Below are 72,089 nucleotides of genomic sequence, written 5' to 3'. Positions count from 1 at the left end.
TTGGTGTTATTGGTTGTTATCTTCTAAAGATAATAATATAAATTATATCTGAATTATAAATATGTTTCTCTCCAGTACATTTTATTTAATTTCTGCTATGATGGCAGTTTTGTGGGACTGCATTTCAACTTTGTTCTTATGCCTTTTTCCCTTGAGCCTTTGTCTTCATTGACACATTTTTCGGTTTTAAATATTTGCATTTTCTTTTGATCGAAATTCATCCTGGCTATGCTGAGTTTCTTTTGTCTATTGCACTTTCTGCTTACACACACAGAATTATACCTATCTCATCGTACCTAGCCATAGCAAAACATTTTGGTGCCTCTTCCACCAACTTCACTTTTGAATTGAATGCCTAACCCTTCGTCGGGTACTGTTGGGAACAGGTTTCTGCTGTGTCACTGACCCTGTGTTCAGTGTGTATTGTGCGCTCCCTGACAGGCTCCTCCTTGTTTTTGTGGTGGTTTTTCACTATGACTGCACAGAAGAGCTGCTGGCCTCACTGCCTCTATGTGTTTATTTGTTCCTGTATGTGATAAGAATATGTTTTTTTTTTTCATTTATGATGTAATTTGAGCCCATTTACAGTGGCGTGTCTTTGTGCTTGTGTTGGTCTTTTTCAATGCATTGGATATTGCAAATTTTTTGGTAAAATTTTGTTTCTTTTAACGTCTGTAGCTCCTGTTAGAGACACTTAAAGTGTACTTTTTAATAAAAGCCCCTCCTCTGTAACTTAGAGCATAAGTTTCATAGCTTGCCTGTACATTGGCCCCTGTACAGTGGACATTGGAATCCTTTCTGGTTTTAAATGGATTTGCGCAGCACATGAAAACTGAACGCAGTCTATTGCAGAATGGTTTTTGCACTCTTCTTTAGTAATTACATGTCATTACAGTGCTGTTTAAATGCAACCCGATTAAAACATTTTATTAGTACTTTACTACTTAATTAACAACTATTGCTGAAAACAGTCCCCATACTGAGACTTATTTCCACTTAAGCATCCATCCTGATGAAATTTAACTCCCCATTTGAAGGAATATATGACATTCTGTGGAATGTTTTCTCTCGGTTGTTTCTTGAAAGTGAGCCACTTATTTAGTGCTGAGTATCTGAAATTATTTAAAACAGGCTCTGCTTATCCTGTCTGCATAAAAATTGGAGAGACTATATAAATAAAATTCTCAACACTAATGCATTCTTGTCTGGGTGAAGAGTCTTCATCCAACAAGCCACTGAGTTGTAAAGCGTTCAGATTTTTCTGCTGCTTAATCGACAATGGTGTTAGTCTTGTGGTGCCACTACATGTGACATTTCATTTGGTCTCTTACTCTCCTGATTTGTTCAATATGTTGTAACCAGTGTAAAATGGTATAACCTGTAGATGTTAGCATTTCCCAGGTATATACACAGAGAAGACCAAAAAGGTGTCTGGGTATGGGAGTGCAAGAATGGCCAAATAATTTTATATTTGTAACAGGATATTTTATTTTATTTTAAAGACGGTATTTGATGGAGGAGTGCTGGGTATATGAAATAGTGCTCTAGAGAGTTCTGGAGTTCTGCAGAATTTCTGAGAATTAGTGCTGGGATGATGATGGAAGATCACTTAGAGCTTTCTGCATACAGGAAAGATGTGTCATGATTTTCTTCCATAAACTGCTAGCTTAATACTGCAAGCTGACAATCTTTTACATTCCTCTTTCTTTATGAATTTCAGATGGAGGAATTTAGCAGCATACATGGGGAATTAGCTTTCAAAACTGAAGTTCTGCAGGACTCGATTCTGTTCTCACACTTGTGTAAGCCAAGTGCGAGCCATGACAGAATCATTCACAGTGAGTGACACTGGTTTCTCATCAGTTTTTCTTCAGTCATATTTCTGTATTACCAGTCTGTAAGATCATGGTGGAGGCGAATGCGAAGTTTGAAGAGATAACCTCCTTCTTGCTGTTGCGTTCTTCTGTGGGAGGTTGCCGTCTTTCGAATGTCCTAGATTTTTGTCAACCATTTGAGCTCGTAGTCAGCTCAAATTTATCTTCTTTGTGCAGCCCTTGCTACAGTTGCTAACATCTGGCAGAAAGACAGGGCTGAAGGTTGGCTAAAAGTCTTTTCAGCCACTCCAGCAGGCTTGTTTCTTAATGCCATAGTTGATGGTTTTGTCTTAACTTTGGGCTTAGGCTTTATGATGGCTGTTAGACAGGAGAAAAATTATTTCATAGATCTCTGCAGGGAAACTAACTATGAGTGTTTCTACCCTAGTGATACATTAGATGTCTCTACAAACGAATTCTTATCTCTGTAGTTTCACAGCCCAGGCTTAATCCAGGGCAGGACAAACAGTAACATTACATGGACATTACTGGCTGTGAGTCAAGTTCCTGTAGAAGAGGGCTCAGGCTGTGGAGTTGAGTGGGGCAACGTGTGAAAAAAAACTACTCATTTGTGTAGGTGTTTGTAGAATTGAGCAAGGTGAGGTATGGCAGAGCTAGCTATTCTCAGCCTTTAACTGGAAGCTATATCTGTTCGTTAATGGGGGTAAGCTGTAAGTTCGCAGCTGGTCTATAATTACCCTGAACACTGTGAAGGTAATAACTAGAGTCTTTTTTTTCCCCATCTTTCCCCTCCTCCACAGGTGTCCAGTGTGGTTATTTACACCTGTGAAGAGTGAGTAAGAAAGTAGGTATAAAATGCTGCCATTCTGGTTTGGCAGTGTTTAACAATCTTGTAAGTGAGTGTTCAAATTTTCAGGTGGAAGATTGGGTCCTCTTTCTAATTATTATTTTTTTTTTCAATCCTCAATCTTTTTATCCTTATCTGCTATCCTGAATAGAATATCTAGGGTGATCATGCAAAGTGATGCTTCAGTAGGGAATTTCTTAAGAAGGATTAATTTAAAAATGATTTAGGAAATCTCATGATTTCATCAAACACTCTGCAAGAACACTGTGAAGCAAAGTAGCATGCACAGATACTCCTTTGGGAATATGACAGATCATTTGAACTGTATTTTCATTAGGAAAAAGTACTCCTTTTTATATCTGTGCAAGTATTTAGTATTATAGATTCTAATGCTCTCATGAAACCCTTCTGCACTCAGCCATGCCAGGTTTATCAGTGGGATTTTTGTCAGAGTAAGGATCATAGGACTGGACTGACAGGTGTTCATGAACCTCTTTCTCAGTTTGCTGATTGCTATTTTCTCCTAATATAAAATTTGAGAGCTTCTGCAAGTTGGAGGAGAATTGAGATGGTTGCCTGTACTAATGGAGAAAAAATTCCAGTAATTTTTTACTTTTTATGGAGTGTTTTCATTTTGTTCGTAAGAAAACCATTCTCTGGGTTGAGGGTTAAATGCATTCTTGACACTTGATTCCCTACCCTGCCTGCTGACTCACCATTTTGTTGGCACACAGCCATGGTACAGTTGTGGAGTGTGTTTACCAAGTGCTTGAATTGTAAATGGAGTGCTGTTGGATTTTCTCGTACTTGAAACGGTTGGGAAAAGTTTTAGCCTTTAAAATCAGCTATATCACAGCCTACTTCTTTAAAGCTCAGTTTAATCTTCCAATAGTGAAAGTGGCTTTATTTAAGAAACATCATTTAGAGAGGGACGGTGTCTTTGTGTCCTAACTAGTTACAGCCATGTGTGGAAGATGAATCCTGCCAGGTCTAACATGTTTTGGGATATTTCTTTCCAACTGGCATCACATTAGCATCCAGGGAAATAAGTCTATCTGTTTTATCCTGTTACATGTAAATACATGAAAAATATAATGTCCTGTTTTTCTGGTCTGATTAGCTAGGCACAGCATGGTGCTGGGGGTGGTATGGATATTATGATCACCTTGTCCATTGCTTTTTTCAGATGGGCCTGGTCACTGGCATAAGGAACTGCCAGGTTGCTTTATAGTTAATAACTTATATTGCTTTAGATGTCATTCCAGGGAGCAGCCCTGTGCAAAGGAGTGATGAAAGGTCATTATGGCAGGAAAACCCGCAGAGGGCTGGACCACTGATATTATTAAGGCTTGCTTTCAGAAATAAAGGGAGGATCAGGGTCGAGCAATTGTCGACTCCAAACCTGGCACTCCAACCAGTGGGCATGCTGCTGCCGATCAGCAAAGCCGTGCTCATCTGACCTTTACCCTTGAAACAGCAGGGAATCTCTTGGCAGCTCAGCTGGCAGGAGTTTTGAGTTGTTGCTCATTATGAGCCTAATGGGCAAAAAGTGGACTTGGAGGGAATTGTTTGCTGGAGTCTGAATCCCTGACAAACAATTCGCTGCAGCTGCATACAAAATAAACAAGTGAGAGGCTAAGATAATGCAGATCTTGAATAATTAGGCATGGAAAGAGTTTTATGTGAATGCCTTTATCCATTTAATGAACCTCTTGTAGAAAGTGAATACCCTAGAGCCTGGTAGGCAGCATATGCAATTGCTAACCAGAAGGCTGGAAGGACAGCAGTATGAAATTGCTGATCTTTTTTGAAGTAATAGAAATTTTAGCACTTATTTACAGACACATCAGAAACACATTTCTGGATGACTGTGAATAACTTACTTCTAGATTATAGTAATTAACTTAATCCTAACAAGTCAAGATTGCTGCTTAGTGTTTAAATCATTTTTCATTATAGAAACTGTAATGTTGGATGCAGCAGTTTAGCTAACATCTTAGGAGGCAGCGGCAGGCAGTTCAATAGCCCCTGTTTCAAACATGACTCTCAGTTGCAAAGAGCAGTTTCATATTTCTCTTTATAGTTGTTGACCAACATATATCTGTCTATGACCAATGTATAAAATAAGTTCCAGAGAAGTTACATAGTCATCCAGAATCCAAGTGGATAAATGTGACTGAAGGATAAATGTGAGGAAAGTTAAAACACAGCAGAGTATGTCTTTCTACTAACAAGAATCAGTGATAAAATTGAAAATGTTGAATTTTATGCAAAGTTTTTTAGACACTGCTGTTAAATTTTGAACTAGAAGATATGGAAACCTGCCTCCTGTGCTACTTATGTCTTTCTGATCAGTGCTACGTTATTTTTCGAAGATGACTACAAGATATTCTGTGTACTATTATAGTGAAGGAGTTTGCTGGGATGTGTGTCAACCACTGGGACTGATCTAGAAGCAACTGACATCAGTAGGAGGATCTCCATTGATGTTGGTGGGTTTTGACTTAGATCCACTGAATTTGTTATAGTGACACCAGTGCCAGGAAGTGATAAAGGACAGGTGATACAGTTTAGCTTAGTGTCATGGTTTAGGCCAAACTGGCCACAGGGCAAGTGACAGATGCTCCCCCCTACCTCTCTTCAAAGAGAGGCAGAGGAGGAAAAAAGAGACTTATGAGTTTAGAAGGAAGTAAACTACTTTAATGAAATATTAATAAAAATATAAAAAGAAAATAATGAAATATATACAAAACCATATCTAGCTCCCAGCATGACAATCACGTCACTGGCTGGCACTGGGGAAGTCCCAGACTGGACTCAGTGACGGACGGGAACTGGATTCCAGATCTAGATTCAGGATCAGGATCAAAGGCAGACGAACAGACAGTCCTGCTCGAACACTGGCCATTGAAGAAAGAGAGCTGAGCCTTTTATCCCTCAGCTTTTATACTGAGCATGAGGCAGATGGGATGGAATACCCTGTTGGTCAGTTTTGAGTCAGCTGTCCTGTCTGCTCCTCCCCGCAGGTGGGACCTGTCTACGCTTTTCTGCTTCTGACCCTCCAATGGGGCAAATAACGAAGTTTGCTGGCCTTGGGTGTTAGAGCAATGAGTATAAGAAGGAGCATCTCCTCATACCATGCCTTGGCATCAGCTATGAATACAGGTCTTGTGCAGAATGAACAGTCTCTGCACAATATGTTGTTAATGTCAGTAGTTAGAAGAGGCCCAGCTAAAAAGTAAAATCACTGAACAAAATTGGTCCTGTTTTACCTCAAACCAGGACAGTTAGGATTTTTAAAGTTACCCTCTGCATTACTGACTTCTACTCAATGTGGTTCATGTATTGTGGGGAAAGTGTTGTGGAGCCTTAAGTTACAGGTTTCCTTTGGGGTCATGACACTCCATTTGTGCTAGAAATGGGACATGAAGTCACATTGACGGTACTGTATCTGTCACATACAAACCTCAGGTGTTGAACCTCTCCTTCTGGAAGGGAGGATATTTGCTTATTACACGGAAATTTACTGAAGGACGTGTGAAATTGTAATTGCTAAGATTGTTCCTGACTCATTAAGTAACATTACAATTTTTGTGTTACTCATTAAGTAACATTACAATTTGATAAGGATGACATTCTATAAATTGTGTCATGATAAAAACTGTTGTAGTGATTAAGATAATTAAAATCTGCTACCCCCCACTCAACTGTCCAACAATTAGGGCTGCTTTCTAATAAGATACACCTGGAGATATGTGAGTGTTTAGATACTCCTCTATAACCAGTTTGTAGTAGAGACTTGGTTCTTAGACTAGTAAAGACTTTGTAAAAAAACCTCTTCCTTGTCGCTTGTGCATTTCTGGTCTTTGCTTCATGTTCTGTGTAAATTAATTTATTCCCTACTAAATGATAAACTGTTTCCTTTTCCCAAAATGAAAATTCCCTTCTTTCTCCTATAGTACTTTTGACAGTTTTAGGTGAAAATTATTGTGTCAAGCCAGATAGACTTAATAATTGGAATTCAACAGTTCTAAACGGCTCTATTTTTATTATACATCTGTAATAAGCAAATTTTGTAAACCCAAGGAAAGTGTATAAATTAAAGCTGTGGTGGCAGCAAAATTCAAATAATTGGAATTCTAGAGCAAATTGTTACTCTGGCTTTCTTAGTATTCTGAAACTCTCTCCATGCTATGCCTGTATATTGCTTTTGAGGATAAAAGTCAGACATCAGTCATGAACAGATGCATTACATTTTATTGAATTTTATAATCTGAGGGGATTTCACGAAAAATAAGGCACCAGGGAGAGGTGAATTCCTGAAGTTAATAGGCCCAGAATTTCTCCCTCTGACTTGTTCCTCCTCAACTAAACTGCCCCTGGTCTGACTTCTGAGACTTGATTTGCTGTGAAACCTGCCCAGTCTTTAAGATGATGTCCTTCTGGTTTTCTTAAGTGTTTTCATTTGCTGTTCATGTGTTTCAAAACCTCTCCCTGTTCTTTCCATATGCAATATTATTTGTCTGTTATTCAAAATGAGAAATGGCATGTCGTAGTTTACGAAGAGCTTTGACCAGTTTGAGTACTTTTTATATCTTAAGTGGGATTAATACCTGCCTGTTCTTTTCTACATGCGATTCATAGGCTAGTCTTTTGTCTGCTTAAATTTGTAGACCTTATTCATAGATACTTAATGGGTTCCTCTTCCATATAGTTTGTTGATTTATTAAAATTTACAGCAACAAGGACTAACATTTATCTTGTTTTAAAAAACCTCGACTTATAATACTTGGATGGATTTTTAAATTTTAAGTAATTTTTGCTTTCCTTTAAAAATGAGTTTTTTAAAATACAATTCAAATGTTGGCAATCAGTTATGTTAAGACCAAAACTTATCAATAACACTGTTAGAAGGAAAGGTGTCATACTCTGTTGATGATGAGCACATTGCTTACATTCTAGAGCAAGCTATGATAAGTTAATTCCTGAGAAGAGTCACTCTAATAAATAATTGGATTTGTTGATGGTGAAGCAAGGCTAAATTGCTCAATCCTCTGCTCTAAATAGCTGACCACAGTTATTAGGAACAGTGTCTGTCAGTTTAAAGCTAACCAATATAATGGCTAGAACATAATTCTTGTCCTTTGAATGAAGTGTAGGCAATTTTTTCAGACTGTGTTGTATAGGTGATTTGGGTAACACTGGCTCCCTGTAAGAATACCTTTCCTTTTCTGCCCCAGGCAGAAGGAATTTAGTTACTCTTCTTATCATGGGAGATAAATGATTGGAAACAGCATTCATGGATGCTACAGCCAAATGATCACCTCTTATACAAGAGACCCCATGGAAGGATTGCCACCTATAATCTTGTAGGAGGTCCACAAGGTGATCCAGCTTCAGACTGCACCAAGGGGGTTCTGGGCTGAATCTTGGCCTCCCTGGCAAATACCACTTCAAAATCAATTTCCCTCATGTGGGGCTTAAATACTGTATGCAGTATTTCTGGGCAGATATGCTTTAGGTGATGGGCACGTATCAAATAGCGGAAGTGATAATGGTGGAGAAGGTGTCCTAGAACTACATTTATAAGAGTTCTCAGTGGTTTTCTTGCATTTGATCATGAAATGATAAATGAGATGGATGATGATGAATGATTTCAGAGAGTTCTTACTGCAGTGTCTTTTAGTGCCCTGGTTTTTGCCATTTGGAAAAAAAATGTTATAATTTCTCTTTTAAAAAAAGCCTGCTGTATGCCTGCTTTCCTTTAAAAGGCAGGAATTCATGAATAGCCTTATCATATATAATACAAGGGTCTGTGGCTACTACTTCTCACACTCATTCTGATTACATCAAACTGAACATCACTGCATTGAGATGAAGTTTCAATGTTTTTATTCAAAGCAGCTTCTCACAATGTATAAATACTGCATATTAACACACATGAAAAATACAACTTCTAAGGCACCCAGAAATGTGTCCATACACTAGTTACAGGACCATCAACAAATAAATTGTGTACAATTTGATCTAGACAGTCAATATTTGATATATCAGAAGATACAAGTCCCTCAGTACTGTACCAGTTTCAGAAAATATTTACAACACTGTGATATAGGGGTGCCTGTACCCTTATAATATTATAATATGTACTCATCATTACAAATATTAGAAACTGTTTTAGTCTGTTCCATGGCGTTCTGACAAAATAACTTAAGGGCCTAATTTGCAAAGTTCTACAATTAATTATTTGTGCAAGTTCTGAAAATAAATTTACATTGACATAATTTTTGAATTTTTGGTTCTTTGCTTCATCTCAGAGGTTTGGTAATAAGCCTTACCAATAGACATGCCATCCTAGCTGAACGTCACTCCTTTCCCAATAGGTCAGTGGATACATCTTTTCCCCTTACACTTGACACGGATGAGAATGCAGCGTTTGTAGCAGAAAGAGACTATCTGATCTTCAGTACAAATGTCAAACTAGTTCACTGGCGAAGGAACTAATGCTTTGTTAGAATAATGCAATTCTTTGGTCCTTTGTTTTTATGGAAGGCATAATATTTTTATTCACTAAAAATTGAAATCCTGTCTGTGCGTAAGCAAGCTAGTGAATGACTTTCAGTGTAGTATTTAAAGTAGCAGTAAAGAGATTTAATATGGCTTAAAACATACGGTTAATTGGGCAGACACAGATAACACATCTAGGATACCGAGTACCCAAAGGTACTATGATTAAGATTGTCTATAAGTCTCTTATGTAAACTTCTTTAGTGTCTCCTAAAGAGTGCTGGCTTTAGCCAGATTTGACTTTTATAGACCCAGCCACACAAAGCCTGAGATTAAACTACTGTGGTTGGGAGCACAAATGCACAGTTTATATATAACAAAGCCCATGCTGACAAGTCTACCTATGTTGTTCAAAAGAAACAACCCGTATTACCCTTTTCACAAGAAAAACTTAAGGCCCGGTACTCTGATTTGCTAACTTTCTTACAGCAATTATTTGGGGAAGTCCTTAGTACTACATAAGCATTATGTAGCTTTAAAGATTTCTTGTACCTAATGGTAAGGCTTATTCACAAATGCAATACATTTATAAATTACATTTAAAACTGTAAATGCTGGCAAAATAATAATAATAATAATAAAAATAAAATAAAACAAACCCCAACCAAAATTGTCTGTTTATCCCTAACATTAAAAGAGCTTTTTATTCTAATGAAAACTATTGGCACAAAACCATTATATTATAGATTAAAAGAACAGTTAATAGTAGTGAAAAAGATTGCCTAAAACGCATACCCTAACCTACCACAGAAATATAAAAGTTTATATTCTGAAAATATATACTGTATTAAAGTTTGTAAGCTTATTCATTTAAACAGAAATGTACTGAAATAGTAAACTAAGCAACACTTATCTACAGCAAAAATATACATGCAGGACAACACAAAATAAATTGCTTACCTTTAATATCTACAAATGCAAAACTGTAGATTTTTAAAGATTGTACAAAACAATTTACACAAGAATAAAATAACATACTTAACAACAAATTGCATTTATAATCTTAAATACTGTGAATATTAGTAAAGGTACCCAGACGAATATGTACAGTACATCTAGATATCTGAATACCTAGTAAGGACAGAAACACAAGAGAAAATTGATTCTGATCTTTAAATAATGGAAAAAGAAGCCTTTGACATTGTTAATACTCTTTTTTGAAGGGAAAATAGATTCCATGAAAACTAGATTGTAACTGTATAGATATGAATAATTAAAAATGTTAACTATGGTTAGTGCTTGCTTTAATGGAAAAATAATTATAGAAAATGTATTTCAACCATTCCTTTGTCATAAAAAAAGCTAAGATACAGATATCTGAAAATTCAGATGAAATGATGCAGTTTAAAAGGTCTAACAACTTACGATTCTTCTCTGTTTGAAAATCTCATACGGAAAGCATACCTTCGCATTGCTGAGCAATTTTTCTATATTTATCTACAAAACCCAAGCATAGTATTGAAATAAACTTCCTAATATCTTATTAACACATGACTAGGAGTTATGGCTCTCTGGACGGGAATAAAGGAAAAAAAGGAAATTGAGGAATCATGGTACTTTCCATTGCTTTGTTTTTTTCTGAAGTCATATGCTGGAGGCCTGATTGTGCAAACATGTATGCATGTGAGTGGTTTTCACTTGAGTAATCCATCTCATTTTAACGGGACTGCCATGCAGGTGACTCACGTGCGCACACTGGCGTGGCAGGGGGTGCTGTGGCCTTGATCCAACCGAGCCTTTGCACATGCGCTCTGTGGCATTGCTGGCACGTTGTGGAAATAAGCAAGTGTTAGTATAAAACAAGTGGTGCATCTATCACTTCAGGTAGTTATTGAAAGAGTTCTGTTTCAGACGTTTAAAAATAAGTTACTCGTTCTGATAAATTTTTTTGAAAACATTTAAAACAGGCTAACTAGAAGCCAGGTTTTGTCTTTTTAATGAAGAATTTCCATGAGAACTTCTGCCTTTAGAGTAATGATTTCCTTAAAATGCAGTGGTTCAACTAGGCCATAGAAACAGCACTTCTAATTATTTGTGGAGAAAGAAAGAAAGGTTATATTAATGTGTTGAAGGCTACTGTTTACTATAATCACCTGTTCGTTAACTTTACAAAGGCTTTGTTGAAACTCTTCATGGAAATACTGGGAGGGAGAAAACCTAGCAGCCTCATTTGCAGAGGTTTAAACCATAACCAAGTCACTGAGCTCAAGGATGGAAAGCAAGTGCACAAATTACAAAGCAAACAAATGTGCAAAGCTTCTACTTCTAGAGTTTTTAATTTGGGCATACTAAAATGGCAGGTGAAGTCACAGAGCATGCTCGTGTTATTTCCATATTAATTGCTTTACTAGCAAGAAAGAAATGAGAGAGATCCAGTGTTCAGAAGTCAGTCAGTGTCACTGAAAAGTACTAGGATCACATTCTAAAATAGCAGATTGGATTTTTATCTTTATTGTGGACTGCTTTTATGGATAGCCATAAGTTCTTGTAACAGATGGTGGTGTGGCCAGATGTGGAGAGCTGGGAAAAGCAAAACAAAACCTCTCCCTCCTCTTAGTTCAATACCTAGCACCTTGTATAAACTGTTGGCCCACACCCAAAGGCCTCCAGAGCAGAAATTATCTCACACCTGAGGAATCAGGCAACTAGACTAAGGCTCATAAGGATTTGCTTTTAGACTTCAGACCAAAAGGGGATGTTTAAACCTGAAAAACAGTACGATGCCACATAACGGCACCACTCACCCTGTTACTGACATCCGGCTAACAGGAATATAGTAAACTTAAATAAAGCATCTTGTTGGCAAGCCCTTCAATGCTCCTCAAGAAGGCAGAAAGTGAAGAGAGACTTAGGGGGGACTCACTCTTTCAGAATCCACTTTTTTTTCCCCTTAACCCTGGCAAATGAATCTAGTTCATACATTTTTTGTACAATTTTGCACATAGAGGAGCATGCACGTGGCTGTTTCTTTTACTGCCCACAGCATTCTGTGTTTTCTATATATTCTTTATCTTTCTACACATTTTGCTGCTAAAAATGTCTTTGCATTCTTATGTGGTGCCATTAATTCAGTCAAGGGAAGTATGAAAATAAGATCTGTGATCAATAAACAGCTGAATATGAACACAAAATAAATAAGTTAAATAAATTCAACAAAGAAAAAAATCCTAGTAGTTTTTGTAAAACTAACTTTACATATTATACATATAAATTATCAGATTTTTCCATTACACTGTTAGAACTTAGAAAAAAATAATTAAAATATTTCTAAAGGATGGTGTTTGGGTCTACAAAATATTGTGCTGACCCAGTTTTCAGATTGAGCCCTCTGTGTCAGCCCAGATGTGTTGCAACAGCAAGAATAAGTTAAGAAGGACAGACAAAATAAATCATTACAGATGGTGTGCCTTACTGGGCCTTGGTGGTGCTTCTCAGCACATGGAATGTATACTTTTATCTGGATGAGCATGTGAAAGATGCAGCCCTCTGTAGAGATTATGTGCACTGAACAAGCCTGCCTACGTCTCGGTTACACAAAACCAAACCAGCTACAAGCAGCTGTGTAGCTCACAAGGGAATCGACACAACCATATGTATTAGGATACACTGTCACAAATTCCTCAATGATGCATTGCCTCTGCTTTTCAAACACAGGTAATGTTTGACTCTGTTCATAAGTGGAGCATTTTCTCTTTAAGTTAGGCCAAGACATCAGACTTCATAAATTTTGTCTTGCAAGTAGCTGAATAATGAATCCAGTCCTTTGGAAGAACTCCACAGCTGTTTTAACATCTGACACTCTTTCTCATTCACATCTTCAAGTCCGGATTTCAGGAAGCTTCGCATGAGACATTTGGACTCTTCCAATACCTAAAGCCAAAATATCATTCAGTATTTTATTTTGAATATGAAAAAAATATTATGCGTAATGGCATGAACAGAATTTTTACACTACTGACTCTGTTTTACAATCTAAAATAACTCCTTTGGGCACAGAAATTAGATTTGATTTACAGCCATAACTCCACTTGCTGATAGTCAGCATCTTTAAGAATTAAGGACTTCTGAGGTTTATGCATGAGTGCCAACACTTTTAAAAGGAATGAGGGATTCTGAAGTACCTTAGTTTATTGAAGGTCTGCCATAAAGTACTAGAAGGAGCTGAACTCTCTCCTGTTGAAACTGTGAACCTTTGAAATGAAAATGTGTGAGGCATGATGTATTGGCTACCTGTTTTCTGGAAGGTAGTCTTTAAGGTTACAGAGGTTGGAAACCCAAACATGGATGTCCATCACCTTTAACAAATTTCCCTCACGCATGATTTCCTTATCAAAACAGAAATTAATAGGAAAGGGCCTTTACTGCAAATACCTTAAGTTTATTTACTCACATTTTTATAAAAGTGAAATATTTTTTAAAGAAGGGTGTTAAGAAAAACAAGCACCCTCTGTGTTCTGCAGTTAGATTTGCTTAGCATATACAAGCAGCCCTAACAAACCACCTAAGGGTTTTGCAATGGCAAACCCGTTCTCAAGCCCTTAGTAATTGCTGAAAGTTCTTAAAGGCATGAACAGCAGGTCCATGGTTGCTCCCATAGTTCAGCTTGCTTTTCCCAGGCCCGTTTTTAAACACATTAAGATTGCACCCTTTAAAATTCTTTTTGAATACGTAACACCAGTACGTATCTCACAAGGATACCCAACTAGTCAAACAAAACCATGAATAATCCATAAATTACTGATTTTTTGAGGGCAGAAGATTTAAGGTAAACTAACGCAGTGTTTATGTAAGGGAGACACATACTCTCCACTCAGCTTTGTCAACACCTCCATGTTAAGCCCAGTTCCTATCTGTTTTAGGTTACAACACTGCTATTCCACTGTAGTATTTCTCTTTCACTCGAGTAAATGGTGTTAACTGCAAATCGTGGGCCCTGTGTATTTTTTTTGTTTGTTTGTTTTGTTTGTGAACAAGTATCCACAGTGAACTTAGATGAGCTCATCATATTCATTGTTTTTGTGACTTCAGCCTGATTTGCATTTAGGATCTCAGAGAGTAAATCTAGTCTTTGACAGTTTTAACTCTCATCTTTGGCCACAAATTAGCAGCAGTCCTTCTAACAGGTCTCAAGAGAAAGTTTCATTGACAGCCAATAACAGTGAAGGAAGGAAGAATTCACAGTAAGGCCCAGAGGTTTTCCCAACTCATATAATACACTTTATATCAGCATGATCAAATAAGCTTATGCTACATTTCCAGAGAGTTTCATTCTGAATGTCTTTTGTGAGATCTAATCTACACTTCATTTAATTAAAAATCTCCCGTGTCTCTACCTTCTCTTTTACAACAGGTCTTTTAAATGAAACCGAGGGGTGCTAACACAGTTTCCGGCATAGGAAGTATAGCAAGAAACTGCAACAATTTGCACTTTAGTTAGTGCTGTTTTATTGCAGCCAATATCACTTTCTTCACTGCTTTTTTTTTAATCAAGGATGTGCCCAGAATAGGAGTATATCTGCCTGAAGGGAAAAAATCTTAGGAAGTAAAAAAAGAACAGGATTTTCTTTCAACTTTTATGTACACAAAAGGAAAGTTATAATACACTGTGACCAGACTGTGTTCAAATCCCTCTGTGTCTGGATCTCACCTCTCCTTCACAGCAGAGGTTAGCTGGCGCTATCTTACCCTTCTGGTGCACTGTGTAGAACATTTTGCAGAATCAGGAACTATGCAGGTGCAGAAAAGAAGGCAGACTCAGCTGAAACATAGTAGGCCAGGACAACGTGAAAGGCAAATATATTTTCTTACTGGCCCTACTGAGATTTCCCAGTACTGTTATATACTTTCAGACTCTTCTACCTTCATGAAGGAATTCTATGCTGAAATCCCCTTTCAAAATCTGGGGCAAGGAGGTTCCATTCATATTGAATAACTATAAAGGTGGGGAAAATGAGAAACTCCATGAGTTCACTCATCCCTATCCAGATTTTCTGTTGTTAGCCTTCTTTCACAGGTATGCTTGTAGAAACTGAGGACTCACCACGTGATGACCCTTGGGAGCACACCTTACCTCTGTCAAATGTAATTTAATCACAAAGGAGTTTGATTTCTTACCACTGCACTGCAGGATGCCATTTCTTTCACTCGTAGCATCACTTCTTGGCTAAATGTTGTTGGCCAAAATACTTGTGACACTAGTCCTCTGCTGCAGGCTTCCTGCGCTGTCAGCTTTCTCCCACAGAACAACATTTCATTTGCCTGTGAAACCAAAAGATGACTTGTGATCTTGGGTTATAATTTCCTTAAAAATTTTTCCATACTTGCCTGCTATTTTCAAGATTAAATTTAAAAATGGTCTCCTGTATATTTCCATACTGCAAAAATACTTTAGAAGGAGTTTCGGTAGCTATTTAAGGATTGTGCAGGTGGCCAGAGCACAGCATGGGTTTCCTTTAAGACAAATGTGCTGGCACACGTGATGAATCTGTATTGCTGATTTTACAAGAGTAACTGTCAGTGATATAGTGATACTGTGCCAAGAGTCATGGAACCCAGTACGAAATACTTTGTGGGCCAAGTTCTGCTTTGTTATACTGGTAAAAATTAAGTGACCTTACTGGAATTATTATGGCTTGTCTTTAGAGAGCAGAGAGCAGTATCCCGCTCTGTTACTGCACAATCCTAACACAAAACAGACAAGTACTCTGCAACATTATTCTGCTGATGCATTTCTTCCCTTCTCTACAGTGATCCTGGCTTTTTCAACCTGTGTTCCATCTTTCTTGTGTACAGCATGCGTAATATATTGAATTCTTTGGTCATTTTGTGATAAGAAATTAGTAGGGAATCGATGAACTTTCAACAGATTTCATTTCCATTCATGACAATTAAGATAAACAGTTGTTTTCTGTTTTACTTATTAAAGACAGAAAGAGCATGAATTTAAGAAAGGTTCTTCAGCAATTTGAGGTGGAAAACCTTACCAGTGCAACACCCAGAATTTGCGGGAATGTGTATGATGAGCAGCCAGCTGGAGTGAGTCGGATTGTTGCATATGGTGTCTGAAACCATGCCTTCTCACTTGCCCAAACGATATCACATAGTGGTAAAATAGAAGCTCCTAACCCAAGAGCAGGGCCGTTGATAGCAACCACAATTGGCTTCTTAAATTGAATAAAAGCTTTTACAAAATCCCTAAAATAAAAAATAAAAGAAAGATCTTGAATACAGAAGTAACAATAAATACCCAAGCTTAAAGTACTTAATCTGAAAACAAATTAGAACCACAGATGAACACAATAAATGCCATGGCCCAGTTTTATGAGGTCAGAATTGCAAGATACTTTCTAGTTTGCACATGGTAAATTTTGCTCATATTTAGTTATTTAATCTTTCTGAGTACCTGGCATATTAAATAGCTTTGTATATGTTGCATATGAATCGATTAATTGGAATGCACTGACTGTTGTACTTTTTACAGAATGGTTTGGTTAGGTTTCGTTTTACTTCTGGACCAGTAACTCCTGAGTTTGTACGCATAGCTCTTCTCAGTTTGTTCCGCAATGGCTAGTATGGATTCTGGCGATCTGGCCTGGCTAAATTGATGAACATATTATAGTGTGAAAGATAGGAAACTCAAAGGTGGATTGCTGAATATTTATTTTTTTCAAAAAGTTCTCTTAAGATCAAAAGGTTGTCAAAGCTTACTGCAAGTCCCGTTGATAGACTGGGAGATAGTAAATGTTTATGGCAGAAAGAACAAGACCCACAAAGGGGAATCAGAGAGAGAGAGAAATGTTTGAACAGGGAAAGAATTAGGTGAGTGATCTGTTGAGTCTTCATCGCAAATGTCTTTGGCAAAGACATAACAAAGTAGATGCCCTTGGCTGCCTACAACAGTAAATGTGAAGCAATGGGAAATAACAGGGAAGTAACTGTGATCAGATTCATCTGGGTGAATGAACTAGAACATGTTAAATTCTGTGCAATGAGGAGGTATTTTAAATAAGTTACCTACCAGCAAGTGTGGAAAGACATCTGTTGAATGGAACAGTCTATACACCAATTAGGAAAAAGCATGAGTGTAATTGCGGGCAAATTATGGGCTCCAGCAGCTCAGTGCACAGCAGGTATATGGAGGCAAACGAGATGCTCAATTACTTTAGAAAAGAGACAGGTATAAATCAAATTCAAAACAAAAGAGGAGATTCTGTTCCTGCATTGGGTATTTATTAGGTCCAGAGTGCATCTTTGCTGACAGATTTTAGGAAAGAACATTTTGTCAAATGTGCCCTTTGATGAGTTGCAGCTCTCCCACGGAGGTCAGAAAGACCTAGACTTCTGTATCTGGGAACAGGAGGTGTGCCTGGCAGGTTAGAGTGCCAATTTGGCAAAAAATGGAAAACATACCGAAGATAAGTATTTTATTGGACTGAAGTGCAAGGGCATTGGCTATATTTTAAATGAAAACAAAGAGTCGGAGGTGACCCAGCATTAAATATTCAATGAATGAGTGCTCTTTTTCAGGCTATCTAGTAAGGAGTTGATTTTTGACCATGGGAAAACACAGAGTGAGTAATAAAGTAGATCAGAGGCAAGACAAAGAGAGTGAAATAAGGAATTTGTCTGTTTGAGACCATTTCTTTCTAGAGGATAGCAGGGTTAAGGAGACTTGTGCTTCATTTTTGTTTGCAGAAGCAATGCTGTTCCCTTATCTTGTTATTTCTTCAGTTGTTTGTGGTTCAGTAATAACTGCAGATCACTGCACCTAATCAATTCCAAAATTTTGAGATCCTTAGTAGATAAGCAAGTAAGTCTTTGAAGCAGGACTACAGATGGGAACAGTGATATGATGAGTGATAGGTAAAAAGAACAAACTATGGATAAATGGTGGCAGCAGATCTGAGGACCACGTGGAGGCCAAAGAAAATGGTGGTGTGGAGAAAAGCAGGAAGCGTGTGGTGGTAAACGGGACTGGAAGTGAATATGGAAAAGCAATTAGGGACGTGGAGAGGAAACAGATGATGGGGAGGAAGAACAAAGCAGAACACATTAATGGAGGGGAAGCGTTGAAGGAGATGGGAAATCTTCATGTGAGTGAGCAAGGAAGGGAGGACCTGGAGATGTGGAGAGAGTGGAACAGAACATTAAGAAGGCACAATAAGCCTCTGTCATGAGGGGAGGATGGGGAGCACAGAGGATGGTACAATGGATGGGTATAGAACCAATAGATGGAGTGGGAGGCTAAAATATTGGGAGCTTGTGAGGGGAACAAATGCCTGCATTTGGTCTACAGAAGCTGCAGTGTCCAGCACTCCACTTCTCTGTGTTCCCCGTTTGGTACGTTATTTGTTTCAGGGAGTTGTCTTTGCACCCAGACCTGGCACGTTTCCATGTCTCCGAACTGGCAGTTCACACATGTAGTTGCTGGGCTAGAAGACCCTTGTTTCAATTCAAGTCAGTCTTTGGAAAGGACTTAAAATTGTAACTGTTGTTGCATTGTAGAGCCAGAAGCTCAAAGACAGGAAGAAGTGTCACACGCAGAAGGGTTTTGGTTTTGCTAGAGGGTATCTGGGAAGCTGCCCATTGAATACACTTTGGGCTCCTTAGAGACCTCTGCATTGTTGCAGAGATCTTGTTGCAGGTCAGGGCTCATAAGTATGTCAAAGGCTATAAAGAAGTTGAGGAAGTAAAGTTGTCCTTCCTTATTTTCTTCTGAGCACACCCAGAATTTTATGTAACGGGTCACATAAAGATGCCTGACTGATGATGCAACAAGGGAGGCTGATGCTGGGAACGCCTTCCTTGAGTCTTTCGACTGCAGGGCTCTGTAGGCCACATACGCACAGTTGCAGTGCAGCCTGTCTGCCTGCCTTTTCCCTGCTCCAGCAGCACAATGCCAGACACACGTCTGGATGATGGCAGCTCAGGCTGTTCAGTACCTGGAGAGAAGCTACAGTCACACCTGTGAGCTGCAAGCCCCAAAGGCTGTGTATGAGGGCAGGGGCCAAATGAATAAATCATTCATGTGAGATGAGACTTGATGGATACTTAAACTTCAGTTTTAACTTGTGATCAGCATATGAGATCCGTACTTTAGAAAGTGGAAACACACGGTAAACAAGAATTTGATTTCATTTCGATATAAGTCTAACCTGATGTAAAGCAGTGGAGGCAGAGATCCGTTAATGTGTTTTAGGACATCCTAACCACTGAAAAAGCGAAGTGTACATTTTTTTCTACTCTTATTACAGTATATTTTCCATGAGTTGAGTCCTTTGTTCAAAGAAAGCACAGAGAGTGCTAAATGGAAAACGTAGTGCATTGTTTCCAGAAGTACAATAAAAATCTATTTCCAGTGGGCCTGAAGCCGACATTCTCGACAAGGAGCAGTACATAGTACCAGTATTTCAGGAGTGTTCTGGGAGTCCAAGGATGGAAAAACTGAGTATCATAGTCTGGCTTACACTCATTTAAATGTTGAATTGATAAATATACTTGTACATTAAAAGTGTGTAGATAGATGTATACATATATAACAATACCTATCTACACAATATTTACATGAATAATATTAAATGTCTATCTTCTAATGAAGTGTGTGTGCCTGTGTTTTCAAACAAGAATAGTGATGTTCTTCCCTCACGTTTTTTTTAGTTCCACATTATTAAAAATCCCTCACATTAAAAAAAAAAAAATAAATTAGGATGTGTCCTTCAAAGGGTTTTTCTTTTTTAAAATATCACTCCATGATATTCAAGCATAGCTAGGGTCTTAAAAACAGGTCATAATTTATTATATTTAAGAAGTACATTTTAAACTCTTTCAAAATAATTACTACTATGAGAATTTCAGAAGTATTAAACTGAGAATCCAAACTGACCTGCCGTAGTTCTAAGCAAGATAATTGGTGGTTAATACATGTCACATAACAACTAAACCTAATCTTGTGTTATACTAATATATCCAAAATATAGATCTGTTGTAAAAAAAATTCTTTAATATTCCTTTATAGAATTGTTGCATAAAGTTTTAAAGCTCTCAGAAGAATAATATTTATTTGCAGGAAGTGGGGGGGGGAAAAGGGGACTAAACCCTCTCCTGGTATAGACTGGTGAAATACCATTGGCTTTCGTGGAGTAATGTTGATTTATACTAGAAGATCTGCCAAATATGTATGAAGTATACCTTGTGGATAATGGAAATATTTGGTGATGTATTGTGAAGATTGATTTGTAGACTGCATGTCATGAACCCTGGATTTCTATTAAGGTAATGTAATATATATAAGGAAAGGCACATTTTAGTTATGAAAATAAAACTACATTTACATATATATTAAGTAATTTAAGTTTAAGAAAAAAAGTGGAGACCCTTCTAATAAGGTTCTGAAATACAGTGGCAGATTGCTCTTTCAAAAGAGTATGAGTAAGCCATGGATTCCCATTTGTACTGAAATTCATTAAAATGATGAACATTAAAACAAGTAAAAAATCTGCCTTTCAGGAACCACTTTAGAACATGAAGCAACAGCTAATTTGGAAAAATAACAACAAAGTTGTATTTGAATTTGGAGGAATGATTTGAAATATTAAATACAGAGAAGTGGAATAAAATAAATCCCTATGGTTATTAGCACTGGAATAAATGTGCTTTCTTTTCTAATACGGAAAGGTCCAAGGTTCTTACTAAACAAATTTGTAGGACCATAATTAGTATGCAATCAACACTTAAATATACAACATTTTTGGACCTGATAAATATCTTTATAATCACACACTGCATTTCATAATTTAGAGATCATAGGTAAGCTTGGGTCACCTTATAGCTTCTGCAATCCTAGTGCTTTCCTTTCTTCTGTCATTGGATAACCTGCCAATTAAATATGAGTAATCTAGGCCACTACAGAATACACTTCCCACTGCGCTGAGAAGTAAGAGTTTACTGTCATCAGCTGATGCATTGCACAATGCTCTCCGAACTTCCTTCATGATCTGTGGATAAAGAAAAGTAAACAATTCGACATGCATGCCGTTGCAATATCATTTCCCTAGTTTTACAAACCTTATTGATTTTGAGAGACTTACATTTTGGGCACTATTAATACTTAACATCAATTATATATATTAATATAATTTTAATATACTTAGAATGATAACACTGAGAGTTTACAAAATATTTTATCTTTGTAACTGCTTTGTAGATGCTTACTGATTCAAAGGGTTTTTAGGACTTGGCCATTCTTTGCTTATTCTATGGGAAATTCTAGCTAGCTTATGCTGTTTGATTGCAATTTAATAATTTCAAATAACACTTTTTTATTTTCATGGTGTATATTCAGTGTACATCACTGTATCCTCAGTAACATGGTTATCACAACAATAGCCTGTTGACGTCAGCAGGTTGTAAGCAAAATCTATAAACCCCAGTTTTCAGTTCTTCAGCTACTTTGGTTTATGACTTGAACCAGAGCAAGGCAGGAAAAGAGGACATCATATACATCAACATGACAAATATATTATTCATTTTTCTGTGGTCAGTGATATTGTTAAAGTCTACAAAAGTTAGAGCCAAAAAGCCACTTGAAAAAGAGGCATTTTTACACTGATTTACAACCCGATGAAGCTATTAATTGCACCATAAATCAAACTTAATCAAAATCTGTATAGAATTGAGCTGCTGGTATTGTAAGAAAATGGCCTTTCATCTGAGCAGAATTGTTTTTTCTAATGATTTTTAAAAGGAAATATTATTTCATAAACTTCTGATGGGTAACTTCTTGTTTGGTCACAATTCAGCATACTTTGTAAGCTGTAATCAGTATCAGCCATTTCAGATTCTCCTCTTCTCTTTAATGGTTTGCTCCTACTAAAGTAGGGCCATGAGTTCATCTACTGTGACACTTCCTATGCTTAAACACACTGATGTGTCGAAGTACTTATACACAGGGTCCTGGCGAGTCAAATTTTCGTCTTCTGCACTGAAAGACTTCCTGTTAGCGTAAATTTAGGTAAAAGATAGCAAAATGTGGTCGAGGGATTAAATATAGTTTCCACAAGAGAGAAAACCAAGATCACGCTTATTTTTGTTCACTATTTTCTGTTTCCAAACATTCTTTAGATCTCTGAAGTGCCTTATTTAAGAAATGTTCCTGAACACAGAACAGACACCATTCTAAGTAGTCTTTTATTAGAAATCCTGTGGCTTGTGAGACCAAGCTTGAACATGCATATTCAAGCCATGTGGTGCAATGCTACTTGCCTGCTTTCCATACGTGTTTGCATAAAAATGATTGTCACTGGCTCTTGAGACCGGGACATGAAAAAGCAGGTGGTGAACTTTTAGATGCTTCACTTTTACAAGTGCACTTCAGAACGCCTGTAATAACCGAGCGTGTGACAGTGGGTGGAAGTGAAGTAATTCAAAGCAGCAGAATTTGGAAGTGTATTTGAAATTCTTGTGCAGGTACAGAAATGCCATCAGTGAATTTGCAAGTGCCGTTTATTCTCAGAGGCTGTCTCAGCCCTCAGTTGGTAAAAGCATAGCAAAAGTGCCCATTTTATAAAGGGGAAACAAAGGAAAAAAACCCTAAAATCTCTGTTCAAAGTTAAAAAAGAAACATTAGAAGGCGGTAGATGTTTGAATAAAAAAAGATACATATTTTTATTTTCCTAGTTCCATGTGAATGCCAGATTGTCCTCTTAGTTTATTTTAAATGTTCTCAAAATCTGCTCTTTCTTAGGGAGGATGTATAAATAATATCAAGAGGACATCAGTCAAACATTTTTATATACAATGAGGAGTGTTGCTTTAAACATGATGCCAAGATAGGATCCTCCGTTCAGCAAGTTTCTTTACCATTCCCCTTCCTTCAGTGATATTTGCATATGTATCATTTCTTTGATGTTACCACTGCTGTCTTTCAAACACATCATTACCACAAGAAACCTGTCACTTTTGTATTTTACCCCTCATTGATTTGGATGGCTAAAGCTATCTAGAAGTATAACAAACTTTTGATCAGAGGTTATACTACTTGTTGGAAAAACCAATATTCTGCTATCACTGTTTTTTCAATGTTTTGGAGAGGGTGATATTAAAAGTCCATTATTAGGAATTGATTTGTCAGATATGGTTGAAAATGGAAAAGCTTTGAAAGTATTTTGGATAGTATTTTTGAGCAGGAGTGGAAATTTAGTTCCACTGCTCCACTAGTTTCTAGCAAAAGAAAACAGTATCAGAAACCAGGAAACCTTAACGTATCAGTGTTTTCAGCCTCCAAAAAGCTTGGGGTTTGTTTTCTGTTTGTTTTTTTGTTGTTTTTTTTTAAAATATCTGTTAAGTTTGTCATTAACTTTATCATCAAAAGGTTCTCAGAGGCTCATTGGAATACACCAATGCCAGCAAAGTCAATTCTCCCTCCCTTGTTCTATGCCATGATTCCTTTGCTGGTGCAGTCCAAAATTCACCTGCTCAGCTTGCCGCTCAGCCTAGTTCTCGCCAACCCGCTGTCCACTGTTGCTTCCAAAGGCCTTGGCATCATGGCTTTCCTCATTGATTATCAGGGTATGGGTATTTCTCTACAGATGTTTATATGATTATAGGAAAGCTACTAACAGTAAAATAAAGATAAAAAAGATGGCTTGTCTGTAGGATTGCAGAACTGTGTATTAATCTGCAATACTGTAAAGCAAATATAATTTTAGTTCAGAATTGCTGTCTGTTTTTAAGAACAAATTTCCATTTAATGCGATACTGAATTCAGTTTGCAAATACAGAAATACTATGTGTCTAGTTACATTTCTTTGTCAGATTCCATGTTCTTTTTCTCTCTTCCACAGTCGTTAAACCTTCCCTTATTTTGGTATAACTATGGCATTTGTTAAGCTAAATTTTACTTTCTCTAGTGGACCAGATCTAATATTACTATTTGCAGGGCTCCACAGCAGTATTATCCAGTTCCATGCTTTTTAAAATGAGCTTTTTCGTGGTCTTTTAGTTAATTTTCAGTTGTGGGGACAGTATTTCTATTCAAATACATTTGACTAAAATTTCTGAGAAAGTACTTACCAAACAGTATGGGCCAGTTATTTAGCTTATGATAATCTATTGAATTATAAATTTAGACCAGGCCTGGTGCTTCACTTACTGTTTACCGAAACCGAAATATATGATAAAATTATCACTTTCTTAAAGGTTGCTTGCTTTTTTTTAATCCTGTCAAGAAAATAAGCCGGTAAGGTCTTTAATGGGACACCTTATATTGCAAAATAAACATAAAATGCTTAAAAACTTCATTAAACTTCTAAGAGCTTATTTTAATGCCTTTCACTGGATGTAGGAGATTTTAAAAGGCTTTTGGTGCCCTTTGCTTTCAATATTGCTTACATTCAGGGGAAGTCAGAGAGCTGGGAGTTTATTACCTTAATTACAGAAAGTATCTTGGACACAAGTCACTTGTTCATATAAATAGAAATACTAGTTTAAAAGGTTAACTTCTCTGGATCTCTAAGGATTCACTGTTGATAGACTTAAAGGTAAATATTCTGTAAATATGACAGTAAAACAAAATTTTAAAGCCATTCAGTTGTTCTTAGAACCTCTTCCACACTTATACCTTTATACATAAATACACTTTTTGTTACTTACTGGCTCTTTGTGCAAACAGATTTTGAGTCCTTTCTGTTTGATAAATAAAGGACTTCGGAACCTATACGGCTGGCTTCAGGCAAAAGTACTGGCCAAAACCCACAATTTGTCTTTGTATGAGAGCAAAAATACAGATAACAGTAAACTTGTATCTGCCTTTTTTTTTTTTTTTTAAGCTAGGAAAAGTTGTAAGTAAAGAAAAGTGAAGGCAAACCAGTGCTCCAAAATGCACCTGGTAGAACTTCAAACCCTGTAATTCTCATGGCTAGAAATTTGAAGCCTGATTCTTTTGTATGAGGAGTGTACTTGCGGTAGTTTTATCAGTCTTCAATGGAAACATTAGCTGTTTAGGGTATGTTTTGCTTTTAATTCAGGGGAATATTAATTCCTAGCTCTATTAGTAGTGTAAAGTAAAAACAGTGGATGGATCCATTTAATCTTAAGTTTGAAGCAGAATTTGGATCCTTGAAAAGTGCTGAGTTAAAACAGCATCATCATTGGAGGAAGAACTTTAGAAGCACAGAAGCAGCAAAACACCCATAAGAGAAAATGCCCTAATGGAATTTATAATGATGAAATATTTTACATATCTATTTTAAAAATTAATTTTAAAAGTAACAAGCCTGAGCCCCTGAAATAAAAACAAGCTATTCTGTTTCATGACACTGGTTTGGAAGTTTTATAAGGTCTTGTAAAACACAAGAAAGAATTTCTATAGTGCCCTGAACATTTTGTAGAAAAAACTCAATTACTATGGTGGCACTGAGCCAACTTCAATCAGTGCAAATGCTGCAGGAAGGCACATCAGCACATTTCATGCTAAAATCACCTGCACAAAGCCACAGGTGTGATGTGGTTACCAAAAACACAGGATGAAGATTCAGGGAGACTTCTCTAAGCTTTTTTTTTTCTTGGTATAAATAAGTTCTTCTTTATTTTAATTAAATTGGCGTAAATAGCAGAGGCCAATGGTTGAACACAACTATTAAATTTCATCTGAAAATTAAGATAAAGCACAAAGGGAAGCAGGGTTTTTTAGGGGTAAGAGTGACTTTGTATAAGCTTAATTTTATAATGATTGTGGGTAGTGCACACCTTTTCTTTTTTTCTAACATAGATGGCCGAGAATAACCAGACCACTATTTTAACCACACCAAGTAGACCCGCTCTGAGTAAATTAGTCATTTACTATTTGGCAAACATAATTTACTGAATTTACTGAATGTCTAATAAAGCTTGAAGTTAGCATTTCTTTTGACAAAACTAAACACACTTTCTTCATTTTGTGGGAATTTTGTGTTTTTACTTTTTATTCACTGGTGATAAATGGTGTCAAAACTGAAAATGTTTTAAATGTCCCTAAAATACTCTGTCAGTTTGTCTCAGCTATGGCTGTGGATGACGAACTGTAGGGACAAGGCATTCAACGTATTCCTCCCTCCAGTTCCTTGGCTTTTTGCTGTAATTGCCAGCAGGGATGTGGAATTGCCAATACTGGAGGTGCTGGATTTTGTGGTGTGAATGATCATGGGCTGCAGCCTGGACCAAGGCCAAAGAAGTCGTTTCATGTTTGCCAGCAAGCAGCCTTCAGAGAGCAAGAGCTTTCAATTGCTCTCAGCCTGGATGAGTTTTAAACAGACAATCTCAATGTGGAGAACTCATTACCTTGATTAATTCCTGACCATCCAGATCCTGGTCAGTAATGTAGTTTTCTAAAATGTATTTTCCCAGTTTTTGAGTGAGCTTCAATAAAGGTTCTAGAAATAGTCTATGCCGGTGATGCAAGAAGAGGACTATTATATGCTTATCATTTATTCTTCCACAGAGGTGGGTTCCCGGCATATTGAAAATTTTCAGAGAATGAAATGGATTGGTTTGGCAGACCTGAAGAGCCTGAATTAATTCACTGGCTAGAGCATTTGAACACTGCTGATGCAGAACAGCACAGCCAGCAACGCAAAGGTATGTCTGTTCAGCATAGGAAGTCCTTGATTTCATACTTCTTCAGGCCCTTGACCTCTTTGTTTAAATTTCCTTCAGTGTCAATTAGTGGTAATTAATACATGGATGGAATGGTGGATTTGATGCAATCTAATGTGTTTAAGGTATTAGTATTAAAAACAGGTGTTTGGTGTTCTGTGTTAATTACCAAGGTAGTCCTTTTAAATATCATATAGTTTAAAAACTAGGAGTGATAAATGTATGTTCCAACAGTTTTAACTATTTCGTATCACTCTGTGTATTAATGTCCATGTGTAGGTGTGCACATGGGAAGGGGAATCAAATGTAGGGCCCATCATTGCTGCCAGTGGTTTTATCTGAAGCTCATTACAAGTAATTAATTTCAAAGTTATTCAGTTTCTTATTCAATAAAGTAATTCCTCAGAGCTACAATCTACTTTTCCCTTAAATGGTGCTCAAACTGACATTTCATATGCTCTTATCTTGAAGTTACTGTATGAGCCAGAGCTGCACTGGCGTGTCTGGAGGGCAGAGAAGGTAGAGATCTGCCACACTGTGGGCAGCTCATGGAGGAACTCTGCAGAAGGCTCAGACAGGCAAAATTGGTGCTGGGAGGCAGCTCCTGTTGTTTCCTCTCTGATCTATGGTAACTCCTTTCCATCAGGCCATTAATGCCCAGGTGGAACAGGGCTCAAGCATGTTCTCTGCTCTCCAGGAGCATCCTGATGGAGACATTTAGTGATGCCCCCTTTGTTCTAACATGGCAGAGGTATACCAGGGCATCACCACCCACTATGCTAGGATCACCGGGAATGGAAGGGAAAACTTCTCAGCCTTTCCAGTGACCAATATAGGTACTGGAGTAGTACAAGAGACAAGGCTCAGTCTGACTCTCAAGTGTATAATGACTCAGTATATCATGACTTTATGCATTTCAGCTGAGAATAGAGCCCCTGATTGGTTAAGAGTTCACAAATAAGGACTCATAAAGTGATTTACAGAAAAAGCAATTAGGGATCAAGGTATACTTTTAGAATTAGTGTCTCAGGATATAGCCTGAAATTCCTCTGTATGCAACAACTGGAGCACTATTTAAATTAATAAAATGAAAAAGACCAAATTTCTCTAAGGATAGTAAATATGAGTAACTTCAACATGCGAACAACTGCTTCAGACAACTCCATGCTGGAAATACTGTTTCTGCCATTCCTTTCTTCTAATTTTCAGTTTCAGACATGTAAATTAAAAATTATTTTCCATTGCATTTTTTTTTGAAAGGGATCCCAAGCATGAAAATGTTAGATATATCTGAACTCTGTATTTCTTTTTTAAGATAATCAATTAGGATAAAAATTCATAAAATCCAGTTCAAGTGCAGTGTTTCCAAGATAACCCAAACATCAGGATAGCTTTCTTGGGTTTTATGGCTACATGCTTACCTCTGGAGTCAGTGCATTGTTATCTGAAGTCTGACTTGACAGCAAAATATGGGTGAAACCATCTTCTTTCCGGACTACAATGTCCCTGAACCGGCAGTTACTTTCATTTTGACGTACGCTGTATCTTAGTCTCTTATCGAAGACATAATCTTTCTCCCCATCTAGTTTCCTTTTCACAGTGCTGTGTAGATTCAAGCTTCCATTGGCCAGAGAAGAACCTTTCAGAGGGAAAGAATCAAAGCATAATTATGTCTATACCTTCAAAGAAATGGAGTGATACTTTCTATTACCTTAAACATAGCTTGGTATTTACAATAGCCTCTACGTAATAAATCTGATAAATCAAAAATATGCCTGGCTAGTCAAATGTGGCCTCAAGCCATTCTTATTATTCTGTATTGCAACATGCAGTACTTTCTGTTCTCTGATCAGATAACCTCTACATCCAAGAATTATATAGCATGTAGGACTGGTGCTCTTAACGGGATTCAGTTCTGCTTTGAAGGTGAAAGCAATTGCATCATAGTCTTTCATATGAACTTGGGGTGATCCTTGAATTCACAGGAAAATTTTAATTCAGCTTTGGAAGAACTTGACATGACAGGCTTAGTCCAAATCCCATCTTTCAAAGTTATGTTGTCTTCCTTTATGGTGACCAAAATGTCATTATCAGTTTCAAATGAAATCTGAATAGGCACTTGTTGCGCATCTCTATATGACAGTAAGTTAAGTGAGTTCTCACTAAGCTGACACAACTGCCGTTCTCTTCCACGTATCCTTGTGGTTGGCATTAGAAGTAGCAGTTAGCCATCCTCTTTGCTCTGATCCCAAGCTTCTGCTCATTACACTTTACAGTAACAATAATTACTGACTTTTGACTAACAGATATGATATTAACATTGGACTTTGTACATAGAAAATATTAATGCTGATGACATTTTGGAGGGTATCCAGCAGTAGGGAGAAAAGGGAACTATGACAAGAAAGATATAGTTCCTCCATAAAACCACCAAATGAGAGTAATAGTACATCAATTTTAAAAGACAGTTTATTCTGACTTCCACTGTGTATGAACTGTAAATTATTACTTTGCTTATGTTTACAGTTCCTCTGTAATAGGCAGTAAGTTATGATCACTAACAAAGCTGAGCTGCAATGTTGAAAATAACTTTACAAGATTTTTATGCAAAACTCCTTTTCTAATTACAGATGTTTCACACTATTGCCATTAAAAGTAAAGCAAAGACAGGTTGTTGAGGAACAGAGATTAAAGTCACTCTCTTCATTGAAATAGTTTCCAGATATGTTTTTTATTTAAACAGACATGAGCCCATAACATGCCATATTTAAGAAAGGCCAAGAAAAAGCTGAATGAAAACACCTTTGTTTGTTCCGTTCTTTCTCCTGCCAACGCTGACCTGTTCCAGCTTCTGGTATCAAATAGCCAGGAATTTTTAAAGGGCAGATGCCATGAATATTAGAACACAGATTTAGATTTTAAAGTTTAAATTACCACTGTCCAATTAAAAATACTCTGTTGGAACAGAACTGAATGGTCAATTCATAACAGATTACTCTCAAAACCAGTCACTTGCCCTCATCTTGGATTAGCTATGTTTCAACTTGACATAGGTAACTGAAACTGTCTGATACTTCTCAGTTGGCAATGGCCTGTGGAATTGTTCAGTGTGTACACACTGCAGCTATGATATGTGATGTTGAAAATATATAGAGTGCTTAATAGTATTGAACTGGTGCATCATTTGGCCTCACCATGTAATGCGTGCGTGGTGTACACATATATCTACACACAGAAATGCATGTTTGTTAAAAAGCCTGCTATTTCAGTCAGTCATAAAACTCTTTTTCGTTGTTAAATTAAAAGATACCATCAAAAGCATTGCCTGCATTATACTGAATAGGAGATTTAAGTGGTGATATGCAAACATGGACAAGTTACATTAGATCATCAAGTTGAAAAAAGGCATTTGAAGACAGCAGAATTTGAAATTTGTTGTCTTGACAAGAATTATCCACAAGTGTAGAAATCACCATGTGCTTGAATTTTTAAAATTATGAATAATTTCTTATGGCGCATTTCTGCTTTTTCATAAGGTTTTGCTACTGCATGTATTTTGATATGTATTCTTACAAACAAAAATCAACTTGTGAAATTACTAATAGAAAACTAATAGCATTGGAAATAATATACTGAAACAAATTAATTATTTGACTTAGGCAGACTTTTAAATATTGCATTTTTATCTATTCAAACCTTATTATGTTGCTTGACCCAGCAATAAACTACTAAGATGTGAAGAGTTAAAGTGTAAAGAACTTACAAAATCAGAGGCACAAATGACCATTGAATGGAAGGTGTGTCAGACCAACTGTACTGATTATCTACCTAGTGTTGAAGATTATGCCACATCTATTTTAAATACAGATGCTGAGAGCACGGTAGAAGATTAACTCACACAGATAATCTAGCTCAACAAAAAGCCTCACAGTAATGATTTTATTTTAATTTTTTGTTGTATTCTTTGTTTGAGTAATGTATTCAGTTTGTTAATTAAAAAGATGATGTAAGAAACTATAGATCTTATACAAATATTTTAACTGTATGCATCCCAGCTGACAGAAATTTAACCAGAGGAAAGATCTAAATTAAATTGGAGATAAACATAAATGGAAAAGTATAATTTCCAAGAATGGATGATTAACAGAACATAATGAGTAAATTTTTGTTTCAGTGTATACTGTATATCCCTGTAATCTTGCTTAATCTGATAAACTGGAGAAAATGATCAGCTAAATCCAAAGACAACACTCAAGTGAAACCAGGCCAACAGAGCATGTCTGTTGCATGGATGTGATGGAGCTACTGAAAGTTTGCTCTGGAGCAAAGAGGCATTCTCAAAGCAATCTATACTGTGTGTGAAACAAATTAAGGATGTTACAAATTAACTAAGGAAGCTTTAGGTACCTCTAAATGTGGTTTACTGGTTAGTAGTGAGCATTTGATGCTCAGTCTCAGTACAAAAAGAAAACAGAACAGGAGAAAATGTTCCTTCCTTTAGTGGGAGTTTAATGTAATTATTACCTTGTTTTTAATCAGCAGTAAAATTTTGGAATACCTAAAACCACAATGAGGTTTAGAAGTTTCAGTATTTTTAAAGGGAATTTCAGATATTCCCAGACCTCTGGTGCATCTAGTAATCCTTCTCCAAGAATGGCAGTGAAAGATGCTATTTAAGGAGAAAACGCAAGCTTGGCCACTTTCTGCAGTCCTTTCCCCTAAGTTTGTATAGCACTATGAGAGGATTCATCCTTCCTGCTTCCTTCAGTAGTTGCTCATGGACATTTTCGCGGATTTCTCTAATCCCCTTTTGAGCCTGTTGATGCTGTCTGTCTCCACAGACAGCCTCCTGTGGTATGAGTTTGAGAAGTTGTGTAGCCACTACACAGAGAAAAAATGTCTTTCATCTGTGCTTTTATCTGATGTTCTACCAGTTTCAGTGAGTGGTCCCTAGTTCTGTTATTGAGGGATTTAGTGAACAACAGTTCCGCATTTACTTTATCTGAGGCCTTGATGGTTTTGTAAACTTTGATCATATTCACCCTCAGCCTCCCCCTCTCCTGACGGAAGCCTCTTTTATTCCTCTTCATCGTTTTAGTTGCCTGTCCCTGTATCTTCCCTAGTACTCCACTACTGTCAAAGGGAACAACATGTAACTATGTTACCGCTGCTGCTGTTGGTACTCAAAAGTGCCTAAAGACTCCAGATTGAGTCTGAGACTGGGGCTCCATTATACCAGGCACTGCAGAAAACACAGTAGAAATTTATAAGCTCAGGCAGGCAAAGAGTAGGAAAGGAAAGAGAGAAAAGATCGCAATGAGCCTCACATCACTCGATGCTTTAGAGGACTCAGATCTCCCCATCTCCTTCCACTGCTTCTATCTGCTAGAAGAGGACACCTCAAGCTACTGTTATTTTCAGATACATCTTTTCTTAGTGTTTCATCTCAGGCAGTTTAATGGAGCAGTCTGTGTGCCACCATGCTACGTAGTGACCCTTGTGCTGGTACAAGTGTGCAGGTAGGTAGCCATACGGTGAACTACCCTGATGAACTGTTCTGACTGGAAATTCAATCTCCAAAACCATGGTTAATTTTCAAACAGATCAGGTTCACCTTGTAGCCTCAAAAGTACTAGAACTGGTAGAGGGGAAGGGATGGGAATCATGATCAGGATACCATGGGAAGGAGGGCTGGACTGTTCCTTTTGTTAGCAGCATGCATTTATGCTGAACGGAAAGGAACATGGAGCTAAGGCTTTAATTCTTCTAGGTGAAATAAACCATGCTCCCTTACTCTCCCTGGTAAAACAGCATGGCATTCCTCAGTCTTGCCAATAGCCTTTCTCTGTCTCCTTTCTGTCTTTCTTGTGGGTAACAGTTAATACTGTACATACTTAAAAGCAGTGTTCTGTTGAAAATTTACTAATAATCTGAGACTTCTCCAGCTAAGAGAGCATCTGTAAGATATCTAAAAGTAATGAGTTTTTATCCAAACTGAGAAAGCAAGCATGTTTGATTGTCTTTTACTGCCAGTATTGCTCCAGAATAAATAAAACAGAACAAGCTAAAAAAACAAGAGGAAGCGGTGACTAAGTTCATAGAGAGTATTTAAATTAAGGGCACCAGGAGACTACAAAGATTTTCGTAATGGAGAAAAACAATGGTTAGTGATACATGACAAGCAAAAATTCTTCAGCAGACGGTACAGGAATAGAGCAGTGTAGAAAAAGGAAAGAGAAAATTAAAAGGGGATGGTTTTTGATGCTGTCAGGAAACTTGACAAAACAATCACTCTCAATTACAGTATCTGGAGAGAAACAGAAATGTGATACCAGAAGTCAACAAATATCATCAGAAAGAACGGTACTGTTAGCTCCTGGGAGCATCAGTGGATGTTCTGCAGTTTTTCAACATTTTCCAATTTGCAGACCCTTAAATAACTGTCAGTAAAGATGACTCTACTCTCTTTATGATGGGATGTGTAGAAGGTGGTAGAGAAGTTTTGGTTAGAAAGGTCTGTGTCGACTTCAGCAAGGTCCCAGGCCTCCACTAGGGTGCATATATGATTTTCTGCATACATTTGTAGGTACACAGTCACCTTTCTGGGGTAAATAGCTTACCAGTGAGACTTTTATCTATAGGTTGAGCAGGAAATGCTCATACCCAAGTGGATGTATACACAAAACCAATCACAGACTGGTGGAAGTCCATTCAAGGAGTCATCAAAAACTAGTTTTCAAATTGCTATGTGGCATACCACAGACAAACAAAATAGATATTTTTTGACTAGTTATAGTTTATAAATTACTAATTATATTGCTTGGTTCAATAAACTGGTAGTTAAACTTTATCATAATATGAAAGAATACTGGTTCAAGTTGATGGGTTTTGGAGGCCTTCAACCATAGGAAAACACTGGTAGCAGAGCTGGGCCTACAGCTGCGTTTTCAAACTGTGGGGAATTTTCCAAATCTAGGCTTCATCTCAAGACCAACTTAAAATTTCTATATACATTTTCTGTGCACTCTTACACTTAGCTGTGAAATGACTCTGACATTCCTTTGGACTCCATATAGGCAATCTCAAAGCTGACACAAATGACTGCTTCATTGGATTCTGCACAGGGCTGCCCGGGAGCCCCAGCTTCTGGGAGCCAAACCCAGGTCCTCCAGGCTGCCTCTTTGTTCTACTTATAGTGCCTGGGAGCCCTGTGAGCGTTGATGGGGCATGCCGGGCTTTCGACTTCCAGACTTTGTGGCAGACTGCCTGAAACCTCTGGCATAGCTGGCTGCCTCAGAACAACTAAACGTGGGAGTCCTGCCAAACAGACTGCCACATTGCTCCCGGTCTCAGGGGACAAAGCCTTGGGACCTTGGCTCAGATTTGGAGAAAGTTTTGAAACCCAAGATGTTTGGAACAAAACTTCTGTTATTCAACAAATTGGCATTTTTCTCTGAAACTTTCTTCATTTGTAATATGTAAAATTTCAGACCAGTTTTAATGTGACATCTATCCTGATTAAAATGAGTTTGTGATGCTAACAGGACACACGGCAGAATCACACCGGCATCTTCTGTGCTACTTCCCTGTGAGTGTGAATACTAAGGGAGTTCAGTAAATTGTTGGACTTGTTGGAGAATAGTGCAAGTTTCTTCAATTTGACATTTCCAATGATGCAAAATCCTGTATCAGGAGATGTGGCTTCTCTCAAGCTTGTAGGGCAATATTAGAAAAAAAGCTAGTATTTTTATTTTGACCCTTCTTTCACAGTTTCTGTCAGCTCTTACTTTGGTAGTCTCATCTCTCCTCTTTGTAGTTTTCTCCACTATGCATGTGCTGGGTATCACACAGCAAGACTGGAGGGATTTCTGACCTTGGGAGTGCTGCTGAGTATGGGTTTTTCAGACGGGAAACAGGTAGAGATTTAAAGATCTCTTGCTTTTGCCTACCCAGAGGTCAGAATGCAAGGCAGAAAGGAGAGCAAAATAGAGAACAGAAGTGATGGATTTGGAGAAAGCAAAAACCATCATAAAGAAATGTTTTAAAAGAGCTGCATGCATCAGCTGTTAGGCCAGGAGCCCTCTGTACATGGCAGAACACCTGGCTGCTTAGGCAAAGCAGCTTTCTACTGAAATAGAGCTCTCTTACAGGGATTAGTCAAACAGGGGCTGGTGGATGCCATTCATTAGCTCTTGTGGGGAGAAATGAAAAGGTCATTTGACCTTTACAGTTCTTTGTGGTCCGTTAGTTCTTCGTTAAAAAAAAAAAAAAGATTCTAAAATATGGGAATTGATGCATTTTAAAGATGCATTTGTATAAGAACTTCCCCAATGAATAACATAAAACAAATGATTAAAAGAACTTCATTAGAAGCAGTAAGAAAGCAAAGCAAAATAACTTTATACACATCTGTAATTAGATGTGCAAGTCTTTTTAAAGAAGCAAGTAACTTTTTAAGCAGTCTTATATGAGCTCAAACTCATCAAAATACAAAAGCCTGCTGCACTCTCAATTTTAAGTGTCATTGACATCGTCTGGTGTACTTAGGCATTTAAAGCTGACCACACATTTTGCTGGTTTGGGAGTCTTTAACAAGATATTTCATGCCGGCATTGAAAGATGTCAGTAGTTATAGCATGTAACCAGTAAGACCAGGCAAGGTCAGTTCTACTTCCCAAATCCAGTAGTATTTGTGAGGTTGCCAGTAGGGTAGAAAATGGAAAGTGGGGTGATATAATTTATGTTGACTTTTGAAAAGTTTTTGGCAGGGCAAGTCACAAGAAGCTGTTAAGGAAATGAGTGCTATCATGGCCTATAGAAAGTGCCTAATAAAAATAAATAATTGGAACAAATGGTTACTTTTCATCATGTCAAATGACTAGTAGTTGGCTGCCCCAAGGACCTGCCGAAGGATTAGTTTATTTAATGTATGTATTAATGAACTGGGAAGAGAAGTATGAGAGGAAAATTTGAAGGGAATACAAAATAAGCAGAGTAAAAACTAGGAAAGACTTTGAAGAGCTTCACTGAGTCATAAGAAAAAGGTGAACTGGCAACAGTAAAGCAGATTAAATGCATAATGAAAAGAATCATACATATAGCTGTGTTCTAAATTAACTGTAACCAGCAAGAAAAAAACCTACAAGCAACTGTGTATCACTCAATGAAAACCTTTATGCAGTGTGTAACAGCAGAAAAAATAATTCTTAAAAGGTTGTATCGCTACTATATCAGTAAGCAGGCAGAAATCATTTGGAACAGCTCCTGCTGTTTTTAAAAGGTATTAAAAAAAACCCACATGCCAAAGGCACAAGAGGGTACAGAAAACTACCAGGAATATGCAAAGACTTCCGTGTGGTAGGAAGGCTAAAAAGGCTGGAGCTGCCTGATTGACAGGAAGCCTCCCACTTTATCCCTTCATATAAGGACAAGAGCTTATTCAATGAAAGTAAAGGTCAAAAACCCCAAACAAAGCCCCAGCCCCCCAAAAAAATGATGAAATAAAATGTGCATCTCATTGTCAACTCCTGGAAATTACTGCCACAAAGCACCACTGAGGCTTTAAATTTGGTAGGATTAAAAAAAAAAAAAGATTGGACACGTATGGATAATGAGAAGCTACTTAGTTGTATTAAGCTGAATAGTATTTATAGAGAACATAAACCTTTATTCTTTGAGAACTAAGCCAGTCAGTAACTGAGGATTAGAAAGAAATTTCTCCTATTTCTTCTTGTTCACTTCAAAGCTGTTTGTACCTTCCGTAAAGTATGTCTGGTGACTTCTGATGTATCCAGTCACTATCCGAGACAAGGACCTGGCAGTGCTTCGTACTCCTCAATATGACAAGCACTAATACTGAGGAACTTGAATGTTATTCAGCCATACTTACCCGGTTACTTTAGCAAGAGTGGTATTAATTGTGTTTCTAAAATAATCCTGATCTTTCTAGACCATTGGGTCTGAGCACAGGTAACTGAGAAATGATCTGTTACTTGGTGATACACAAAACCAAAGTTGCAGTATTATATGTACCTCTGCTGCCTCGTCATCATTTCCCCACAAGGACTTTACACTGCAAAGGCATTTAACAAAGCCCACACTGCTTCATGTCACTCCGTGAGAAGCGGAAGCAGAGAAGCCAACAGATAAAAAAATGGTATAACGTATGGGGAAAGAGTGTGAAACTTGTTTATGTGCTTCTCACTGTATCACTTGTGTAGCATGACAACAATTTTTCCATGAGTGGACTCTCTGTTTGCAGTTGCTGCAGTTAAACCCGCCCCCCCCAAGACTGTAGTTTAAATTACATACCAATTCCATTCACAACAGTTGAATCGTTACTAACTTCCAACACGCTGGGCAAATTTTGTTCTCCTTCGTGATCATTTAAATCCATGTTTGGCTGTTGTGAGCCATTCCCAAAATGTCTAGAATCTTTTTCATGAGTGCCATCTCCATTCTGCAGACCATTATGTGGCTTTTTCAGTGGCATGATCTGTAAACCACTGGGAGTAGTTCGGTAAGTCACAGTTTTAGCAGCCCTGTCATTAGCAGATGCTGGCTTTGCTGCATATCCTCTTTTCTGTTTTTGAAGGGATGGATTAATTCTCTTCCTTTTGTGTGTTGACCCTTTAGACTTCCCAGATTCAGAAGGTCTATGTGATATTTTCTCAACAGATGACCCTCGACTTTCCCGTAAAAATTTTGGAGCGCTGGCCTGTTTCCCGTGTCTCGATCGCTTTTCTCTAGTAACATGTAGTCCATTGAACTCATCAATAAATTCCTCACAATGTAGTAGATGATGTTCAGGTTCCCAGGTGTCTTCATTGCTTCCGTAGCCTTTCCACCTGATGAGATATTCCCATTTGCCCTTCTTGTTCTTCCTTTTGTCTACAATCCTTTCCACCTAAAAGAAAAAAACAAATGTATCAGAAAGAAAAAATAGTTTGGTCATGAAAACTCTATGTTCTTCATCTACAGCTAGGAAAGTCTCCCTGACATTGCAAAGGCACCTTAGTATTCATGAGATTCTCCTAAAATGTAGTGCCTAAAGCATGAAATGACTCTGACACAGAAAGCCGACCCAGGCTAGCCAAAATGCAGCCCCCTATCTTACAGGTTAAAACTTACCTTAATTTCATAGGATGCAGTCCAACACTACCTTCCCATTGGATCCGATACAGACCATGCTGACTGCTGATGAGAACCCACTTGGTGTGAGTAGAAACCACTCGAGATAACATCTAGGAATCAGTGTTAACATGTTCCTACTTGACAAAGAATTCCCATGAACAGACCTGGCAGTAGAGGAGAGGAATGCAATAGCCCCCGAGAAGTGAGTCCATTCCCCCTTCCTTAAATTTTAAGAAGAGACATAAATACCTGATGAAATCTGATCTGGAACCTGCAATAGCCACAATGTGAAGAAACAAGAGAGGGCCTGAAGATCGTTAATGAAAGCATGATTTCTTTAAAAATCTGGTTGTAAAATGAGACTATTACTATTACATTCCTCAGCTACCTCTTGTTTGAAAGAGCTAAATAAAGCATCTTTTGCTATATTGTCAGTTACTGATCATTCTTCTGAACCCGCTCATGCATTATGCACCTGTAAATAACCCCATACTCCTTTGTGTCTTCAAACTATCTTGAACAGAGAACTGATTATAACAAATTACAGTATTTTACACCAAAGATCTTATCTGCAGTACTGTACATCCACTTTGCTACTTCCAACTTATAAAAATATGTATTTTTTCTGAATGCAATATTTGAGTAAATACACAAAATCTGTGAGTGCACCAATTTAAAAAAAAAAAAAGCAAATGAAAGGGACAAAGGCAGGATTCTTATGTAGAAGTAATTAATTTCATGAACCTATGCTAGAGAATGTCAGTTTAAGGAACATTTCTGCATCAAGGGATAAGGGACTATATCGGGACTGCAAGCTGAACGTGCATTCACAGCATCATGCCGCTGTGGAAAGCAGACTGTACAGCTGAAGAAATCTTTGTGCTATCTCAGCACTGGCAAGATCTCAACTAGAGGCAGAGTGCATATGAAAACCCGATCGGTGGACAGCAAGACATGGGTTTAAATTGCATCAAGTGAAATTTAGATCAAGTCATTAGAAAAAATGTTGTAATGCCAGAAAATTGGGTTATGATGAAAAAACCTTTTGAAGTGTCTCCCAAATTTTATTTTCCAATTCTTTAATTTTTATTTTTTTAAAAATGTGTCTTATGAGGGCTAAAGATGCCACTAATGAAAAAAAAAATCATTATCATTAACCAAAAGCACTATTGTTACATTAGAAAAATAAATAAAAAAAAAATAAATAAGTGGATAGCTAATGTAATAGCTTTCATTGCTCTTCAAAGAAAAATCATCTCACGTGAGGAACAACAGTGGAATCTGTATGGAGAATTTAACCTTGAAGAAGGGCAATCACAGCAGTGTAAGTAATTGTTCTTTTTAGGTCCCCTGTTAGAGCAAACCAATGGATTAATTCTGTCTGTTCACTGGCTGGAACTGTACGTTCATAGAAATCTTGGTGGGTTCCCCAAAGGAGTCTAAATGTAATTAGCAACTAAACATTATACTTCTATCTCAATTCATTTACATGGGAACAGTGCTAAGATACCTGTGTCTGAGTCATAGTGGACAGCTTTCCTCCATCTCCAGGGCACTCAACTGCCGCATCCCAAACAGCTCGTTCCTGTGTTCTGTCTTATCAAATACCTGCACAGAACCACCGCAGAAGCAAAGCAAGGCATCCTCTTGACTCTGAATTTAGCACAATCCCCTTCAGGATTGCTCAGTGTGGCAAGACAGTTAACTGAAGCTCAGGCAAGGCAAGTTTGAGATCATTTGTCTGAAAAGAGGAAAAGTCCTCACAAAAAAAATGAACTGGTATTTTTTTTGGTCCTCATTTGGGATGTGCGGCTTTCAATTGTCAAACTAATAGACTTTTTATGATCTTGTTGACTTTATAGAGAGCAGCTGTCCAAATTATCCCTGGCTTTAAAGTACTTCTCATCCTCCTATGTGAGACTACCCAGAAAGACTGTACATTGAATTGGGGGATTCTGTAGTGGCCCGTGGTTGTCTGTGAATTTGTTGCTTTAATTACTGCAGCTCACTAAACCAAGGAGCAAACCAGATATATAGATATGTCATGGGGAAAAAATTAAATTGCTGCTAAACTCAGTAGACTGTAGCTATGATGACTGTAGAGAATTTGGTGTAGTGCTATCCTGTCTGTACTAGCTAAACAACACACGCACTCCTCTCCCTTTTTAATTCAGGAGTTTGGACCTGGAACAGAAACTCTGAGTCAGGTTGATGCTACCTTGAAATAACTGCTTGCTTTCGAGGGATTACACCATTCCATCCCCCTACTTGCTCCCTGAAGGAAGAACCTCAGAAAGGATGGACAAATACCTTGACATTTTCAGAACTGCATACAAAAAGCATCTCTTCAACCTCACGTTTTTTCACTCATCCGCATATCTTTAAATTTGACTATACTGATTTTTCATTTTCACATTGTTGCTATTCCACAAGGAGGAAAAGTGAAGGGAAGAGGAGAGCATTTTTAAATATGGAAAACACTCAAGTATTTTGGTGATGAGGCATTATGCATTTCAATTGAAGGATAAAAGGAGAAAACATGAATGTTCTTTGTTCCCGGGAAACAAAATACTGGCAATGGAGAATGTGATTAACCAGTTCAACACATCAGGAAGGGAGAACGAAAGTATATATGAAATTGGGTCAAATTTAATAAATGGTTTCAGAACAAATATTCAGAGAGTAAATATATTTGGGAAAGACTAAGCATTGCATTACAGCATTTTCAGAACAAAAAAATCAATGTTTCGCTTCAAATTTAACTAATGAAACTAAAATAATGAGGGAGTAAATAAACTGAAGACAAAATGTTCTGTTTCTGGTCAACCCCCTTTTCAGTTTTTTGTTTTGCTGGGGAGAAAATGAAAAAAATGTGGGTTTTTCCAAAATTAGTTGTTTTCTTTGAGTTTTTTGGTTCAGCCATCGTACCCACTGGCTTGATTAATGATGCATAGAAAGTCTGAGTAGATATTTGCCTCGTCCTCATTACTGCCTCATTGTTCATCACTGAATGCATTTGAGGGTAGCATCAAGCATACCTGACCTCTCAACGTGGTCCCTTTTCTTTCTGGGGGCTTTAAGTTTGTCATGGATATTCTTCCCCTTCAGTGTCACTCTGTTCCTTCACTGGATACAGTGAAGTGCTTCAGTGTAGGCATAAATATCAGATTTTTACCCACACCTGGTACTGTCTGACCCATTTTCCTTCTATTCACAGTCCACAGTAATCACAAACATCGCTATTGTTTTTTTTTTAATTATGTATTTTTTTTTTTAACAGTTAGTATATAAAGTAAGAATATGAATATTTCTGCATTTACTTAAGGTTTCACAAAATCATGAGAGTTTTCTTAATGGAAATAATTCTGTGACAGCTAGTGATTAACAGATATAATGCTTTCATTCCTTCCCTAGAATAAGCAATACACAGTTCTGAGAATATGCAGAAAGTATCTATGGCTTCAGTGTCTGATTTTCCATTTTCCCCCTCAGTTCTGTCTTTAATGAGAACCAAGTAACATCTTCCCAAAAGTGATCTTGGTAGTTACAGTTTGCCAAATCTTTGAATTCACTATATTCGTTTTGGAAAACTAAGCCATTAAATTTAATAAAAGTGAAATGACTGCAAACAAAGTTTGCAGGAGTATCACAGTTAAGAGAGTGCTAGAATTGACATATACCATTACTTGCCTGGATTTTCTCTCTCCTTGCCCCTCCTGGCTAATTCTGGATGAATTGAGGTGCTGATGTGTTACCATATAAATATGTTGAAAGAGAACAAATAGAATGAGACCATGGCATCTGCAAATGCATTTGCAACACAATTTTTAGTTTCCAACTAGCCTTAAACCTAGCTCTATACACAGCTGCGCGGAGTAGGATGAAAGTCATAAATGAAAGCCTTTAAAAAAATGTGTTGTATTCTAAACTAAACGTGAAATAAAAAAAATACTAATCAATTATAGTACAAATATGTAAAGCTTCATAAACTTAAGTGTTGTGATCTGGCAATCAAGTGCTGATATATGCAGAGTACAACACACATACATCTTCCTTCATGGAAGATTCAGGGTCAAAATAACTCATTTAACAGAGCAGTGTTACTGTCCACTTATAAAAAAAATCTAGGCTAAGTTAAAAAAGGGTCATTTCTATTGAATTATTTCTACAGATCTAACTGTAAAGTCGGGGCACAATATACTCATCTCACAGTTCATAGGAGCTCTACAGGGCATAAACAAAAATCCTTATGCTCCCAGAAAACACCTTCCAGGAGATAAGTAAACTTCCAGAAAGGTTTGGAATATTGCATATCTGCTTAGCGATTTCCAAAATAAGTATATGTAATCTCCGCTTGTTTGACTGTGCATATTTATGTAAACAATTTCAACTGTAAATTGTGATGCTCAGATGGTCTCTGTTAGCATACTGTACAGACCAGCAAACCGATTTCATGACATACATGAGAAAAACTGCTTTTCATTACTATAAATTACAGGACTTGTACTGTTTTATGTGTTTTTTTTTCATTGGAGGTCTTTGTCCCATTTTGTGCCTCAGGGTGTTGGAAGGGTATCTGAAGAAAGTGCCAAGGAAAGAAAGGCAGTAAGATTTCTGAGATAAAGGCCATCTGATTCAACATGTTTGTCTTTTAAAAATTCATTATTGCCCAAACTTCCTCCTTTTTGTTACCTTCGCTTTAAGAAATAATGTATTTCATTAATTGTAAATCTCTTGCTTGCTTGCATTTGTAACTTATTTGTGTTTCTCTTGTATTTGTACTTACTTTCTCAAAATCTGGTGATTGGAGCATTTGTTCCAGATGTATGAAAAATATGGCACCATATCCGCTGAAGCAGTCAGTATCATGTTAGAAAAATAAGAGTGGAATGGATGCTGGGTCTCTCCTCAGAATCTGACCCACAGTTTAAAAACAGTAGATCCAATCAATGTGCCAGCTGTGAAACCCCCCCAGTAGTACATTGTGTAGTTACCTGCAAGGTAAAACTGAAAGTGAAAGGGCTCGATAGTTATGAAAATGAAAGGGAAGACATTCCTCATCTGAATTATTCACAGGCAAAATATCAAATGACATCTTCCCAGGAAGTTCAGTGAACACCCTGTTGATGTCAAGAAGACACTGCTTTTTATTCAGTTCTTTTTTCCTCTTTTTAAGCCTCGTATTAAACATGGCTGCAAACCACTGCGTTAGGTATATGTGTCCTCCAACACATACATATGAAGACTTACAACTGAATAAATACTGTCCAAACCCCTGCTGGTCCCTGTATGTAAGCCTGCCTCTTTCATCTTCCTCTCCCAATGGACAGCAAGACCGTAGGGACTTCCTGCTATGGGATTCCATGGTCCAGGTTTGTATAGAAAATCAGAAGTGCACTGCAAGTTAGTTGTATTTTACAGTAGTGATGCAGCAATTAGAAATTACTGCTAAAAGTGGTGTTTTCACATTCCTAAGACTTTTTTTGGACCCAGCATTTTGCCTGCATAAGTACACCGTTAGCTACCGTCCCTGGCACCCAGATACTTAAAAAAACCCAAAACATAAGCCTCGCTCTGTGTTTATGCAAGCAACATGATTTTCTCTTCGTGTGAGGGGTCTTCTGGCTGAAGGAGCCTGCCTTTATTACCAGTTTGGATCAAATGAAGCCCTGGCTGACAGCCTGCAGAAAAACAGCCAAGCCCAGCTTCCATGTTGACTCATATCTCTAGTGACCGTACACCATTTTTCTTGGAAGTCCCACCTTTCTCTGAAATTCAGCCTCACCAAAACTGAAATTCTGCTCCGGTCTCTCGTTTATTTCTAGCTCTTTTGAAAACTACCCTGGTGCCACATCTCCAGCTCCACACAAAGGCTGTGTTTTCTCCCTTGATGCCATCTGTCCCTGTTGCTGACTCTACTAACAGAACCCATTTTCATGCCCTTGTCTTCTCGCATTTTGTTTATGGCAGCTTTCTCCTGGTCAGAACTTACAGTGCTCAAATCTCCCACTCTATTAAAACCATTTCCTTCTCCCACTATAAATTTAAGGATGTAATCTAAATCAGTTTCTTTTATTAGGCTATTTAAGTGTATGTGTTTAAACAATATCTGTGGTGGAAGTGCCACAATCATTGTGTTTTTTGGAGCAAACAGGAATAATAATATACACAAGAATCTGGCACTGGAAGAAGGGCATTTTTGTATAGACTGATACTGTCTCCTGGGAAAGGACTGGAAAAGGAAAATTGGCAGATGACACAGGGACCAGGAAGGGATTTCTTGGTCAACATGTGTAGTCCCCGTCATTGTAGGCAATTACAGGATATAATCATATCATTACATGATATAATATTTATTGGATATGTTCATGATACAGAACATATTTCTGCCCAGGCTGATTGTAGATAGGCTGCACAGCAAACATTCTTAAATGAAACGATTTCATAAAAAATATTTTAGTTTGTCATTTGGAAAACAAGACAGTTTTCAAAAGTGCAAGAAAAGTGCTCTAAAAATTAAAGATATTCTTTAGCAGTAGGTTAAGGTAATCTTGACCATGTTCTTTATACGGAGGAAGAGCAGGATGTTTTCCTTTGCAGACCAAGTGTGCGCCCGTGTCATCAAAAGAACTGTTATGCAATGGGGGGGAGACCTCTTTAGGTCTGTTCCTCTGTAAATGGTTTAAATCCCTTTCACTTACAAACATTAATCAACACATACAACATCTGTAGAAATCCAAAGAACACAGGGCTTTCTATTTATTTTAAAGCATAATGATGCATTCATTTATCAACCCCCCTTTTTCTTTTGTACAATAAATCAGTTCATTATTGTATTTCAGTGTTTGTATTCCTTAAGGAAAGGAAAGCAAGAAGCAGGGCATACCAAATTCTTGATGTCCTTTATGTTAAAAAATGGTCAGTTCTGAAAACACCCCCTACAAACTTGTTAGCACAATTTACTTCAGAATGTGTCTGTTCGAATGCTATCTAGAACCTTAGAATTTGACGATAAATGCTTACTTTTATTTCAGTACTAAAGTACAGCTGGTAATTTCTACTATATGGCTAAATGTGTTTTGTACATTACAGTGCACACTTTAAATTTAGAAACAACAGATATTTTCCTGATTTGTAGATCAACAAAGGAAAAAATAAATGCTGTTCCTATTTACTATCATAAGAGATTTAAAAACACAGTGTATGCTCCTAATCGAAGAGAACTGAGACAGGGATAAAGTTTGCTTTATGCAGAACTGTTCTTACACAGTCTATTTCTGTGACAAGCACAGATGACTAAAAGATGAATGAGAAATCTAAATTCAAGGAGACAAAATATTTTGCTATGTTCTACAAAGAGCTGGCTGTGTTGGACATATGTATGGCTCTCAGCTTTCTAATACTGTGAATTACCTCCTCAAATGTTTCGCTGTTGAATTCAATGGGATTCTCCAGTTTTATACCATCTGAGAGTGTGTATGGGAAATGTGTGTGGTTATATGAAGAGTTCAGCACAACCTCGTAAAGACCACATTCTGCCTATGCTTCCTTTACAGTACTGCACATCAGCAGAGTTATTCCCAATTTACTTAGATGCAAGTAAAATCAAAGTAGGAATCCCCAGGATTTAAACCACATGGTTTTTTACTTTTATTTTAAAAGCAGTTTATAGGAACAGGAGCAGGACTTGAAAAGACTTCTAAGCAAACCCATGTTTATGTAAACATATCACAGTTCTTTCAGTAAAACTGCCTGGATTTTGTTAAAAACACGCAAGTTTCCAAACAGGTGTGGAAATGTGAAAGCGGTAGTTAAAAAGTAAAAATGTGACTATCACTAAAGGTGCTTTTCACCAACAATAAAGCAAGTCCTGAAATGCAGGAAGCAGTTATTAATTTACATAAAAGCTGCACCTGAAATCATTAGAAAAAAATTACTGCTGTTTTCTTTTATGTTCATTTGCAGTTTGTTCTCCTTTACCTTGTTCAGACCCAGCTTATTTTAGTGTTCTCTTCTACAGTTCACTCAGTTTTTCCTCTACCATATGGGCTTCTTTCAGATTCAACTGAAGGCAGGACTTCAGTTCAACACTTTTACACCCATCCCAAAGCTTAGCCAGAAGTGAAGATTCCACATGAAAAAAATACAAAGGTTCAGCTAAAATACAGTATAAATAAATATTTGAACTACTCTGCTGCACCACCACTCAGTGACTCATTGCTTTACAAATGCTACTGCTACAACTGTCATAAAATAACCCACATGTTCTTGTGTGGTAGGTAGAAAAATATTTTCTTAGCCCTTTTACAGCAAAGTGGTAAACTTGAGCGCAAAGAAGTGAAAGCCGAGGTTCTGGGGAGCTGGTCCTCACTCAGTGGTTTCCATAGGTGCCTTAGGATTTCAATGTGAGCATGAGCTTCGGCTGTCCAGAAGGGCTTTGCCAACTTCGGGTTGTGTGGCAACTGAGAAGACCTGTCCGAGGGCAGGTTGCTGGCTTTACAAAGCCTATGCGTCAGGGAGAAGATGAGAGACCAGAGGAGGGTACAGCATGTTGGAGGGGCTACAAGGCGATACTGGTCAGTCCCAGTGGCCACTGTACAATGCCCTCTCCTTACCAAAGTTTTTGAGTGAATTTTAGAGTGATCTTTGAAAGAGGACAATGTTATAGCTTTGCAGATATTTCGAAGGAACATACCCCCTATTGAAATGATGGCATGGTAAAAATTAAATCTCCGTGTTAGAAAACAGAACAAATGGACAATTAGAGCATGTATCAGGTAGTTACTCCAAGATACAGCAGATACAGAATATCCAGTGACAAGATTTGTTTTCTTACTACTGTATACCAGGAGAGACAAGTATTTTTGAAATGATCAATACATCTTTGACAGAGCAGTGAGTCAAAAAGAATTCCCAGCCTACAGACCTGAATGAGGAGGAGGAAGGTAATCTCTCCCCCGTGACTGAGACAGGAGGGAGAGGAAAATGAAGAACTCTGTCCGTGTTGTATTAATGGCTGGACAGGGATAAGGAGATGTCAGAAGGATAAATCATAAATCCATTTCGTGCTTTCTATCCAAACCAGAATAGGAGGCAACTGGTTAGGGGCATCCATATAGCAAAGGCAGTAACAGTCAAATTTGCGACTAATACCATGCAGGGATAGGTTTTGGAAGGAAAGACTAAAAATAGATAATTTTATACAATATAGAAGGCTGAGGGGCGATCCTTTGAGTGAAAAGCTGAAGTAGCAGTTTGTAAAGTAGAGAGATAATAACAGAAGTCACGAAACACAAAGGTTTCTTTGAGAATTCAGTAGCATTCCTCATTTTCTTGGTTACACAAATGAAGCTAATGTGATGGCAGAATACAGAAATGAGCCGCAAAGAAAGGTAGAGCAGAAAAAAGGAATAAAGAAACATGCTTTAGGCAACCATAACGGCATGATAGGGAGACAGAATTTTACAAGTGAGTATCCAGGATACCAGTGCAACATCACAGAAAAATGGCACATAAAATTTCAAAAATTATCTGTGAAAGAGTAATTGTCAAAAAGGAAGAATAATACATCGTTATCCCCTCAGAAATAGCATTCAGATGAGCAGGGTCAGTAGGCCAAGTTCTGGCCTCAATTATGGCATTGGTTTTCACTGCAGATTTAATTTGTGTTCGAGATCTGAATTCTGTCCAGTGAAAAACCAGCTTACTACTGGTGCCTGGAAGGAACTTACTATCTTACGGAGAGTAGTGAAGGCAGTTATGAAAGCTGTCAGTGTTCATCAGACTGATGCATTTGAAATCGTCTGAGAGTGCAGCGAGTTCGAAATCTGCATTTTAAAAGTGGGGACAGTGCTCGAAACGGGGAGATGCAAAGGCATAAAAGCATATTCATTGATTTAATGTAAGAGTGTGTTCTGGAGCAATGAGATGGAGTCTGTGTAAGAAGGACATTTGCTTACAGTGTGGATGAAAGGCCTAATGCATCTGTGCTTGCACAAATGTCTGCAATGAGCCAGACTGACTGCACCACCCCGTGTGGCAGGCTCTGGCCACAAGCTGCCCTGCACCTCCTCTGGCCGTGGCAGCGTCCCCCGGGAGCTGCTATCAGAGAGGCGTGCTGCGGAGGAGACAATCACAGGTTACCCTTCTGCTGTCCTCGGGCCCTAGATCCTCTTGAAAGCTGACTTTGGCAACAGATGATCACCATTCCTTGACCTCAGTGAGTCCTGTTTCAGGCTCGGTAATTCACACAAGCTAAGGAAGTGTTAATCGCTGAGTTCTTTTAGATGGTCATTATTCCTGATGATAGGGTTTCAGCCAAGTGTTGGCAGTACCTCCAGCCATAGGGGTTGCTATAGACCGGAACCCATTACTCCTTTCAGGGAGGTCCCCAGGAACACCGCCGGGGTTTCTCTGGCAGAGAGGTTCAGATCTCGCCATCCTGCTCAAAGCGCCTGCCAGATCACGCCAAGGGTTACTGTGGAGACATGTGCCACATCTCCATGCTGACAGCTATCTCCTCTTTCTGTTGATAGATCCTGCAGACGTATCAAGCGTCAGGGTGAGACTGGAACTCTGATGAAGCTGAGGAACCGTTTAGAAATGTCTGTGCTCGGAGCAGTATTGAATATGTAAGTAGCGAATATATTACTGAGGAAATTTTCCATGTATTTGTTAGTCAGATTCCAAACTTGGCAGTTGCGTTAATACCTCAGCTGCTCCTGGATGCATTTACAGCAATGATGTGGCAAAGGGCTTTGTTTCATGTGCCTCCGTAGAATGGGGCACTATATTTTTATAAATGTAGGGTTTCTGAGATTTATTCCCTACATTTGTCTCACTGGGATTAGGGTAGTGTATGGTCTCTCTGTGGCACTATGCCAGTCACAAACGGAAGCCATGGAAGGCTGCAGCTGTCTGCTTGTTATTAATTGAGGGTTAGTGCAGAGACCAACACACGTTGGTACTCCAACACCCATACTGTTTTCCAGATACTTTAGGAATGGAAGCTTAAATTCACACTTTAGTATAAGAAGGCTCTGGGTCACATTTAATACTAAGATCTCACGTGCAAATGGTTTATGAAATTACAAAAAGGAGTTTTAACAAACGGCTAATAAATTGTGAGAGACTCTTACAAATCTCGCACCTAATTAGTCTTCTAATTCTAATGAGTCCATGAGAATCTTCTGAAGTCCTCCCTGTCATCCCTAGCACAAGCTATACATGTAGTCAAATGCTGGAACAGATGTTCAGAGAGGCTGTGGAATATCCATCCTTGGAGATACTCAGAACTTGATAGAACAAGACCCTGAGTAACCTAATTAAGTTATTGCTGCTTTAAGCAAGGGGTTGGATCAGATGATCTCCAAAAGTCCCTTCCAACCTAGATTATTCTATGATACATACATTTTGCCTAAAACATTTACTAATCATTTACTAATTCTTTATTAATTCTTTTCCACTTAGAAAAGCACCTCCATTTGGAAAACTGAGTTCTATGCAATCTATGAAAGTGGGTGTATAAAATGACTCAATTAAGCTGAGTTTAGATTTACCAGGCAGCTGGAAAGGAGTTTCCCAAAAGCAGCTCTGAACTTCTTTCTTTCCTTGACCTGATACCATGAGGGTTTGTTGACTTTCAGGTCATATGGCAAAAGCAATCTGTTCTCTGAGATGTACAAGGGAGAGATGGGTTGGAAGACCAAGGTCAGCTGATCACAAGGTTCAAAACATTTTCTTAGTCATTAAATGGACATTTTTTAATACTGAGATACATTGTGAAGTAATTATTCAGTGTATTGTCAGTGCTTGTATGAACATTCAGTATTTACGGTGTAAGCAGAACAAGGAATGTGCTAAGCTGAGGTGTGAACATACAACATGCTCCATGATAGCAGCCATATATTTGCTCTTCATCCAGTCTGAAGGAATTAAATACAGGGATAAGAGGCATAAGTTACTATACCTTTAGCACAAGGAGAAGAGGAAACATGCTAATTAAAGTATACTTGTAGTCCTTGTACCTATGCTGGAGGTTTGTGCAGAGATAGTAACTGGATGCTCCGCAGGACAGGATGCTTAGATGGGGCCTGAAACTCAGACTTTCAAGGACTAGGGTGTTTCTAGTCCTTCTCACCACCTCAGCTGTTATCTGCATTTTTATGTGCCTCATCTAAAAAGAAGCCCCTCTCTGTGAAGTGATTTCAGGCCTGGTGTTGAAAATGGGAAATGTGCATTGAAATAGTTTTTATGCACAGCAGTCTACAAAATGAAGACTTTGATGAAGCAAATCTGCTCTGAAGCCTACTGAGTAACATAAAAACAGGAAGAAAACCCCAAGATTAACTTGTGCTGAATATCTGCGTTTAGTATTTGTGCTAGCTGCTGCTTGTATTTCGCAGTTTTGTAGTACATTATGCAGTATAATGTCCTGACAAGATCAAGAGGTTCCTAGCATACTCGGGAGAGTCGTAAGATGAACACACATTTCCTTTTGCTGAGAAAAAAAACCACACCTGGATGAGATGGCTCTGGAATTACATCAGGATTTCTGATCACATGTCAACTTTTCTTTTTCTCCAAAGAGCAGTTGTGTCCAAGGGCATACACAGAAAAAATAACATAGAAATAAACAGTAAAACACATGATGAAGGAGTGTTATATTCTTACTACTTCAACAGAAATACTGATATATATTGGGGAAAGCGTTGCTTTTATGATGCTTTCCAGCTGTAGCCTAATAAAAGAACATAAACCTCATCTTTTTGGAACATTTTTAGGGATATTATCTAAACTGATAAGGTTGATAAACTTGGTAAGAAGAAGAAAGTCTCTTATGTTTTGTGTTTTGAAGAATTCAAGATGATATACACATGATTAAAGTGTTTAGTTTAATTCCAAGGAAACAAGAAACTTCAGGTGGTCATGGAAGAAGGATTTAAACAGACAGTTTGTCTTTAAATAATCAGAGAATTTCCCTAGGGAGTATGTATTTCCCCAATTACTACTCTGAAATGTTATTTTCATAGTTACAAAGCACCATGCAAATCTATCCTACTAAATGGATACTAATGATCATTACTATTATTTAACAGCATAACAGGTGGAGCTCGGAGCAGTGAGCACTTTCCTTTAATACATAGTATGCCACAATGTTTTACTTGTTCTGAAAATTAAATGCTCAGAATACGCTAATCACAAAATCTAGTATAAAGTGTCTGTCAGATCAGCGCTAACGATTGCTTAGTGTGCCCCAAAGACAAAGATGTTAGTTGTGCAGTATAAAAATTTGGTGTTATTCTGGAAAAGACCTTGCCCTTGGCTGTTGAATGTCACATGCAGTATTCAGAATATGCACTGCGCAGTTCAGGGCAAATACAACTCATGCAGTACCGTATGCTACATTATCTTTACAATTTCTGCCTTGTTGATTCCATTAACACACACAATTACAGATAGGCAGGGCAGATTTTAAAAGGCAAGTTCACACCTGTGAATTACTTTTAACGGGAATCTGAGATATTTTACAACACGTGTAAGGATATATGCTAGTTAGATGACAGCCACTGGGGAAAAATGAATGAGGAACATCCTTTAGTTTCTCTCTCCCTGGCTAGAAAAATTCTGAAGGTGACAGTGAGGGAGAACAAAGCGCATGAATCACCTGTACATCTCCTACATTTTGTTGGAAATTTTTCTTACTCAGATGAGCACTCTGAGGTGTTTAGTGACTTTCTCTGATGGCCATATAATATGAAATCATTTTTAGTCAAGATAATCAAAATGTCTGAAATCTTTCCACTTTCAACTGTTTGGTGATGTACTTTCTTATTTTTTTAAACTCTTCATAATACTATACGTATTAACAGTGGAGAGTCCTGTCCAAGTTAATCAATAAGCCACTTCAGTTTTGTGTACGGAACATAATTGAGTTTTTTCTTCAACATAAAAATCTATTTGGCTTCAGGTTTTTTATGGTAGATATTTAGAGAGCAAAGAGATTTTTCAAGCTCTCTTCTACCCCAGAGTTTGTATTTTAGGATCTAGGTTCTTTCCCCTGTCTAATGCCTGTCTAGTTAGAGGACTCACAAGTCAGCAATATGAAATCTAATTATGTAAGTAATTGTAGGCACTGTTCAATGAATGGCATCCTGTGATAATCTAAATATGCTGCACGTACAGTGAGGAAATTTATAATTCTAAAGACTTAGAGCCTGAAATAGTTTGTTATTTGTAACAGCATAAAGTACTGAAAATTTCTGCCATGTGAGAGCGATATGCACTTTATCACACACTAGAACTCATGCTTGGACAGTTGGTCACCATGCCTTTCTTCAAACTATAGGATTTTAACCACTGCCTAAAATAAAAGGCTAATAATATCCTGTTCATTAGACATTCTAATAATAATAATGGTGAAAGAGACTCTGCATGTTTGAGTTTGAGCTTTCTAGCATTTTAGGTGTTTCTTGTGTAGTATAGTCTAAAAATGAAAAATACGAAACTGTTAAAATAATAGTGACTTCCAGAGTGAATGCCGTATGATACCACACCATTTTTTTCAATGTGACCAAAGTTTTCTTTTTTGACAAATGATTAATCTGTGGTTATAGAACATTCAGGGATGTAGTGTATTGATAACATTTTGAAAGAAACCTACAATACAGATCTAGAATAAGTTTTATATGCCATGGCACCGAAGAAGTACCAATGCCCTTCCATTTAAGAGGAAACCCATGTTCCTTTTCAGTATGATGCCCCAGACGTGATTATTTGTCTGTTGTGGCATTATTTACAGGCCCCCAGATTCACAGATTTGAAGGCCAGAAGGGACAACTATACCCATCTAGCCTGGCTTGGGTTACACAGGCATGTTTTTCGTTCAGCAGGTCTGCACCAGGTCCCAAATCCTGATTTGATTAAACAATGTCTATTAGAAAATCATTGCATCTTATTTTGAAGTGATTCAGAGAAAGTACACCGTTGCTGTTAGTGAGTCTAAGTGCTACAAAGAAAATGCTACAGCCTTAATGTTAAAAAGTGTGTCTGATTTCTAACTTATGAAGGGTAAACTTTGAGCCACTGGCACCTTTTATATCTCTGTTAGCTAATTTCATTTTCCAGACGTTAAATCCTGCAAAGTGTTTTGCAGCTAGCTGAACAGATGGTCTCCATATTTCTTTAAGCTTTGTAAAATTTGGGTGCTAATGTGATGGCTCTGTCTAAAATTTTGTAGCTGCTTCAGAAGCCACATTCTAAAATTTCATCATAAGTGTTAGGGTTCCTCACTTGTGTTGAAAGTTCAAATTCAAATTATTTCGTATAATTTTGAGGGACAAAATTTTTATGAAGTGCAGGACTACAACAACTGCATTCACCAGATCAATATGAGTCACTTATTTTCTCTGTTTCATTGCTTAGAAAAATAATGCATGTCTTAAAGATGGCACAATTTTGACCAAAGAAAAAGGAAAAATGAAATGTAAGGAAGATGTGCAGTGTTCAGTTCTCTTCCCCAGTTTTATTCCTGCTATGCAAGAAGTTTACAACTTATTGTCTTAAATGTGTACCCATGTGTTCAGTCATATGGACAAAGAGAACAGTTTTGCCCTGTGCTATACTGTATCTTTGCATACAACTATATAATTACCCACATCTGTCTGCAAACTGCTTTACATCTGCACAAATCTGTACCCTTTCTGAAACAGGACAACAATATCCTCATTCATTTGTGAAAAATTCATGTGCTAAATATTTATTTGACTTTATGTAGAGTCATAATACTACGTAAGTGCAAAACCCTAAAGTAAGACGTGAAAGAGAGATGATGAAGGGCTTGGAGCATCTCCCTTATGAGGAAAGGCCGAGAGAGCTGGGACTCTTTAGCCTGGAGAAGAGAAGGCTGAGGGGAGACCTTATTATGGCGTACAAGTATCTCAAGGGTGGGTTGAAGGAGGATGGAGCCAGGCTCTTTTCAATGGTTCCAAGTGACAGGACGAGGGGCAATGGGCACAAGTTAGAACACAGGAAGTTCCGTTCAAATACACAGAAACACTTCTTTACGGTGAGGGTGACAGAGCACTGGCACAGGCTGCCCAGGGAGGTGGTGGAGTCCCCTTCTCTGGAGATTTTCAAGACCCGCCTGGATGCAGTCCTGAGTAATGTGCTCTGGGCAATCCTGCTTTAGCAGGGGAGTTGGACTAGATGATCTCTAGAGGTCCCTTCCAACTCTGAAAATTCTGTGATTCTGCGATTCTGTGAAAGTTACACATGCTGTAAAAATTTAATAATCTACCTTTAAAAAAATTACATTTTTCAGTGTTTGGGTTTTTTAAAGCCACATGCTATGAATTAAAAAATACTAATTAAACAAGTTAAACTAGAACGCTTTAGAAATGTTTTGAAAACAGGCATATAAAGCACTAATCAAATATAAAAAAGTTTAAATACTTTGAGCTTACTGTTTTGTATATATTTTTATCATAGTGAAGTACATTCAAGTGTTTTTATCCAAAGGATTAGTATTCTTTGCATACGTGTGCTGAAAAATAAGAAAACAGTTGGTTTGGCTGACCTGAGAAACCATTCACTAGGCACAAGGGATTCACCATAAGCTGTGTTGTGGGAAATGAAGAAGTAACAGCATTTTCTTCTCAGCCTCAAACTTATTAGTTTGTTGAAACTGTTGGGGTATGTAAAAGAACTGCTGTCACTTTAGAGCAGACAGCGAACCAAAAATTACGTGATTTTCTCAAATGAAATTCATGACTAGTGAATCAATTTCTACTAAAATAAACCAGTTCTGCATTTCAGAGATCAGGGAACTCCATGGGGTAAATTCAGTCAGTAGTTTGCGTTAGTGGTCCAGGGCAGCCAAGTATGAATGAGATTTTCATTCACTGATGAAAGTGCATAAGCTACACTTCCCTGTCCTTATAATACTTTTGTAGCCTACATGAAAGAGGTACATATTAAGCCTTATTTTGAAGCTAAGTTTTCTGTGGGCTCAGCCATGGACAGCCTGTCATACTTTCCAGGTCTTCCTATGCGTGGAGGCAGCAAAGAGAGGCAGTGGGGTCCCAGAGGGCCAGAGATGGGCAACGGGGGGTGCGGGGCTGCCCCATGACTTCTCAAAGACACAGCCAGCAACATCCAGGGATAATTCCACTAGTGGCACAAAGGGATGGGATGGGAAGGGAAATGCACAGAAAAGGGCTGAGGACAGACTAAGTGCCTTAGAGCCTTCAGAGTAGAACAAGCGGTTTGGGATTAGGAATGATCTTGAAATCACTGTACATATTGCCTAAATTGTATGTCCCTACTGATGAAGAAAGTGACTGCCTTTCTTGAGCTACACACAGACACAAATGAACAGCACAGATCTATCATAAGGAAAGGCACAGCAATCCTGTTGTGTTTTAGGATGCCTTCATTTTCCTGAAAGAGCCACCATGAGCATTCTTGAAAGTTGTGAAAATTTTCACCTGACGGTGAGACCCTCAGGTATCTTTTGGTTTTAGATACCTGAAAACCTTTTCAAAAGGCTTCATAAAAAAGGAAGGGAAAGAGAGCTTTACCAAACAGTAGGATAACATAATAGTAGTATAGCACTGATTTTTTTAATATACATAAATTACATTCCTGTAAGTTACAGTAGAACCTAGCATATCAGACACTGCCCCATCATCTGAGTCAAAAGCTATAGATGTTGTCTTAGTAGAAGTCACAAAGCATTACACCACTGGTGGATTCTGATATGTTATTTAAACAGTGCTATACTCACAGCTATGCACAACCAAATCTCTCTAGTGCTGTAACGAGCAAGGTCAACTTAGTTAGTTGAAGTTTTGGGTTTTTTTTAAATTACTTTTATAAAAACATTTAGCCCTAGGGCTTTTCATTTTCTTGGTATATCTACCACATTTCTCAGCTTTTGGTAAAAGCACACTGGAATAACTTCATAGAAGTAATTTTTTAGTTTTTGAGTGTTCCAAAGTAGACTGCCCAAGAATATATAATTTACAATGCATTTCCATTAATAAAACTGTACTGTAGGCAGAAAATAGGTGTGATAGTACTTTTCTTTTAAAATGATACCAGTTCATCACCCTGAGTCATTTTTAGGTTTCTTCGGTGAATGTTTTTTCTGCAGAGGAGGCCTGAGAGTTTGCTGGCTGGCTGAGTCTTTCCTCCTGTGTGTTTTTGGTCCCAACCACTATGGGAGATAACGTGTTAGAAATCCTTCCCACAAGCAACCTTTAACTTTAGGAGGAGAGGGTGAGAACCCTGCTCATTGAAAGACAGAGTCTCATCCAGATGATACCCACTTCTTTTGATGACAGTGATTACATGACATGGCTGACTGTGATGAGGAGTTGACTGTAGAGTTAATAACTTAGATCTCCTTCCATCCTGCTTTGCTAAAAATGAGATAAATGATGCCGCAATGAATTTTGCCCTTTGAAGGTCAGTGTCCACACTGCACATGAAACGAATCCTTGCCATTCATGTTTTACAAGAACACTATTAACATTCATGAATGTTTCAGCTTTAACCATGTGATGAGTTTGGTTAACAAAAATGCTAAGTTCTTATCTTCTGTGCATACTTATTTCACAAAGCAAATCAGCTTGTTTCTACAGGAGCATGAACCTCCTGGACTCCTGTGAATGTCTGAACATGGTGACCTGGGGCAGTGGAAGTCATTTGCAGTACGTTGTCATTTAAGCTCCATTCAGAGAAGTCTGATCAACTTGACGCTGAAAACAGCTGCTGTAGCGGAGGAGCTACTTCTACCAGGGTTGCTGAAGTTGCTGAAATTGGTGCAGTTTTTTTAGAGCTTCATAGTGTGCAAGGCTCAAAGGTCACACTGAGAGCGCTGCTTTGGAGGACTGAGAACTCCAAAGAAACTCTCGGTCCTACATAGGACTCATTAAGCTCATTGAAATAACATGCAGTCCTAAATGAGCCACAGCTTTACTTCCTCTCTGTTGTGGCTCTTGAAACTCAGAGTGTGATTCCCTCACACAATAGCAGCAAGAAGCCACAGATCGAAAGCAGCTGCCACCATGTCTGCAAAGGAGAACATGCTTCTAACAGTCTGCAGTTCCTGTCCCAGAAGTGCTGCAGCTACCGGTTTACCCCATTCAGACATGTCTCTGTTTGAGTCAGAGGTTCAAGTAACCTTCTCAGAAATGGAGCTGAAGACTAGTCACTTCAAAAGAAAAAGAAAATTAAAATACCCTGACTGTAAACCAGCCTTGGTTCATCCTCTGTCTCCCTCAGGTACGCTGTGTCTGTCACTGCAAAGCCCTATTACACTACTGTATAATCAGAGGGGGAATGAAAAGGTAGGTCTTGCTATCAGTTCTTCCGTGAGATCTGAGGCTTATCATGCAGTTCCTCTGCTAACCCCGAGGCTTACTACTCAAGTACTTTCCAAATCTTGAATAAGTGATATATCAAATACTAAATATCTGTAGGCAATCCCCAGATATCCCCTCGATGCCTGTAAGAGTGTAAGCGTTTAAATACACCTCCAAAACATACCTTTGTGATTCTCAGTACTAAACAACATCCTCAGTGCGTAACCCCGCACTTTGAAAGATCAACTGTCATTAGACTGCAACTTTTGATTATCAGAGCTGCTTGTGATCTTGGAATGGCTGCATTTTGGTGGTAAAGGGAACAACAGCAGCTGGAAACGAAGTAAGAGAGATGGTTAGGGAAAGTTCTGTTAAAGCTGTTCTTAGCTGCACAAAACCCTACAATTAATAAGGGAATCTAAACATTTTACAGAAGTGTTATGTTAAGGTAGAAATTATTTCAGTTACCTAAGGAATTCTGCCCTGTGGCTTGGGGATAAAACAGCATTAAAGAATGTTGTCCTTGGTTTGTGAACTGTACTTTGGACACATATCCTGAAACAGACTGTAGAAAATCAAGGGGTGTGTACTCTAAGATGTAACAGAAATGCAGATTGCATACCCAAAACAAAAAAAGTAGTTTACACATCTTAATTGATCAGTAAGCAAGACTTTTTTTCCTTGCATGCCAAATAGACTACAAGAGCAGCAGTTAATAGCAGGGGAGGAGAACTGCATCGTTCATGGTACATGTAGAAGGTCCAGTTCACGTTAAAAGGAGACCTGCCTTTGTTTTCTAAACACAGCAGGTTGTCAGTGGTATTTGATATGAGTGGACGAAGCACAAAAAATAACAGCAGCACAGTTGCAGAACAATTCAAATCACAGCCCACAGTAGCTTGTCAATAAGTGGTAACCATGCACACACTGCAATATTTGATACCACTTCTAAGAGTGAGAAACGTGGTATCACTGGCACTCACTAGAAATACTCTAAGTAATGTCATGTCAGAAAGCCAAAGCGTAGGATGGTCAAACAATGCAAGAAAAAGATGTGGCATCCTTTGTGGTGCTGATGACAAAGCTAGGGGACACATTATTCAATTGGGAGAAACAGCAATCTTCCATCAATTCTTCAAGCAATTCCTTGAAGCTTTCCGAGGCAGCAAGAACAGTTCATACAGGATTATGAACTACAACAGGCAGTCCACATGTTGAGCCATACTGTTCTTCGATGAAAGTGCATTCTATCAATCAGCCTAACGAAAGATTGATGAGAGTAATAATCCAAAGCTTGTGATGTGTACAGGGTGTCTTCCTTGGAGCTTGCAATTTTGGTTATCTTGATCCACTTGATAAATGCCATACAACATTATGTTTGCATAGACCTTCGTCAGCAGGGAGAGATGACAAGGCCACCTTGGCACTCCTGCTTTATCTCTCATTTCATGCAAGTGCATGCCAGTGCATGGGAAAGGCAGTGGAAGTAATTTGCTGCTGGTGAGAAGGCAGCGGGGGAGACGGCAGGAAGGCGGCAGATGAGCCTCCTTCCAACGGCCTCCAACAGTCTTTGTGGTGGAGGACACAGGAGGTGCAGAGCACTCTGATACTCCTTAGCTGCTGTCAGGTCCCACAAGCAGCCTGGCCGCTGTGTAGTCTGATGGTGTATTTATACTTCAGCTTCCCTAAAGTACTAACCCATCAGTGTTACGTACAAACCAGCAGGTTCTGAACCAAAGGGAAATCAGAGGAAGGAGCTGATCCAAATCACCTGGGCTCTGAAGGCAGTGCTCAGCCCTCTGATGCCAAACAATTTTGCTCTGAGACACCCACGGTTCCCACAGTTAATTGATGATTGCCACTCCTGACACCAAGAGACAAATAAAATGTGGCAGTGAGAAGGCCATAAAAGCCAGCCAAGGGCCTTACCCTTTTTATTTTATTAAGAAACATGAGTGTTTCTGTGGGTGTAAAGTGCCTTTAAGACTTCTTTCTTGAAGTATGTCCATCCTTCCTGGACTCTTGTATCCATAATCATTCTATGATTCTATTCTATGATTCTATGAAAGAGACGCTTCTTCCCCCGTATATGTAAAAATCCATTATCAGACACAGCTTTCTCTGGGGTGTCTGTTGCATCATTTGTGTATCATCAGCACACAGATGATTAGGGCTTCTATTGTACATAAGACATTAAAAGGCCATGAAGGTAAATAACAGGAACATTCAGTGTTACCAAGTTTTGGAATCTGAATTGTCTATTTTCTATTTAATTGTGTGTCCCACACTGTGTTTTTATATATAAAGACAGAAAAGCAGTCATTTTGCATTTGCACTGTAAAAACTTAATTTTTTTTTTTAAATATTCACCTCTTCTGCAGCCAAAGAGCTGAAGCTGATACCTATTGCTTCTTTCAGTTTCCTCTTACTTTTATCACTGTTTCCATACTGTGGGTATTTTGCTGACTACACAAATACTGTATACTATTATGTATTAATCAGCAGCATATAGTCGTATTAGGTATATAATAGTGACTACTTGCAAAAAACATTGTCAAATTCCTCATCACCTTTACCATCTCTTTTTCTGACTGTTACAGTACATTGGTTCTGACATTTCAGCACAGAAGAAAATTATGAACGAGTGGTAATGTTTAATTACACAAGAATGGAAGCTGCTTTTCAACTTTTCACATTTTTGGATTGTGAAAATCTTCAGTTTGTGCACCCAGACTCTATTACAATCTTGCTTCCAGTTACTGCAGCTGAATTGCAAAGTTTTAGCTGCCCCTCATCAGCCAGTATTTATTCCTTCAACAACTTCCAGATTATTTCCCCTGCAGTCATGTGAAGGCGTTTTAGTACATAAAGGTAGTTTTCCCTAGAATTCCTAGTGCTTAATTTGGGTTCCAGAAAGTCTCCATCCTCCTCCCTATATGGATTTTGATACTTGAGTCATATTCCTATTTAATTTGAAGCTATGAATGTTGTACCATTACTGAACCTCAAAGGTTGCTACTTCCTCTAAGATAAGTTCAACCACTTCTCAGCAAATAAGGTCTTCTCATGCTGTGTCACCCTAAATTCATGCATTCATGTTTGCACCGGAGTCCACTATTCCTTCCTTACATTAATTAACAAAAAACTTTGTGATCATCTTTGCAGTCTAAGAGTCTCAAATTCCGTTTATGAGCCCAGTAAGCATTACTGTGCATTTTCTTTCCATCTGAACTGTATTTAGCAGGAATTCCCCAGCACCTCTCCTGTCAGATTTCCTGTGCTAAAACACCTGAAACCTATCGCAAAAAGATTTCTGAAAGACAAATTCATCGGGTGTATTAATGTGATAATGTGATTTTATATTTTGCAAAACAGTTCTTTCTCCAAAAAAGGAAATTATTTAATGGCTTCAAAAATATTATTAGAGCAAATTTCAACTGCATAACATTTAAATGAAAGCCTATTACCATAGTCAAACAAATTTTACAAAGTAGTCTTTTGAAAAAACATGTAATGTCACACTTTATTTTGTAATATCTCTCTTATTACCAAGACTAATAAGATACATAAGCAAAGCTCTCTCCTTTGTAGTTAGCCTGACAGCTGAGAACAGTTTCCAATACCAGTGCTCATTGCAGTGACTGCAAAGGGATGTCAAGAAAAGGTAATTTTGTATCTGTGAAAGAATTTAACAAGTTGAGCTGTCCAGTTAGAAATTAGACTGTTTATATTTCAGTAATCACCCTTTCTAGGAAAAAAACCAATACAATAGCAACTTGATGGGTTTGTTAAAACTTAGTAGCTTTTTAACGTATATTCAGGTAAGCCCTTTCAAAATTGATAAATGTTTATTAACAACCCTGTACAGCATTAAGGAAGCCTACCAAGACCATCCAAAAATGTAAATACAGAAAAGTTGTAGATAAACCCTTTAAGATGCTGAAATGCTTTTCTCATAGAAGTAGGAGAAAGTTGGTTTTGTTCATTAGAAACACTTTATTACACTAATATAACTTTCTACTGACTCGATCATTTGCCTTATTCTGTGCATTTACTCAAATGTTTACTAGTTTATCTCTTTTACCCCAGTTATTAGCCAGAGCTATGGCAATGAGCCAAAACTTCATTTTTATTATGCATGTTTGCTTCAATGTTACTTCATCACCTCCTCCCTTCTTCTACTCTTTTGTTTGCTTCTACCTCCTGTTGCGTCTTGTTGGCAATCTACACTGTCAGGTCCCTAAAACAGAAATGGACTTACTCTGTGTCTGAACTGGAACCCACTACTCTGATTTGTCCTTTAGTTTGCAAGGACACTAATTAACAATGATTAGCAATTAGAGTACCAGAATACAACTTGTAAGGCAAGTATGTTTGTGATCTCTGCAGACCCTATCAACATTTTAGTCAATACCTATGTTTGTTTAATGACTGTAGTAAGTACGGAACTAAGAACTGCCATACGAGGTCAGACTAAAGGTCTGTGTAGCTCAACATGTTGTATATTCTAATAGAAATTAGTACTGGATGCTTAGGAAACAGCATCTGTAGAGTAAGTGCTGCCCTTGCTCTACCCTCCTAGCTTCTGGTGATTAGCAGATTTTTTTGTACTGAAAGGTATAGAGGGACCTATCCTCCAAGAAGCTGTTTTACCATTCTTTGAAACCATTTACAGTTCTGACTTCCACAACATCCCATGGCAATAAGTTCCAAGATTGAAATACTGGGAAAAAGTACTTCCTCTGTCTCAGTCTTCTGTCTAATCATTTCATTTGCTGCATGCCTTTTTTTGTGCAATGAGAAATCACATTCATCACTGGATTAACTAATCATCCCCCATGTGTCTTTTCCATAGTATTCATATCTTCCTCAATCACTTCTGCCAGCCAGAAAGTTGTCATAAGGTGTCTTTTCACTGACAGCCAGTCTGTACCCTGCTGGCCCTTCTCTGTGTTATTTCTAGTTCTGTGTTCTTCTTGAAGTGGGTGCAATACTGCAGATGTGGAAGCACAATGGTATCCCTCAGTGACAAGATGGTGATCATCTTCCGTTTCATTCTCAATTGCTTTTTTGAATAACACCCACAATTCTCTTTGCTTGAGGTTTACCTCTGATAAACAGTAGGTTTCAACTCCCATTAGGAGCGGAAACTAAACCAGAAAACGTGTTCCATCTGAAGGGAGGGCAGTCACTACTCTCCAAGAGAGTTCTGTTATACAAACGGTGCTGTGCTAAATGGGGATCACGGGGAGATTCACTTCAAAAGCATGCACCTGATCCAAATTTAAATACTAAAGTAGACACACCCAAAAACTTTCCACAACAATTCCAAGATCTCTCCTGAATTGTAACAGCTTCTTCAGGACTCATTGTTATGCATGTATAGTCAGGATTATCTCTCCTTTGATCATTCAGCTTGCATTTATAAACACTGTTTCAGCTGCTCTCATCCAGCTCATCACTGTCAACCTTTCTCTTGACAATGCTAATAATAATCTATAAATTATCAGCAGTAAATGGAATTCTTTTCAAATAATTGATGATTCCGTTGTATAACACAGGTCCCAGTACTGATGTTTGGACGCTCTATCATAACTACCCTTTGTTGCTTCTTCTCTGTGAACCAGGTAGTCTAAGCGATGCCCAACCCTTGTGGACCACAGCTTTGTTTCATTAGCAGCCGCTCCTGTGTGATCTCACCAGAAGGTTTTTGAAAATCCATTACACCAGTCAGAGCCATTTGTATCTACATATTGACTAAGAGTTCTGCGACGTGTTACTTTCCTCTAAAAATTCATGTTAACTCTTCTCCAAACCAAGACATGTTCACATAGATGTGCTGATTCTATTTCTTTTGATAGGTGCTACTAACTTGCGTGCAATGGAGCTCAGACTTAGTAGTGCGTAGTCCCTTGCATCCCTTCTTAATCCATTGGGTGCTGAGCACATGTAAGCGATTACATTATTATAAGATGATTTCAAATAAACCCCACAAAATCTAAATAAATGCAGCAAAGTGCCTTATAGAAGAAAATATCTTCATTGTTCCTGTTTTGACCCTCTGAAGGAATGGGCTGCGAGTTTTGTGGGTAGTCTGTGAGAAATCTAGCAAAGCCCAAGTGGAGCAACTGCTATTTTCAAAGAAAGAAAAGTGTCTTTCCGAGAGATGTTTTCAATACTGTTTTTGCTTTATTGTTTTGTTGTAGCCTACCAATCATGTTGCTACTGTTTACAATTCTGCAAGAGTCAACCTATTTCCCCTTCTTTGGTAAGCCACAAGAAGAATAATTTTTTCCTACACAGGTCAATCATTTCAAGTTACCGTGAAAGTTTTTAGAGACATAATAGACTTGCTACAATATTTTATATTACGACTGACAATGAGATAGTATTGAAATAGCATTGGAATCTACATTTTCTCTGTGTAATAGAAGAAAACAGATTGAAGCGTATTTCCCTTCAGCTTTGCAATACTACCAGTCTAAAGTTTTGACAATAAGAGTGTGACATTGTTTTTCAACAGGCCAAAAGGACTATTTTCCTTTTGTCAAAAGCAGAATAGTCTTATTTACATGAATGTAAATCAAGCCAGCATCCACATATCCCACTATTAGTTGCCCTACATTGCAAATATTTCACTTTAAATTGTTTGATATACCATAGTGTTCTAATACTTTAAACACAAGGAACGGTTAACTATTTAATTAATCTTTTTTGCCAGTGTCAGGATACCAGTGTCATAAAATGTGCGGTAGAAATTGTCTGAAAAATACATGGGTAGGGAGGAACAACAAAAAGGGGTTGCACTGATGAAAACGTACACAGCCAAGAAACTGTAATACCGTTAAAAGTCAAATGAATGGACAAAGAAATGCTATTTAGAGCATAGCTGGCCATCACAATTACTCCATTGATTTAAAAAAAAAAAAAATTAGTCAATTTCTTTCAATACTAGACCACATTTAAATTTTGCCATTATTTGAAATCCCTCTCTAAATATATACATTAACTTCCAGAAACAATTACTAACCAATGAGTTTACTGCCGGGTTTTAATTTTGAATCAAAGACCGACCAAAAGTAAAGCACTCTATTTGTCTTTCAGAAAGTATTAGAAAAATGTATGTTGTTTTAATTTTCACATAGGTGGGAACACTGAACCTGGACAGCAAAGGGAAGCATGTTCAGTTCAGTGTCTTTGGTGGTGGGAAAATCTTCACTGCATCCTCAGACTTTGTGGAGTGATACAGAGTGTATTTTCAGTAGCCCTTCCAAGCAGGAGTATGCTTATGATGTGTATCTTGAGATAAACTACACTTGATCCAGATAAAACACCTCATCAGGATTGTAACAAAGCAGTAACATGGATAAGGAATCAATTGGTTTTCAGTATCCCAAAATATGCCAAGCAGTTTACAATGTAATGAGGAAGTTGGATTTGTGGTAACAGAGTGACGTTGTAGGTAAACAAGACAGTCATTATGTGCATTGTAATGTTCCATATGCGGCTGGACGCTGGAATTTCTTAGTAAGATAATGAATATTGCCAGAGTTATCCAGTTATGCTTTTGAAACTCACTCGGTATCTTTAGTTTGGAGAACTACAAGACCTGGGCAGAAAGGACCTCAGGTTAACTCTTGGGTTTAGACCTCGCTTTAATCTATTGTCCAGATGATTGCACAGTTTAGGATCAAAGAATACTGTCTGCACTGCAAATCACACCTAATTTGGAATAGAGTCCCAAAAACTTTCATCAGGCAGAAATCATCCAAGATTTCTATCGACTGAGGTCGATATTGGTCACAGGTTACCTTATTTTGAGGACAGCTGTCTTCTAAAAACCGATTTTGATAATAGATCAATGACAATGTATAAAGAAATAGCTGATTCTTCGAAATAGTTGTTAGGAAAGCTTTTCCACTGGAAAGAAAATAAGGTGTTATTTACAGATGCTTAGCTGGTGGGAACAAGCCCGGTATTACTGAAATCTGCATTGAACCCATAGTTGCCATTCTACAGAAGGGGCAGGTGCTTAACTCTCTTCTGTACTCCCCAGATCCTACCTCAAAGTCACTGTTTTCTCCTTGTTAAATCAGTCTTGTTCCTTCAACATGGAACTGTTATATCAATAAAGAGGTTGATTTAAGTTAAGAAATAATAACGTTTATGCCAATATACCATCTTCTTACAAGTCACCTCTGTCTTAGAAGATACATGTGTGAAATACTTTAAAAATAGATTTCTGCTTTCCAGTTCAATAAGCAGGTTTAAGTAAGTGTCTCCAAAAAAGTGACTCCATTGAAAGAGATGCAAGATGGAAAGCCACTATGCTCAAAAACTTGCATTCCCTCACTTTTACAAAATCATTGTAAAACAATGATTTTCTAAATTCTGCATCCGCAAACCAAACCTAACCTCCAAGAGTTCAGCCGTGTTCTCTCCAATCTGCATGTCTCCGCATGTAATAAAGATTCAGCAGCCCAAGCAGTGCCATTATTATCTTCAAGTTTTGACTTTGCTGGTACCTGAGTGCAGGTATGAATGGGAGATGTTGTAACTCATCTGGAAATACATTATCTTTCCGGTGGATCACGTGCACTAAAATAAACCACGGCTCATTCTTACACAGCTGCATAAACAGACTATGATTTAAGTGAAACTTGTCACTATGGTGGACAAGCCTCCTATCCACAGGCACTGTACCATGTCAGTGAGAAGATGCCATTTCTTAAAACATCACTTTTCAACAAAGAGGAATGCAAAAACTGCTGAGTTTTATTATTGTGATCCAAAAATATATGCATGAGACGGTCCCCTTCAGAGATTTAGCTATAATCTTTAGATCACTTACCTAAGGTGTTGTAATATAATCTGACATAATGTTAAAATAAGATTTTAGATTTCAACATCATCATCCCTGAATGTCTAATTGCATTCATTGTACATAAACCCCTAAAATATTAAATAAAAAAGCAAAGCATCAGTGAGCTTCATGAGCATCTCTATGCTACTGATAACCGATTCATATATTCATTGATAAAGTGGAATTTTATTGCAGTAACGGGATGCTCTGTGCTAGGAAAAATAAAGTTAGGTGCACCGTTCACATTGATTTTTTCCCCTCTAAAGCCATCTCATATACTTTTAATACCAGAGCCTTTGTGAGAGAACTATTTGGGTTCAGATAATATGAGAACTAAATTGTACATGAAAAATAAAAAATATTACTTCAAATTACGGACAACTTTAATGTGAATCAACAAACTTGGTATTTAAGAGTAAATACATTACCCTTTCGGTTTGCTACAAAAAATTAATGAGGATTTCCTACCAACACATCCAACAGTGTATTTGAATCATAAAACAAAATAGGGCTCACTTATTGAAAGCCACTGCGAATACACTTTTGTCAGTCCTTAATTTTCAGGTTACCTCTTATGAGAAAGGGGGGGGGGGGGGGGGGGAAGGAATATTCCATGAGTCTTTCACCCACTCAAAAAAGCTTGAAGTCATAAGCACATGGTGAAGCAAAGCCAAACTAGTATTTTATATAGCCTGAGAATTACACTAAAATATATACAACATTCCTTGTTAAAGGAAAAAAAAAATACTCAAAAATAAAACTTCAAAACTAACTTCTACCATATAATGGTAGTAACTCTCTTTTGATGTCAAGTGTCTTGGTTCTAATACACAAATCTAGAACTAATTACCGGCGAACACAGAATTCCCAATGGCTGTTCTGTTGCTTCTAGAATAAATTGGTACCTGTTTCACAGTCCTAAAAGAAATATAATAGGAGGTATTTCACCTGATTAGAAGCCATTTCTAACTAGAAAAAGGCACCTAATTAGCCAAACACTGAGATTATTTTGTCTATGATCTTACTTTGCTTCAATATAAAGGTGTTAATTGAATTTATCTTTAAGTTTAAAAGGTTGAAAAGCGTTTTAAAATAACACAACAGTAGAAGATGAATGAACTGAAAGAATAAATATGCACTCCTATTTCCAAAACTTAAAATTTTATACTTAAGTTTCCTGAGTGCCACCAAAATACGAGAAGTTTGTATAGGTAATGCACACTGTACTTTTTAATGTGCTTTATCATGGCTCCTAGATCGTGACTGGCTTTAACAAAAATAAATTTGCCACCACTATAAATACTCCGAATTGCGGAAGTAATTATTGTCTTATTTGCTGAAGTTCAGTAAGACTCCTTGAAGGACTCACATATTACTAATGCAGTCAAAGAGGAATCAGGAGCGTAGTATACCTTTGGAATGTCACCATAAGCCCCAAATTATTTATTTACACCAATAGCCCTGATTTATTTTAAGTTAAAATCCTGGAACTGTTTAATGGTCATCCTGCCATGCATATAATGTTTTACTTGTTCAGGAGGACAGAAAAGAATTCTGTATCCAAGCAAGAATGAAGGTGTCAGCTCTGAAGGCACAAATGACTTCATCTCACCTGCTAACGGGTGTGGGACACCACAGCTGTAACAGCTTCTTTCTAATGAGTCCCTTTGATACAGTTGGTTTTCTGGGACAAGAAGGAGCAGGGAGGCAAACTGAGTCGTTTTTTAAGTGAAGCTACTACCATCTACATGCTTGCTACCTACTCGACATATACACTCTTCAGCATTCTAGACCTTTCTTCTGACCTCCATCATGGAGAACTTCACAGGCGAGATACAAAATGTAGACGGATTGATAATCAAAGCCCTGCACATAATTTTTCCCCGCATGTCTCACACATAGATGAAGATTTTACACCATGAGCAACTGAGAAGGTCGTATTCCAAACACCTCACACAACAAGGAACGAATAGACGTACTTCCACTCACCTGTTCTGGTGGATACAATTCTTCCATGTATACAACGATAAGCAAAAGTAGTTCAAACAGAGTAACAAGGAAAGGAAGTGATTCAGAGGCTTTGAACCACAGTACTAACAATTCACATTCATCCATGCAGATGTCTGCAAAGTGACCGGGCCTAAAACCGACTGCAAACTGGGTTGTAACTCTGCTCTCTCACAGAACACCTCCATGCCCGGTGACTACCTGAGCAGCATCACCCATATGCCACACGGCAGTACTCAATGCACAGCCCACATCCAACTGCCAAATGTCATCGTCTTATACCACAAATATCATAAAAAAGCAGAAATTTTTAATGATGAGTAGGAGCTCAACCAGCACGGCTACCATTAGCCTAAGAGATACTAGCTTTATTTCCTTCCAGAACTAATCCACACATCTGAAGATAACATAGACAAGACCAGGCAAAGATCCTCTATGCATCCCATAAGTTAATAATACAAAATTGTATCACAAACTTTTTCAGGTCAAAGTTGATCTTCACAGAACTCCCACTGGCTACACCACAGTCACAACGGCAACACAGTTGACATGCAATATCCTTAAAATGGCAAAGAAATATGACAGCACAAAATGGTGGGGAAAAGGTCAATGATACTATTCAAATCATCGTGTACTTCTGATAATTTAACACCACGCAGGAGAGCGTAAGTGCTGTTCACTTGAAGGGAGGCCTGTGTTCCACTCAGCAAAATAGACCTAATAGAGCAACATCGTCTCTTAACTATGACCTTTGTTAAAGACTCTGAAAGACCATGACAAAGTAAAAACTGTCTACATAAAACCTGCCAGATCCTCCACTTCTCTTACTGAAGACCCTACAGCTGGTCTTTAACATCATCAAATGGAGAGTAAGTCCAACCACATCCAACGAACTGCAGCAGCAATTCCACACCCAAGCACACCCCGATGGTTGAGCAGCACCTAATCATCAGCACCCAGCTCTGACTGGAAGGCGATTGTTTCTGTCCTAGCCCTTAAACTGCGCGCTCCAGACAACCACAACACAAATGGCCATTTCACCAGGGAACGCGAAGCCCGAGGAGGTGCTCCACACCAAGACGTGTAGGACATCCAGTCTTGTTAAGTTTTTTTAGATGGTGGACTTCCACCCTGGTTCCACTAACTGGAGCTGGATATTTCAAACGTGGGGGTCCAGCCTTTCTCATTTTTAATTTCTGCCTTTCGCCCTTCTCCTTCTCTGGCCCAGGAAGAGCGGCTAGACTCGTTCTCAGTTTGGGCACTAGAACTGGGTGCCTGAGGTTAAAATTTGGCTGGGGCTCGCCGACTGCCTGCCAGCTCCTTTTTCTCTCTCCCTCCCCCCCGACCTGGAAACCGGGCGGCCGTCGCCCGATGCATCGCGGCTCTCCCCTCCGCTGCGGCCGGGCGGGGGGGACGGGACGGGGACACGCACACGCCCCACATGCCGGGCTGGGGAAGGGGCTGGGGGGGTGGTCCCTCCCGCACCCCGGGCTGCCCGGCCCCGCCGGAGCGGGGCCCCCACCAAACTTCGCAGCCCGGCGGGGTGCCGGGGGAACAGCGCGGCCGCCCCCCTCCCTCGGGCCCGGCCCGGCCCGGCCGCCGCCCCCGCAGCACCCCGGGAGCGAGGTGAAGCAACCTGGCGCCGGCTCCTGCACTTTGCACAGCGGGCGCAAGAGCCGCCTCCATCCCTGCGCCTCCCGGCAGCGCTAAGGCGCATTTTTTCGCACTAATCTGCACATTCAGCACGTCCAGAGCGCCTATGACTTTACCTGGACTTTCTCCACTCTCCGGGCTCATCACACCGCGATCGCCTCCCCATCCTACCGCTAACTCTCGCTCTCCTTCACTCCTTCCTCCTTCCCTCTTGCAAGGCCTGCTAAGATCAAGCCCGATGGAAAGTAGAGAGAGAAAGAGAGAGAGGCAGAGGGAAGGGAGGGGAGCCGCTCCATCCCCCCCCTCCTCACCCCCCCACCCCGGCACACACGCCAGCCCTTTTCCACCCACCCCAGCCCTTCCCTCGGCGATTTCCTCCGCTCTTCGGCAACTAAGAGGGCTCGGCGGAGCGGCTCCCGAACGCGCCACCGCTGCCCTCCGCGCCGCCCCGGCCGCCGGCGTCCCCCCCTCCAGCCCCACCGACTCCCCCCCCCCACCCCTGCCCCGCGGCCCCCCGCTACCTCGTAAAGGTCCCCTGAAGCCATGCTGGGTTGCGGGACTGGGCTCCTCCGCGCCGTCTCCCTCTCTCCACCTCTCCCGCTCCCCCCCTGCTCGCTCTCTCTGTTGAGTAAACTGTGTTTTGCAGAATGACAGGCTTTGGGGCTGGCTGTGCGCAGAATCAGAGGCGAGGAGAGGCAGAGAGGCAGGCGGCGGGGCTGGCGTAACCAGCAGCAGCTCCGGGAGCCGCGTCTCCCCCGCGGCGGCGGGGCCGGCGCACACCCCCCACCCCCCCTTCCCACCCCGCCCGCCCGCCGCCACCCTCCCCGCCCCGGGAGGGGAAGGGACACGGGGAACGGGGGAACGGGGACCAGGACGGGTCGTCGTCCCCCCCCCGCCCTGCGCCCTCCGGCAGGGAAAGTCCCGGGGCTGCTCGGGAGGGCGGCCTCCTCTTCCTCCTCCCCCCCACCCCGCTCCGAGCCGGGAGCGCTTCAAACTCTTTCCGCGGCCAAATTAAATAAATAAATTTTTTTTTTTTAATTATTAAAATAAGGATGGGGTGGCGGGGGGGGGGGGGGAAGGGAAGGAGCGGCCGCGCGGCGGGGAGGGCCGCGCCGCCCGCCCAAGGTCACCGCGGGGAGAGGCGGGCGCGGGGCCGGCTCCCCGCCGCCGGCCTCGGGCGGCCCTGCCGGCCACCTTCCCGCCCCCTCAGCGCCGCATGGCCGCCCCACCCGCCCCATGGCCATCGCCGAGGAAAGGGAGGTGGTGGGGTCCCTTCCGCCAGCGGCCCTCCTTCCCCCACCCCCAGAGGGGCAGCCTGAGGAGGGCGGTGGGCTTCAGGGCCACTGCTCACCCACCCTCCGCTAAGTGGGGAGAGGCCTCTCCCGCTCACTTGCAGCCATTTTGCAAATTAGCCAGCCCTCTCCAGGAAATGGAAGCCACCCACCTCCAGCCACCTGGTCTTCACGTGGAGGCACTGGGTGGACGGTGTTTTGAGGTGGCTGTGGGACGTGGGGTGGCACAAAGCTGTTGGCCATTGCTACATTGGCACCTTCTGGGGCCTCTTTTGTGAGGAAAAGGTCTGCCCCATAGCCACTGGCATTCTGGTGGCCCAGCATGGCGGCTTACCTGAGGGAGGGGCCTCTGTGAAGATGGCGCCAAGCAAGCCGGGCAACATCTCGACCTCCCGCCTGCTTTTATCGGTCATCACTGCCCAACACCTCCTGCTCGGGGATTCCCAACTGAGGATGTTACCTCGTACCAACTTGGCCATGAGTGAAGACGAAGTCGCTCGTCGTGAGAGGAAGCCCTGCTTTCCACCAGGCACGATGGAGTCCTGAGGAGACAGGAGGCGGCGTGCAGCAAAGGGCCCTTGGTGTGACGCCATGGCCACTGCGAAGCAAAGGGCTGTGCTTTGGTGGAAACCGCTCAAGTATCGAGTCGTGTTCCTGCAGCTTCACACTGTGAAGGATTTGTTTTTCCAGGTAAAGCGTTGCTCATCTGCTCAATATTATCTTTCTTGATATGAAGGAGCGCCATTAGGGTGTGCTCTGACCAGCTCTTCACACCTTGGCTTCTACACCCCATGTTCTCCCCTCATAGCTGCCCAGTGGTAGGCGTTCCTGACACCACGTGCTGTGCAGTCTGGCTTTGCCATGGTCATGGCTTTCGTTCGTTTTCATTGTGTTGGC

General features: G+C 39.0%; 1 protein-coding gene across 1 annotated transcript; it reads right to left on the bottom strand.

The window, feature by feature from the left end:
- Window positions 1-12,960: 12,960 nt before the first annotated feature.
- On the bottom strand, window positions 12,961-70,667 carry CDYL2 (chromodomain Y like 2; the record flags this gene model as incomplete). The annotated part of the gene is made up of 7 exons (XM_082489320.1): window positions 70,422-70,667; window positions 37,189-37,783; window positions 28,299-28,516; window positions 21,070-21,242; window positions 16,233-16,443; window positions 15,364-15,507; window positions 12,961-13,119 (listed from the first exon to the last, which is right to left on the bottom strand). Exons 1-7 carry the CDS (start codon window positions 70,443-70,445, stop codon window positions 12,961-12,963), a joined length of 1,524 nt encoding a protein of 507 aa, XP_082345446.1. The 5' UTR covers window positions 70,446-70,667.
- Window positions 70,668-72,089: the final 1,422 nt, after the last annotated feature.

This window comes from Vanellus vanellus (assembly GCF_965231255.1).
Source record: "Vanellus vanellus genome assembly, chromosome: 12".
In the NCBI taxonomy this organism is placed as follows: Eukaryota; Metazoa; Chordata; class Aves; order Charadriiformes; family Charadriidae; genus Vanellus; species Vanellus vanellus.
The sequence above is the reverse complement of the archived record's forward strand: the minus strand, read 5'-3'. Positions and strand labels throughout refer to the sequence as shown.